At 32.7% G+C, this 60,365-nt stretch overlaps 7 protein-coding genes across 7 annotated transcripts; 3 read left to right on the forward strand and 4 right to left on the reverse strand.

Moving 5' to 3' along the window:
- Positions 1-1,592: 1,592 nt before the first annotated feature.
- On the forward strand, positions 1,593-3,986 carry LOC17889242 (cytochrome P450 711A1). The gene is made up of 5 exons (XM_006293946.2): positions 1,593-1,859; positions 2,330-2,482; positions 2,557-3,304; positions 3,397-3,492; positions 3,586-3,986. The coding sequence occupies exons 1-5, from the start codon at positions 1,609-1,611 to the stop codon at positions 3,913-3,915; spliced, it is 1,578 nt and encodes a 525-aa protein (XP_006294008.1). The 5' UTR covers positions 1,593-1,608; the 3' UTR covers positions 3,916-3,986.
- LOC17887755 (protein IQ-DOMAIN 1) lies at positions 3,963-5,845 on the reverse strand. The gene is made up of 5 exons (XM_006296303.2): positions 5,633-5,845; positions 5,315-5,545; positions 5,002-5,229; positions 4,805-4,918; positions 3,963-4,733 (listed from the first exon to the last, which is right to left on the reverse strand). Exons 1-5 carry the CDS (start codon positions 5,696-5,698, stop codon positions 4,122-4,124), a joined length of 1,251 nt encoding a protein of 416 aa, XP_006296365.1. The 5' UTR covers positions 5,699-5,845; the 3' UTR covers positions 3,963-4,121.
- Positions 5,846-9,827: 3,982 nt separating this feature from the next.
- On the reverse strand, positions 9,828-12,951 carry LOC17889445 (IQ domain-containing protein IQM4). The gene is made up of 9 exons (XM_006293928.2): positions 12,659-12,951; positions 11,814-12,375; positions 11,608-11,722; positions 11,436-11,501; positions 11,259-11,347; positions 11,090-11,177; positions 10,762-10,992; positions 10,577-10,678; positions 9,828-10,496 (listed from the first exon to the last, which is right to left on the reverse strand). The coding sequence occupies exons 2-9, from the start codon at positions 12,302-12,304 to the stop codon at positions 10,089-10,091; spliced, it is 1,590 nt and encodes a 529-aa protein (XP_006293990.1). The 5' UTR covers positions 12,305-12,375; positions 12,659-12,951; the 3' UTR covers positions 9,828-10,088.
- Positions 12,952-35,869: 22,918 nt separating this feature from the next.
- On the forward strand, positions 35,870-40,252 carry LOC111830943. The gene is made up of 6 exons (XM_023783830.1): positions 35,870-35,986; positions 36,107-36,628; positions 36,713-37,905; positions 38,530-38,779; positions 39,027-39,563; positions 39,926-40,252. Exons 1-6 carry the CDS (start codon positions 35,870-35,872, stop codon positions 40,250-40,252), a joined length of 2,946 nt encoding a protein of 981 aa, XP_023639598.1.
- A 444-nt stretch (positions 40,253-40,696) lies between these two features.
- On the reverse strand, positions 40,697-41,002 carry LOC111830944. The gene has a single exon (XM_023783831.1). It carries the CDS (start codon positions 41,000-41,002, stop codon positions 40,697-40,699), a length of 306 nt encoding a protein of 101 aa, XP_023639599.1.
- A 10,288-nt stretch (positions 41,003-51,290) lies between these two features.
- On the forward strand, positions 51,291-53,474 carry LOC17887930 (protein phosphatase 1 regulatory subunit 12B). Its single transcript, XM_006294989.2, has 8 exons — positions 51,291-51,401; positions 51,772-51,962; positions 52,044-52,129; positions 52,491-52,548; positions 52,640-52,699; positions 52,774-52,824; positions 52,925-53,003; positions 53,192-53,474. The coding sequence occupies exons 2-8, from the start codon at positions 51,789-51,791 to the stop codon at positions 53,260-53,262; spliced, it is 579 nt and encodes a 192-aa protein (XP_006295051.1). The 5' UTR covers positions 51,291-51,401; positions 51,772-51,788; the 3' UTR covers positions 53,263-53,474.
- A 1,065-nt stretch (positions 53,475-54,539) lies between these two features.
- Positions 54,540-56,551, reverse strand: LOC17888313 (protein FATTY ACID EXPORT 7). The gene is made up of 3 exons (XM_006295211.2): positions 56,458-56,551; positions 55,058-55,192; positions 54,540-54,911 (listed from the first exon to the last, which is right to left on the reverse strand). Exons 1-3 carry the CDS (start codon positions 56,519-56,521, stop codon positions 54,775-54,777), a joined length of 336 nt encoding a protein of 111 aa, XP_006295273.1. The 5' UTR covers positions 56,522-56,551; the 3' UTR covers positions 54,540-54,774.
- Positions 56,552-60,365: the final 3,814 nt, after the last annotated feature.

The raw sequence follows: 60,365 nt of genomic DNA on the forward strand, positions 1-60,365 counted from the left end.
AGAGAGAGAGAGAGAGAGAGAGAGAGAGAGAGAGAGAGAGAGAGAGAGAGAGAGAGAGAGAGAGAGAGAGAGAGAGAGAGAGAGAGAGAGAGAGAGAGAGAGAGAGAGAGAGAGAGAGAGAGAGAGAGAGAGAGAGAGAGAGAGAGAGAGAGAGAGAGAGAGAGATAGAGATAGAGATAGAGAGATAGAGAGATAGAGAGATAGAGAGATAGAGATAGAGATAGAGATAGAGATAGAGATAGAGATAGAGATAGAGATAGAGAGAGAGAGAGAGAGAGAGAGAGAGAGATAGAGAGAGAGTGACTAAAAGGTAGAAGCATGGTTTACTCCACGGCAAGCCCCGCTTGACATCTACAAGCACTTGTGAGATTGATCAAAATATTTTTTATTAAATAATTTTTGTAAACTTAAAATTCAGATTTTGTAAATATTCGTAACCTTCTAAAACATAGTAAAATTTATTTCACTTTTATTTCATTACAACCACAATAACCTTACTAAATTCATATTTTTTATTGGTATATAGTTTAAACAATATTCAGATTCGATTTTTACTCATTCTCTTTTAATTTTACAATTGATTGATTTACAAAGTCATAATCATATACTAGGTACTAACCCATGATAAACCGTGGGCTGAACTCTTTATTTAATATACATTTGTAATAATTTGATTTGTTATTATTTAATTGAGAATTTATGTTTCTATATCCAAGCAATATTGTTTTTTGATAATTTTGCGATTTTATATATAGTTTATAGATTATCTTGCAATTTTATATTTTTAATTGGTTTGATTATTTGTTTAATTATCTTTACTACCCTCAGTGTTTTTTTGTCATTTTAAAACAAAAATTAATAGCATTGCAATGTAAATTCTTACAACTTATAAGGTTATATTTATTTTTGTACTTCTCAATTAATATAGTAGGATTCATCAGAAGGGGCTTAAATCCAATCTTAGAGTTCAGATACGATGTTACAAAAACCTTCAATTGACAATCAGGTAAAAACATGTTACATATATTTTCTGATAATTTTTTTTTAAAAACATTCACATGCTCGTACATCCTCTTAGACCAGAGACAAGAACATTTAAATAATCTCTCTACTCAAACGCTATTCAAACAAGCGAATTTTAGATTTTACTTTACATAATCTACGAGTTGAACTATCGGCATTTGGTAATCCTATATTATCGACACTTGTTAATCCTATAATATTTTCGTTTTATATGTAACTTAATCAATTTCTCCCTTATTTGTAAATGTAAATATAACTAAAATGTAAAACGATTGACATGAAAAATAAACGTAAAAATGTATACCAACTACCAAGTCCGTGCGTTCTATAGGACTAGTAGTAGTACTACTACTACTCTAGTAGAGAGATCAGAATGACTAACAATTTCAACGCATTTTGTCTTCTTGCAAAATAGTCTCAACACTATTCTAAAAGTTGGCTAGTGGAAAGAATGTAGAACCCACTCTTTTTCAAAAGCACATCAATAACTATATAAATCCCTCTAGCTATAAGTGAATGAATCACCCAACATAACCCACACACACATTAAATAAGTAAAGAGAGAAACTTTAAGAGGTTAGAGAAATGAAGACGCAACATCTATGGTGGGAAGTTCTTGATCCATCATTATTGATACAACAAGAACCTCTTGTTGCATTATTCTTGACTACTTTTGCAGCTGTTGTGGTTGTGGTCTACTTGTACCGACCGTCCTGGTCCGTTCGCAATGTTCCCGGTCCAAACGCTATGCCTCTTGTTGGTCACTTGCCCTTGATGGCTAAGTATGGTCCTGATGTCTTCTCTGTTCTTGCTAAGCAATATGGCCCTATCTTCAGGTACTAGTAGGTCTTTCTTGATTCTTGTTTTGAGTGGACAATTTTGAGTTTAGAGTTTAAAGTTTAGATTTTAGATTTTTAATTTTAGGTTTTCATGAAATCAAAAGTATATATCATTTGTAATTTGGTTTAGATTCAGTTTGATTGTAAATAAAGAATGTAAATAGTTTTTAAATTAATATTATATGGAAATTAAACAAAATTAATTAAAAAAATATGACTTTTAAAAAGAATTTTCAAAATAGTTTGATTTGATATAAAACACTAAAAATTAGTCAGTTAACTTCAGTATCAATTTGTTTTCATTGTAAAATAATGGAACTTAATTAACCAAACATATTATAAACACATTAAACCCTTTAAATTTTTGTTTTAAACATTTTGGTTTAGATTTGGCACATCTCATGTGCTTGCTATTGGCTGATTGATGAACACAAGTTTAATTCAACTTAACAAAATAAAAAATGCAGATTTCAGATGGGGAGGCAACCATTAATAATAATTGCAGAAGCAGAGCTTTGCAGAGAAGTTGGGATAAAGAAGTTCAAAGACATTCCAAATAGAAGCATTCCTTCTCCAATCTCAGCCTCTCCTCTTCACAAGAAAGGCCTCTTCTTCACTAGGTACATCTATGCTCTACAAGAACATGTATGCTTCTGTTTCTATAACCACTAAATGAGTCATGGATCTTTGACAGGGACAAGAGATGGTCTAAGATGAGAAACACCATCTTATCTCTATACCAGCCTTCACATTTAACTAGTCTTATTCCCACAATGCATAGTTTCATCACTTCTGCTACTCTTAATCTTGATTCTAAACCGCGAGATATCGTTTTCTCCAACCTTTTCCTTAAACTAACAACGGATATTATCGGACAAGCTGCTTTTGGAGTCAACTTTGGCCTCTCAGGGAAAAAACCAAGCAAAGATGTAGAGGTGACTGATTTTATAAACCAACATGTCTACTCTACAACACAGCTCAAGATGGATCTATCAGGATCACTCTCCATCATCTTAGGCTTACTGATTCCTATTCTTCAAGAGCCATTTAGGCAGGTTTTGAAGAGGATACCGGGAACAATGGACTGGAGAGTCGAAAAGACTAATGCAAGACTTAGTGGACAACTCAATGAGATTGTGTCAAAGCGAGCCAAGGAGGCTGAGACTGACTCAAAAGACTTCTTGTCATTGATCTTGAAAGCTAGAGAGTCTGATCTTTTCGCCAAGAACATCTTCACGCCGGATTATATTAGCGCTGTGACTTATGAGCATCTTCTTGCTGGCTCTGCAACCACTGCCTTCACATTATCCTCTGTTCTCTACTTAGTCTCTGGTCATTTAGATGTTGAGAAACGTCTGCTTCAAGAGATTGACGGGTTTGGAGGCCGTGATCTGATCCCGACTGCTCATGACTTACAGTACAAGTTCCCATACCTCGATCAGGTACTACATTCATAACAAACAAAACCGAGAAGTTGAGTTTCTGCAAATGTATTAGAATCTTTACTGATGCTTTAGTTTTTCCTCCTTTGTAGGTCATCAAAGAGGCTATGAGATTCTACATGGTATCCCCTTTGGTTGCAAGGGAAACTGCAAAAGAAGTGGAGATAGGAGGCTACTTACTCCCTAAGGTATATTCATCAACTCTGTCCATTGCCACCATTCAAACTCATCAAGCGGATGGGTTCACTTACTCTATTACTTACCTTTTTGTTGTTTCTTAGGGTACATGGGTTTGGTTGGCACTAGGAGTTCTAGCAAAGGACCCCAAAAACTTTCCAGAGCCAGAGAAGTTCAAGCCAGAAAGATTTGATCCAAATGGAGAAGAGGAAAGACTTAGGCATCTATATGCTTTCATCCCATTTGGTATCGGTCCACGAGCCTGTGTTGGACAAAGATTTGCCCTGCAGGAGATCAAACTCACCTTGCTGCATCTCTACCGTAATTACATTTTCAGACATTCTCCAGAAATGGAGAAACCACTGCAGCTTGATTATGGTATAATACTCAGCTTCAAGAATGGAGTTAAGCTCAAAGCCATCAAAAGATTCTGATTCTTGAAACAAGTGATGGTATAAACTTAAGAGTTTCATAATCGAAATAAAGCGAAACTGCGATTCTTATATTTAAATTCAAAACTCCAATGTAGTTTCATAGGAAGAAAGAACAATTAACATACACAGATATCTCACAACACAAGACAACAACAAGCTGTTGTAACTTCCCTCAAGCAAGTGACAACGAATCTTACAAGGTCACTTTACCCTCTCTGCTTCTCGAATCGACTAGGCACACCGAGTGGTTTGGAGAAACTAACGTATGGATCTGAGGCAGGACTAGTCTTGAGTTCACCAGTAAACAATCCAGAGTTCTTCATAAACTGAAACTCATCCATGGATTGCCTAAGAACACGGTTAGTTCTTCGCTTAGCCTTAGTTGATTCAGTCAAGCTCATGTAACTAGGCTTGTTCTTGTTCAGACTACTAGGGTTGTCTGAAACAAGGCCAGTGGTTCCAGAAACAGGTGTGGTTGAAGTGCAGATAGAAGATGAACCAGAGCTCTCATTAAACTCATAACCAGGACTTGAAGACAACATATGAGGAGGAGGCCTTGCAGACACACGAGTGGTCATATTGTTTCTTCTAACTTTAACAACATCCGTGGTTTCAGGTGATTTCAAATGCTTAGGAGGTGGAGGAGTAAGCGTGGCAGCAGCATCTGCAGTGTCCATAAGTCTAGTCTCCCATGGCCTAGCAGCCATCCAACGCTCCAACCAACTCCATCCCCAACTATTCTTATCAAACTCTTGGCTTTTAAGATATGAAATTGAACTGTTTGTCTTAAGATTTGAGCTAGGAGTTGACCTCCATTGCTGCAAAGAACCATTTCCAATTTAGACATCAACTCAAACCAAGATATTAAATCAGGACACAGTTAGTTTACCTTTTGAGCAAGAGCATAAGCCAATGCACGTTCTCTCTTAAAGGCACCTTCTTGTCTTTGTTGCAACTTAGATTTAATATCATCTACAGTACCTTTCCTATCACACCACCCTTCCTGAGAATACAACAAATGTCAAAACAAGAAACAAATCTTGACAATTGAATTAAACCAATGGAACACAGAAAAAGACAAACAACCTCAACTTCTTTCAAAAGATCAGATTTGGTTCTGTGTTCATCTAAAAGCTTTTGAACAGCTTGTCCTTCAACAGTCATCCTCACACGACGAGCTCTAACACGAGCCTGTACTCTCACCAAAGCTTGCATACACCTTAATGTTACAGCTGCTTGTTTCCTCACTTGTCTTCCTCTTACTAAAGCTTGTAACCTAACTATCCCTTTCAATGCCCTCAACGCTCTTCTCGCCTAATTACCACAAAATTCAAATTCAATTACGAATTTAAAACAAAACCCCTCAGATTTGTTTCACTCAGTTCTGTTATAAACTCACCAAGAAACCACGAAAAGCTGTCTGGATTCTGATAGCAGCCCATTCTTCTCTAACGGCTTTGAAATCTTTAGGAGGAGCTCTAAGAACAGTTGCTACAGCTGCAGAGTAAACAGTTGAAGAATCAAGACCTTCTGATTCAGAACGATGTCTTCCTCTACTAAAACCTTTCCATGAATCCACTGAAGTACTCCTCCATATCTTCCATTTCTTGTTCTTCCCATTACCCTTTTCCTGAAAAAACAGAGTATCTCTGTCTCAAGTTCTCACCTTTAAAAGCAAGAACACAAAAAAGTTAAGAACTTTGAGTAACCCACTTACGATTTCATCTTTCTCTGGCTTCTTAAGACCAATGATAGACTTGACCCATTTCCCTGAAGCACCCATAGATGAAGAAAAGAAGATAAAGTTTCAATCTTTATGGCTCGAACTCGTAGACAAATCTGAGTTTTTTCTTTTTTTTTCTTCAGGTATGTAGAAAAGTTTGAGAGTGAGAGAGAGAGAGAGAAGGAGAGTGTATAGGAGAACGTGAAGTTGTGGTGGTAGTGGTGGTAATGGAGGGAGTGGTGGGTTAAAGAGACGTTTTTGAAATTTGAACAAACCAAAGCAAAGAACCAAAGATTTGGACCAAAGTAATAAAATAAGAATAAAGTTTGCTCGAGTCTTTAGGCTTTTGTCTCTTGGTTATGTTTTCACACTTATTTTTACTTACTGTGTTCTGTGTCCTTCTCAGAGTTACAGGCATGAAAAAGAAACCATGAAAAGGCACAATAATAAATTTATAACTATATAACTATATATTTATTCTATAGAGAGATTAGGCTTTTTGTTGTTTTATCTTGAGGACTCACTCATGTTCATGTAATGCCTTGTTTTGTTTGTATTATTCATATATCATTGGATTCGAAATTTAAAACTCCCAAAATGTTGCAATCAGATTTTTCTTTACGAAAACACATTCTCTCTTTCAAAAGCTATGATGCCTTTTTTGGACTTTGTGATTTGTACTAATTAGACCTATGACTTGTCTAATTAACCTCTCTAACTGAATTTAATATTAGTTTCTTTTAAATAGTATTAAAATAATTTTATATTAAAAAATAGATTCTTTATTATAATTAGTTTACGAAGTTCTCCTATAAATGAATAAATTATGTGCATTATATCCTCTCTGTCTATATTATATTAAAATGATTTAGAAACAAAATCAGATTAAATGATGATTTTATATTTCTTTGCAGTTTTTTTCTGTAATCAGTTGTATTCTGTAATATGCAAAAAAAAAATTTGTTTTGATAGTAAAAAATGTAAAAATATTCTTTTTATTATTTATGTCAGTACAAATTTCATCTATGTGCAAAACAGTTTAAGTTTATTTTAAATTAAGACAAATGAAAAATTGAATATGTAAAAATTATGAAAACTACTCATACACACACACACACACACACACACACACACACACACACTATATATATATATATATATATATATATATATATATATATATATTGTGAATTTTTAGTTAATCTATATTTGTGCACAATGCAGATCAATTGTTTAGGAGATATATGTAAATCTGATTATCTACAAATTGTCTATATCACACTTTAACCTTTAAAATGAATGCATTAACACTAAACTAATTGAAAATGAATTATATTTTTTCGGTCAAGGTTAGTATTCATCGCCGTGTTTACATTTAAAATCCAATAAAAATGTCAAAAAAACATGAGACAGGAGGAACATAATATTTTGAAATGTTAAGTTTAACTTTTTGATAGGATAGTAAAGTTTTGTTGACTTAACCATTTTAACCATATCGTTAAGTTTTTTGTTAAAAAGACGATCATGGTGCTAACTTTTCATTAGCAGTCTCATTTGACTCAAAATGATGTGACTTTGGAGATAATAAAGAAAATATGTAACTACTAGGAATTTGTCATTATTCTATGATTGATTAATTATTATTTTTCATCAAATGGGCCTAAGATTAGGAACCAAGTCGAAGGACAATTGTTTACATACTTGACAATTATTCTATAAGATTTTTATGATTGATTGATTTATTTAAATAAAAATACAAAATGTTTGTAAGGCTTAATTTTCTTAATAAGCACACTATTAGCCTCAAAATTTGGTACTATATATTTGATAAAATTTTGTTATTAATATGTAAGATGCTAAAGAAATTGCATGGTATTATTTTATCATCTTGTTTAATTGATCTTTTAATTAATACTTTTCAAACACCTGATGGCCATAATTTAATTCCAAACATTGTCGTGGTCGGACAGTTCTGACCAATATGGTTATTGGGCCAGATTAATAGCCCATGTGTCAGATCTTTTTCTTCTCCAACTTTAATTTAAAAAAGCAGTTTTGAAATTGAAAAAAACTTCGACTGGTTAGGTTCTTGAGTCAACGGCACGCATGCTTCACTTAAATGGTAATGCAAAATACGAGGAAATAAAAAGAATATTTTGTTACTGCAAACCTAATTAATTAATCATTTATAGTTTGTAAGTACGATTTTAAAACTTGTGTTTGGTTTTAATGTTCTTTTGTGTGTGTTTTCTTATATTTTTTACATTGTTAAATGGTAATTTGTTTTTTTTTTGTTTTCTAAACTTTATTTTTTTGGTTTAATTGTGATTTTATAAAAATCTAACCGAATAGTTAAATCTTTCTAGTAATTTGTCATTCTTATGCAATGATTAGCTTAAAAACAATCTAGTAATGGTTACACTTGCATGAGACTAGACAAATTGGTAGGGAGACAAATCTATACAATGATTTAATATGTAATAATAAATATGTTTAATATGTATTTATGATAAATTTTTATACTATTAGCTTGAATGGTTACAGCGGTCGAGATGGACAAATCTGTCAGAGATTTAGTCCGTTCTAGTTTTAGGGCAAACAACGAACCGTGTTGGAACAACTCTATTTATACATAAAAACAATCTGCAGTTGGTCTGCATCGATTTTTTTTTTGTTTTCTTTAAAACCACACCACTACAATTGTAATTAATATATACTTCCTCCATTTCAAAAAAATTGATGTTTTGGTATTTTTGCATATTTTAAAATAAAGTTAAATATTTGTTTATGAATTAATTTATAATTACTAAATGGTAGAAAGAGAAAATATAAGCTATTAGACTACTTACAATGGGGTGTTGAAAAAAAAAGTCAACAGTTGAACCCATACAATAGGGATGTTAAATAGGTTATTGAATCTATGTGGTTAAACGGTGTTGAAAAGATTCAACCTGCTGAAAAAAGAACAAGTGTGACCATCGATGCCACATGTTATGCATTTATTGGTTGCACAGTTTTTTGATATTCTATTTTCTCTTATGTCAATTTTTAAAACTAAATAAATTTATTAATTTTAGATTTTTATATAAAAAATTATCATTTTTATACCCTGTAGATATAAACTTGATTCATTTAATTTGAACATAGGAAAAAACGTATTTTATGGTAAAATGTTAATAGTGTAGGATGTTAAATTTTATTAGACAAAACCATTGTAGTATGTAAAAGTTGAGTGAATATTGAATTATTATGTGGATGATAGAAAAACTGATGTAGAAAAGAGATGAGATGATGTGGTGGGTGTTGAATGATAAACCATTGTTGATAGTCTTAAATAACTGTTATGTGAATAAAAGTATAAAGTAAAAATAGATTATTAATCAACAACATCAATTTTTGAGAAACAATAAAAAAATCTTAAAACATCGTACTTTGGTACTTTGTGAATAAACCTAGAAATAGGGTGAAATTTTAAATATATACTCCTATTTTGAAGTAGTATTATAAACAAATTTTCAATGACACGTTTCGTTGTATACAAGCTTATCTCTAATAAATTTCCCAATAAAAATAATAACTTGTGTAAATTATACCTACATGGGATTTGCGTAAGAATCATCCTACCACATGGTGAAATCAAGATCGTGTGCGTAGGAAATAAAAGACCATAGACAAAATCAATTAAAGGTGGTTTAGTAAGACCACACAAGAGGCCATGTAAAAAGTCAAGTCAAGTCTTGGATTGATACATTATTGATTTTTTTTTTCTCTTTTGGTTCAAATCCTATAAAAGATAATAGGAGAATTTTGTTGTTGAAACTCTTCCACGTTTTTTTTCCACAAAGGACTCTTGAATTTTTGTTTTAACCGTTTAATTAAAAACTATGTACTAATCCACGCTAAATCGTAGATTCAACTCTTTATTTGATATAAATTTGTAATAATTTATTTTATTATTATTTAATTGAATATTTATGTACTACATATATAATTTAATTATTATTATTTATAGTTTATAGATTATCTTGCGATTTTATATATTTAATTTGTTTAATTATCTTTATTAACTTAATGTTTTTTTTTTCATTTTAAAATTTTTCTAATGGCATTTCAATGTAAATTCTTACAATTTATAAGATTCTCTTCATTTGAATACTTCTGGTTAATATAGTAGGATTTCTCTTATTAAAATATTAATACAAAATTTTATTCAAAGTTCAAAATCCAACACTAGTACAAAAAGTTTACCAAATGAATTTACAGCCTATGGGAGTCACCTAAACCAGAAGTTACAATGCACCCATAAAAAAAAGGGACAAAAAAAAAATATGTGACATTGAATTAAAGAACAAAGATGAGAGAGTGATGAACCTTTCTTCTCACATCTCACTAGCTTAAAGGTCATAACATTTTTAACTTCTTGGTGAATTAAGTTAAAGAGCAAAAGGCCCTAACAGTTTACTTGCACTCTAGGGCTTGGGATTCCCATGTATGCTAAGCGTGGAGAGACTCTTACTCTAGGACTAGGCCTTGGCGAAGGAATTGGACCGTAAGGCGATGGAAAACGTGCAGAACCAGGCGTAATCCGAGGAGACAAACTGACTTGTTCGAACGCTTGTGACTGAAGCTCCATTGGATAATCTCTGACACACCCGATTCTTGGACCAACCCCACTATTCCATTTGCAGGACAGTCTCTTTGCAAGCCCAAAGACCGGTCTTTCTATCTCTTTCTCTTCTTGTGGTTCCTCTGTAGTGATGGTTTCTACTGGTTTATTCTCTGCTTCCTCTCCTTTTGATTCTTCTTCTTCGTAGCCATTGGAACTGAATGACGAATATTCCTCGTTCACAGAGCATCTCTGCATTCAGATTCAAAACAAGTGAGTACACACCATTTTTCATATTTAGCATGTATGCAAGAAATGTTTCTTTTCCTTACCTTGACATTGGTGAGGTCAACATTGTTCTCTTCCAGGAAACTTATGAATTCCTTGAAGTTGTCTTCTGTTGGGAGGTAGTGTCCACTGTATGGCCATATAGCCTGAGAAATAATGTGTTTTGTTAGCTCCTCATCATAAAGGCTAAGAGGTTTGAAAGTAGGAAGAAAGCTGAATAGGAACACACCTCGAGGATCCCATCGCGGGCGACCAATCTCCCTGCAGCAGTTGTGGCACCTCCAGACAAGAAACTGGAGTGTTGGAAACGACCTTTCTTCTTCTGCCCTACGTATAAGGTTCTAGTGGTGCTAAGTACAAAAATCGACTTTGATTCCTCTGTTGAATTGATCAGAGTCATGCTTTGTTTATTCACTAGTTTCCCATCTTCTACTATCACTTCATATGCTTCTCTTTCCAGCTGCAAGTCGAAGACCACAAACAGTTATGAGTAAAAAGAAGGTAAGAATATGGTAGAGAAGGTTTTTTTTTTGCAGAACAGATCTAAAAAGACTCACCGGTCCAAGATATTTTATGCACTGTTTCTGCAGAACACTTCTCGGGTGGTGTTCAAGATTCACATCTTTTCCATCGCCAATGTCCAACCTACAGTTTCAAATAGGTGGAAACAAAGTTCAGAACATATTCATTCATCAATAAGGAAATAAAGAAGGTCATTAGACTGACCAGTAGAAGAATGGTTGTGCGCTCATGCTTGCTGACCAGACATCATAATAGAAGTGCAAGTTGTGGCCATAACGATGCCGTGGGTCAATCTGTAAAGACAGAGAAGACTCAAGTTAGATTAAATCCAAAAAAAACAGGAAGATTGTTCCCATGACCAAAGCAAATATGAGTACTTACAGCTTCAAGCCAATGCTGAAGAGCTAACTTCTGAGCTTTTTCATCTTTTGACAATCCTTTGCCAACCTAAATGACATACAAAAGCAGGATTCACATCAGCTATCATTGTAAAGAGATATAAAATCTTATGGACTCTAAACATAGATAATAACTTATGGAAATGATGTCAAACCTTAGCAGCTCGTGTTCTAGCTCTTGCCCACTTCGAAACAGCGGTTTCATGTTTCTCTTCTCCAAAGAATGAAACCGAGCTCAAGTTCAGAGCTGCAGCATCCAGAGTCTTCCACCTAGGAAACATTTGAAGAAATAAAACAGGTTAGTCTACAACAACTTGAGCCCCATTACTAGCAAAGGATAGATCATTATCAAGTGACTCACCAAAGCTCCTCAACCACAACAGCACAATCTGCTAGGTTCCTTCTTGTTCTGTAACTCTTGTACACCTTCTGTAACGTAGTTGCAGCTGCATCAAGCTCTGTGACAGGTCTAGGGGAGAAGAACACAAAAGGCGTAGGGGGAGTAATCGTAGGTTTTGTAATCTGGATTCTCTCGCAATTTCTTCCGTTTAAACTGTTACGAGCAGGCTTCTTCGTTTCGACAATCTCCTCATCAGCCTTGTCCATCTGTACAGCCTCGACTTCTGTTGGAATCTCCCAGCTGTTAAAGCTCAATGACCGCTCCATACCGGTCTTTTCAGATACCTTCTCACTCTTGAAACTGTTGGTTCTTGAATTCAAGACTCCTTCTTTCAACTTAAAGCTAAAAGATCTGGTTCCAAGAAAACTCTCGACAGGGTTCTTGAAACTGAAGAACTGGGTCGTCACGACTTCTTTCCAAGCAGACAAGAGCAAGGAAAGAGAAAGGCCCATGACAAAACCAACAAATATAAAAAGAACACGATCTCTTCTTCAAGTTGGTTTGCTCCCAATATACAAATCCCCTGCACACGCATCAAATTTTCAGATCAATATCGAAAAAACGTTGACAAACGAATCTTTTTCTATAAACAATTCATTTCTTTTTACTGAGTCATTATTGCTATCATCACCAACCCCAATTATTGTAGTAGCCGACGATGAAATAAAAACAATCTCACTCAGACATTTCAACAAACACATTGAAAGCATCTTAAACAAAAACAATTCAGAAAACTCCATAAAGGTGAAAACTTTATGATCTTATCCATCTTCTATGATCAACCCATTAAAGAATCAGAGACATACCTCAAGATTGCAGAGTATCAACACCAAGAAAAGACTTTTAAAAAGGTCAAGTCTTTGTTATATGTCTTCTTGTCTAGAGAAGACCACTAAAAAGAGGAATTAGGAATTGAATGCAATAAGTTTGAGAGAAGTAGTAGCACCAATATATATACAGAGATGAATAAATGTATTAGTGGTGTGTGTGTGTGTAGTTGACGAGTATTGAATAGGGTAAAAAAATATATTAAAAAGAAGACAAAATCGTTGAATATGACAGAACAAAAGTAGTGAAGATTCAAAGATGGTGTGTCTGAAAAAAAACAAATATTAGTTTTAAAATGATGTATACAGACAAGTAAACAACAAAGTGTGTGTAAGAGAGAAACCACAGGAGTAGCTCGGTAAGAAGAAGGTAGCTTCACCGAAACTTATTAATTCAGAGAAATGGACAATTTTTTTTTTTTTTTTTAATTTATGTTAGTAGACCCAAGTACGTACGTTTTCCTAGCAATTCTTATCCACTATGAAAAATAATGATGAAAAATATATTAATGCAGAAATTGTGGAAGCAATGAAATTTAACTCTTTTTTTACATTAATTATCGATCGGATTTTGTTAATTCGTTTTTGTTAAATTTTAGTAATTGATGTTTAATAAAAAATGTGGGAGGCTATTGTTTTCCATCTTCGATCAAAGAGAACGATAGGAAAAAAGATGACCGGCTACACCAACTAATAGAAAAATGCATGGTCACACATGCCAAATATTATATTATACACTCAACTATACTAACTAAATGTATTGCATGACCACATGCATCAACTATACAACGTCATGTAGTCAATACTATAGACATAAAATTCTGATACACCGGTCAACTGATCTGGCGTTAACCGTTTTTGACCAAAAAATATATTCAAATTCAAGAGTATTTTTTTTTCTTTTTGTAGCAATTGAATTTTCTTATTAATGTCAAATAAAGCAGGTTGCAAAGTAGCTAGCACATAAATGCTAAGAAAGTTAATATTTGATTTATAGTATAAGCAACAAAAATCTACTACTCTAAATTTTATATCAATTTTTCTTTTAAAATAAGCATTGTTTATATTTTTAATATAGGTTTTATGGAGGAAAAAACTAATTACAGTTATCTTCGAACTATTTTAATGTCTTAACCAATAAAATATTGTTTATTTAATTATTTTTATAATATAAGTGAAAAGTTTCAAACAGGAAAATTGTTTGCCAGCTACACAGACAATTCACGAACACATACGCACACATGCAAACAATTTTAATGTTTGGCTAACTACATAGACTATCGACATCACATGAGCACATATCTGAACAAACATTGGTTATGTACGCAACACCATAACCATAGCTTCCGACACCATTCCGTTTTAAGGGACGACGGAATTCGGTGACGTCCTTTAATCCCGATTAAGACCCATTTAATAATTTGACTCACGAAATTAAAATTTTAAACCAAACCAAATTGAATTAAGCCCAAACCGGACCAAATTGAATTAAGCCCAAACCGGACCAAATTGAATTAAGACCAAATTGAAATTGCAACATAACAAACCAAGTCTCTTCCTCTTCCTTAGTCATTCACGATTTGCAAAGAAACAAAAAAAAATATCTTTCTTATTTCTTGACGAAGAAGAACAAATCTTCAAAAAACTACTCTCATTGACTGAAGCAAACGTGAATCTCGTTACGATGAGGTAAGTTCTCTCGTTTTAACTTGATTTGAATGTGAATCGAGATCGATTGTTTTCTGGGTTTGAAGGGGTTTCTGGGTTTACAAAGGTTTCTGTGTTTAAAAGAGTTTATCGATTTCTTCTCAGTTTTTTTCTGGGTTTATGGACTTTATATAAGAAAGTAAAAGTGGTGTCGATTTCGATAGTTGCTTAGTTTGAAAAAAACGATTTGCCTTTTGTTTCTTGTCGGTTTATGTCGGGTTTTTGTCGGGTTTTTTTTTTATCATTGTTTAAGACGACCAGTTGACTAATGTTGATAAATTTTGCGTTTTTTTCATTGTGTAGTAACGAGTCACTTGTTACAGTAAGTTGCCATCATTCTGGGCATTTTAAAACGACAAATGGTGTCTTGGATTACGTTGATGGAGTGCTTGATGTTGTTGAAGTAGATCGTGATATTATATTTGCAGAAGTGATATTGAAGTTGCTTGATCTAAAGATTGATGTCGGGAGAATGTGGTACAAGCTGCCATTTGAAGACTTAGAAGATAAACATCCTCTTTGGGAAAATGTGGATGCAAATAAAAAAAAGATGCAAGCTGCAGGTCGTTGGATGAGAAAGCTGGACGTGTATGTTGAGAAACCAGTAGTTGAGGAGCTACATATAGTGCCAGAGATAGCTACAGCAGTTGAGAATCCAAGTGATGGAGAGAGTGACCCACAGTATGAACCCGAAGCGGATATAGAGATGTCTGATGATGATGATTCTAATGATGAAGAAGCTGGTTTGTCTGACAATGCAGAATCAGCTGATGATGATGATGATGATGAGGTTGTTGAAGCGGATTTAGAAGTTTTCAATCATGAGAGTTATGAAGAACAGATTTCAGACGAAGATGAAGTCTACCCTGCTACTGATGCTTCTTCTGGTGATGAAGAAGAACAAGCTGAGAGGTTGGTAAGAAGGAATTTACTTGATGGTGTGTTCAGCCTGAAACAACTATTTTCAAGTGGTCAAGAGTTTAAGCAGAATGTGATAAGATATATATTGAAGACAAGGCGTAATGTGGTGTATGATAGGTGGGAAAAAGAAAGACTTGGTGCTAAGTGTAATGAAAAGGGTTGTAGCTAGCACATATATTGTGCAATAGAGAATCCAATTGGGAAATGAATGGTGAAAACCTACTATGATGAGCATCAATGTCATCCGGTGGGAAGATGTAAGCAAATAAAGAGTCCTGTGATTGCTGACTTGTTTCTTGAAGACATAAGAAGAGACCCTGAGATTAGTGCTCCTGAAATCAAAGATGAGATGAAAAGGAGGTACAACATTATTATCACACATGCACAGAAGCATCATTCATGGAATGGCTCAGGAGTTACCAAGAGCATAACACCGAGCTTGTGCTAGACACATTTATGCCAACCTTAAAAAGCTGCACAACTCAGAGACTTTGAACCCATTATTCTGGAGAGTTGCTAGCAGTTACAATGAAGCAGATTTTAAGACCAACTTGGCTGTTTTTAGAGAAATGGATCCTAAGGCTTGTGCAAAGCTTTTTTTAGGACTGGTTCTACTTGTGGTGACACACACAACAATCACACAGAGTCGTATAATAGGACATTGAAGAAAGCAAGTAAAACACCGTTTGTGGAGATGTTGGAGTTGATTAGAAGAGATGCAATGCAAAGGATTGCATCTAGGTTCAAGATAGCTGAGAAGGAGACTGCCAACTACACAAAGAAAGCAAGGAAGGAGACTGAGAAATCATGTGATGAGGCTCAGAATTGTTACTCCCTTTCAAGCACTGGTGGAAAATATGAGATTCTAGAGTTTGGTAATGGATTTAGTGTGACAGTATCTAAGCGGGAGTGTGCATGTAGGAAGTGGGATTTAACTGGTATTCCTTGTCGCCATGCTATATGTGCAATCAGAGAGAATTGTCAAGACGTTGAGGACTTCATTTCTGATTACTATTTGACAGAAAAATGGAGAAACAATTATCGTCGAGGTTTGACTCCTATGAATGGAACTAAGTTTTGGGAGGAGACATGAGGAAGACGCATTTATGCACCACCTTACAAACCCCCACCTGGAAGACCTAAGGGAAAAGTAAGGATCAAAGGAAATAATGAATCACCAACAAAGAATATAAGAATAAATATAAGGTTGGTAGAAAAGGACGAATAGCACATTGTAGTTTATGTGGTGGGGCAGACCATAATTCAAGAAAATGTCCTAAAGAGGTAGTGATTAATCTTTATAATTTCATTTCAATAATGACAATTCCTTTTACTTTCTTCACTTGTTGACTATGTTGTTTACTTGTAGTCTGAGGAGAACAGGGCAAAGAGAAGGAAGCTTGCTGCAGAAGCTCGGAATGCAGCTCAGTTGGAGGCTCAAGATGAAGCAGAAATGGAAGCAGCAATGGTCGCTCAAGAAGAAGCAGGACTTGAAGAAGCAATGATAGCATGTGAAGAAGCTCAAGGAGAAACTGAAGTTCAAGATGTTTCATCAACTGCACCACAAGGAAGCCAACGGTATTCTAAGTAAGAGTAACTTTGCTGGGTGATGTACGTTTGCTATTTTCGGATGTATTGCGTGAAAACTCTATTCTTTGTCATTGGTTGTTTTGTCCCTTTTTGATGGGTTTGTGACAAAGAAAAACACGTATCTATTCATTAGTTGCTGACATTGGTTGTTTTGTCCCCTTTTTGCTGGGTACGTGACAAAGAGAAACACGTATCGGATGTTGTCATGTATTTTTTGGTACATTTGGATCAATCATTAAACTTTGCTTATTATTATTTTTAAGCTGATTGTCTTCATATAATTCTAAGATGACGACAAATGAATGAAGAGAATGACAAACTTGTTTGCTCATTAGTAGTTAACAAAACAGTTTTGGTACAATTTTTAGAAGACCACATATGTGTTTATGACATTAAGACAAAGACACAGACACTTAGAAATCGACAACCATCAACCAAATATAATGGCTCCAATGGCACATACAAGCAATCCGGATAATCCTGTTATGATCAATCGTTGCTTATATATAACTTTTCTGCGTCTTCCACATGCTTCTCCAAATCAGTACGAAGTTCCATAACGGTCATTCTTAGCTCATGGATAATGTTTTCCTTCTCTTCAATCTCTGCCATAGCTTGACTCAATGCATTTCGCGGCAATCGTTTAGACTCTTCATCATCAAACCACTTAAATTACTTGCAATGCTCCGTTCCACCATCCTACATTCATAATAAAATTCAGAATTTGCTACTTCGATTCACCTCAACATAAGAAACACACACATTACACATACCTTATACAATTGACACCCAAAGATCCTTTTCCCTGGATTCTTTTTGGTCTTTGATGTGAATATCTTGGCTGGCAATCCACAATTACACTTCCTCAAACCTCCCAAATATCTAGTAGTACTAGATGAACCCGTGCTTAAATCCATCTTACCTAAATTCACACTGTTCTTTCACTGTTTTAAAAAACGAACGACCAAACCAATATTTTCAATCCAACAAAACAAGACATAAATGAAAAAGAAACAAAAGTTAAACCCACATTTTGTTCCACAAAACCCAGAAACCCATAAATAATCGAGAAACATTTACAATCCATCAACCTTACTATCAAGATTTTGATTTCTATTTCACATATTAGTCAACTCAAAACAATATATCTTACCTTGTATCGTGATGAGATTCGAATTTCTCTTCCTCAAGAACCCTAAGTAAAAGGGGATTTTTTTTTTCTTTACAGATCGTGAAAGAACGAGGAAGAGTAAAAGAGTGTTTCTATGTCATGTAGACATTTTAATTGAACCGGGTTTGGGACATACAAATTTGATTCGGTTTAAAATTTTAATTTCGTGGATCAAATTATTAAACGGGTCTTAATCAGGATTAAAGGACGTCACCGGATTCCGTCGTTCCTTAAAACGGAACGGTGTCGGAAGCTATGGTTATGGTGTTGCGTACATAACCAATGTTTGTTCAGATATGTGCTCATGTGATGTCGATAGTCTATGTAGTTAGCCAAACATTAAAATTGTTTGCATGTGTGCGTATGTGTTCGTGAATTGTCTGTGTAGCTGGCAAACAATTTTCCTTTAAAACAAGAGCTTACTGTCGCAGAAGGCATTTGTTTGGGGGTAAATTCGAAAATGGGCACTCCTAAAAAGAACATCTACAGGAGTGGAAAAAGAGATATTTGTTGCCTATTTTGCCCTTCTGTAATGAGCGGGAATCTGATAATTAGTGGACTGATGACATCAGATAATTAAGTAAAATTTTCTTTTTATTATTTTTTCCTTTTTTGAACAAACACAATTAGTTAAAAAGATAAGATTAGTTTTTAGTATGTTTTTCTTTGGTTATATTGATTTATGTACATAAAAGACTTACGTTTGATGTTCATGATACATGTTTGATGTTTCTGTATTTGGTCAAGCATTCGTTTGGTGTACACATAAGAAGACGTTTGTAACATTTTTTAGCCATCAAAAGAAATCAGTAAAATACTCCTGTTAGGATTGGAATCCAAACATATATCTTTGGGCGGAAGATAAAGTGAGACACTTTCCATTATTCTTGATGTGTATGTCCATGCCATCTTACCCTATATTCTGGACGTATCTATAGAAATTAGCTGATACAAAGGAGGTTATAAGAAAAAAGTTGGAGACGAAAGAAGTGAACACTTACCCATGAAAGTGAAATCAAAATATTGTTGTACCTTTAGAGGATGATGAAGAGATTTCAACATTTGTTTCATCTACACAAATTCAGATTAACATAGTATATTGGAAGTATAGACCTTTGGAAAGCAGAACCAACTTTATAATTCCTTGTAACTAAGCTGGCGACTACTTATCAAAAAAATAAAACTAAGCTGGTGACTATTACATGCACAAAATGTTGGAGATATCTCAAAATTTGGTCCATTTGGGCAGTTTTTACATGATCCTTGTTAATTTTTCTGGGTGTTGGTGCTCAAAACTATATACCCTAAAAGCCAAGACGATTGAATGAACCCATGTGAAACCAATGTAAACAATGCAGTGTGTTTAAAATTATACCCTAAGCTGAGAAAGATGAATAAACCCAAGGGAAACGATTTTTACAAGATGTTTGTGTTCAAAACTATACCCTAAACCCGAGAGGGATGATTGAACCCAAGGAAAACGATTTTAACAACATGTTTGTGTTCAAAACTATACCCTAAACCCGAGAGGGATGATTGAACCCAAGGAAAACGAATTTAGCACTGTGTTTGTGTTTTAAACTAAACACTAGCAGATTGTAAATGGAGAACCCAAACACAATATCTATATATAACTACCTTACCAATGAAAAGTTTGAACACAGACCTTCATTATCACAAAGGAAACAGACATGCATGGTTACCACAAACTCTAGTGAATTACAATGTTATGAAATATTCTTGGAAAATATTAAGTCATACATAATACGAATTCACCTTCATCGTCTTAGTAATTTTTTTAGAGATTACAATATTCTAAAAAAAATGTCTAAATTTTAATTAATTCTTAAAACAATACTTACAATAATATGTTTGTAAACAACTGTCCCACCAATTGGCTTTTTTGAGCCAATCTTATAGTGATTGTTGACAAGATATATATATATATATATATATATATGGATGGAAAATATTAGTGCATGCTTGACATACCAAGAAAAATTCTAGAAAGTATTTTCAAACCCAAAGCAATAAGTGTTATGCGATTAACACATTGCATTGTCCAAATGAAACTGTAGAGCTCTAAATGCATAGGAGTGTCCAAATGAAACTATAACGCTTTAAATGTATAGGAGACACTAATGGGGACACTCTTAAAGTTCAATCAAATCAATTGTTTTGTTTTATAGATAAAATAACGACTATTGCATTTTACCCATTAATAATTTCTGATCTAAAGTATCTTAAAAAAATATCTTTCTTAATAATCCTCTCTTCGGTAACTATAATATATATATATATATATATATATATATATATGTATTTTTTTCTGTTTTCATTTACTTACATTATCCTGACAAATATGTATTCTAATCATATTACAAATGATGATCAATCTATCTAATCTAACTATATCCAGCATATTTGATTGTGACGAGTTATTCAACGACGTGCAACTATTCCTGTAACATTTTCATTAGTCATATTTTTTTATATAATATATAATAGTAACAATAATAAAACTGTTAATACTAGTAATATGTTGTATTCTCTTAAAACTAAGCATAAAACTACATTGCAATTTGCACAAACACCTAAGAGAGAAAGAGAAAAATTAAAGGTGTGTGAAAAAATGAAGAGCTGTGTAGCGCTCCGACCGCCATCTTTCTAGTGGATCGCATGTTCACCACCAGCCCATGGGCCTACCTCTTCTAATGGACCTCACGTCCTTCCACTAGGCACATGAGTCCATTAATATCCGACGATCGGTTTGTTACGTCTGAAATGCTTAAATACTTGTTCTACTAAAACAGAACCAAAGTTATTAAGATACATCAATTTGTTCTGAACAATATTACAATATGTTTTGTGTTATTTCTTTTATCATGCTAACTTAGTTATGTGTTTACTCTTTTATCATGTATCACCACCCTCTTCTAACTTAGTTATGTGTTAACCAAAAAAAAAACTAATAATAGTATTTTTTGGAAAATACTCATTTTTGTGGTACTTTTTGAATTATAAAAAAAGATAAAAATATTATCAATCATCAACACACGTTTTATATTTTTATATTTAGGGTATGATTTTTAGGGGTAGGATTTAGTGCTTAGGATTTAGAAATTAGTTTTGAATGTTAGGAAAAATATAGTTTTAACTTTTTTGGTATTTTTGGAAAATATATTTTAGTGGTATTTTTGGAAAATAAACTAATAATAGTATTTTTTGGAAAAAATACTCTTTTTGTGATATTTTTGAAAATTTCTCTTATATTTTTAATTATATTAAAAGGATAAAAGTATTAACATATAAACTAAACTATTTATATTCACTTTTTAACTACTGTAAATTTGATTTATCGTAATAATAATTTAATCTTTTATAAATAGACGTATGTCATATGAGGGTTCCATATAGGACTTCGTCTCAAAGTCTCACCCAATTTTATTTGTGAGAGATTCCTTCACATTCTCTAAAGATAGAGTCCCTGCCGACATAAAAAATGGATGGAGTCCCAAAATACAAACATGAATATACTATAGCATTTATATATAACATTCCCTGATTTTACAATAAGGATGACAATCTTCTATTGATGATTAATCTATAAGCTATATTAAAGGCCTATCCTCATGATCAACAACACTAATGAGACTTTGAAGCTAGTTCTAAAGACCATTTGATTCACCCCTTAAAAGATCATTATCACAAAACTAATAAGGTCTTAACCTTTTACATGTGTTAGGACTTAAGATGACACAAATATTTAAACCAAATTATTCACATGCGTAGACACGTGCAATAATTGCATATGAGCAAACAAAGATAAGCTTATAAATGTTTGAAATACTTTTTGTTTCTCATTCTTTGTTTTATGTCTACAACCGTACAACTACTAATCTACTACCGAGATCTTGTTCTTTCTGATAATTAAGTATAATTTTTATATAAAAGTTTTTGGATATATTTAATTAAATATAGTTTGGTAATGTTATCTCTATCGTTAGACGTGCTGACTGTTGTTTAATTGCTAGTTTTGACAAATTTATGTCAACATAAAAATGGTAATTATTAAATAAATAAAGGTATGAAAATGCGAATGCGAATGTTCAAACGCATAAGTTGGCAAAGAAAGTTCATTCTATTTTGCATCTTAATAAATTTGTTAACAATTGTCTCTACAATTAACTTTCTTAAAACTAACTAGCGATGGACCCGCACGTACGTGCGGGATTGGTTGCAAAAACTATGTTTATCATAAAGTTTCTAATATTTTAATCGACATGATATAAGACTCGGATCGAGTGTGAACTGAATGACTGATAAATTAGAAATCAATTAAATTTGTGAACTATCACATCACATAAACTAATGAAAACATTAAAACTTTTGAATAAAATAACATAAATATAGATATCAGAACAGTCAAACCCGTTCACTATGCATGTCCTACAACAAATTGAAATATTTTGGTCCACCCACATGATTAAATAGTATGTCTTCTGCTTGCCCGTTACCCATAATTCCATTTTGTATATTATTAGAATTAGTTAAGATAATAATTTTTTATTTTCTAAATTACCCGTTCCCTTTCCGTTATTTCTTGTCCCAATATTTGAAATTTTTAAGTGAAACTTACTTTTGCTATTAAAATTTCATATTTTTGTATCATACCCGTCATTTGATATTTGAAAGTTAAAATTAAATTTAAGTTTCCAAATTTTTTATATAGGCTTGTTTTTGATGAGAAATAGTTTAGATATTTTTTTTTTGAATTACCCATTCCCTTTTTGTTCCCGTTCGTTCTCTCTAAGATAATATCATATTTTTTTATATATAAATGAAATAATTTACATTTTTTAAAAAAACCAACATTATATAGCTTGTATTTAACTAATTAAATTACTCGTTCTCTTTCTGTATTAGAGTATAATGTTTTATTTTGTATTACCGTAAAATTTGAAAAAATGTAAGCAAAGAGTCACATTTATAAACTACGAACTTATCTCTGTTTAAATCTTCAAAAAGAAATGAATCAATTGAACAAAAAATATATTAAATATTTTACTAAGTAATGAAAATTCAAATAACTATTTTATTCCATTAACTGTTTAATTCTTTTTGTGGATTGGCAATGTTATATTATATGGAAAATATAATAATCGTGTGATATGATTTCCTGAACTTACTTAAAACTATTAAATGCTAATTGCATATTAGTTAATATCCAGCAAAATTGGGGAGTTAATATATTATTAAATTGATGTTAATAATAAAAAATGTTTATTTGATGATTTTATTTTTGGTCACATGCTATATTGGTTTTTTAAGTATATTTCAAGGAAATATATAAATATATTTTTTGCTATATTTTCGAAAAACATTTTCAATATGAAGATTTTGAAAATAAGAGATTGTATGTGATACAAAATATTTATTCGATTGATTTTTGAAAAAAAATAATTATTGATTTTTTAAAGATTTTTTTTATTTAAACATTTTAATTATTTATTTAAGACTTTGTCATTTTTAAAAATTTTAAAGATAATATCAATTTTGTTGAATATTTCTCCATATTTTATGCTATTGTAAAATATATAACATATTAATTTTTCTTTTATTTTTCCTAAAACATCAATATAAAACAAAAAAATATATATGATGATTTTTGTAACGCAAAATAAATATATATCATATCATAAGAGTTATACAAAATACAAATAACATAAACACTTGAATAAAATCGTTAAACCAAATAAAAAATACTATAGATTAGATTTTATTAAATATTAAATTATTGTTTAAAAATATCTAAAAATGTTAAATATGTTATATACATGGAGATTTTCGAATTTAATTTTCCATTTTTTTGGCAACAAAATTAGTATGATCCATAAATATAGGTAGTTTCTGTTTTTTATTATTTATTTATTTATTAAAACATTTTTGCTGTCATTAGTTTTGTTTGGCAACTGAAATATATTTCATGAAATTTTTTTTAAAAAAATTGGGTCTGTTTGGCTTCAAGTTGTCCTTCCCAATTAATAGTATAGATTTATTACTTATTGTGGACAAAAAAAATAAAATAAAGGCATGATATGCGAATATAACAAATTTTTCATATATTTTAATATGATACTTGTTATATTATTCTTTAACACTAAAATACCTAATGGGAATCATTATACTAATGTCAATCCTCTGCAAAATCTTATTTATTCATGACAACTAATAATAATAATAAATTAATTCTCTTTTGCTTTAAACATAGGGTTACGCGTTAAAGTTGAGAATTTTTGCATGTGTTAAAAATAAAACCTAATTGTGTAAAACGTTTTCAATCAGTTGAGATTATAGCAAAAGTGGAAAGAACAAAGAAAGAAACAAAGAGATAACAGAACCACTAAATATAATTTATTATAAATGTATGTGACTATTAAATTATAAATTAATAGATTGATATTATTCATTGTCGTTTTGTGAAACTTTCAGTTAGAGTTGTTTATCAGATTTTGCATATGTAATAGTTAGTACATTGATTCTGTCATTTTGATGTATAGTTATTTTAGAGATTTAGCACATATTTTGCATATGTAATAGTTAGTACATTGATTCTGTCATTTTGATGTATAGTTATTTTAGAGATTTAGCACATAATTATTATGTAAGGTTATTTAACATATTTAGTTTCGCATAATTAATACATTGATCTTGATGCATAGTTGTTTAGTAAAACTTTTGTGTAGATTTATTCTACAAAGTTATTTAGTAGGTTTAGTTTAGAATAATTATAATATTGTTTGGATGTATGTATATAGTTATTTAGTAAAGTTGTTAAACATAATTAGTTTCACACAATTTTTACATTGATTTTTGATTAAGTTTTCGTGTCAAGTTATTCTGCAAAAACACGGTTAGAACTTAGAAGGACATCAAACCGGTTGAGACTTCCAAACGGTTTTGGATTCTTTTTTTTTAAATCGTAACACCAAATTTGGATTCAAATACTAAATTTGTTGCTTGAAAGACAAATTAAAAAATTTGCTACTGTTTTTTATTTTATTTGTTGAACTCTTTTGTGTATATATATGTAGGCATGTTCCAAAAAATAAAAACCATCCACACAAAATGGCTTTGTGATCAAAGTTTCAACTTGTTGCCCTTCTTCTCATCACATATTCTCTCATATTCACTTTTTGTGGTAAACATCTTATTTGACTTTGTTCTCTTTTTCTTTGTTTTAGTTCTTTATAAATCTCATCTTCACTTCAAAGTTTTGTTGTACTTGTACATATATCTAACATACATATGTTTTTATTTCTTCTAACAACGACAAGTCACCCACATACATTTATATTATTAAAGAAGTAGTCAAAAAGGCTCACGTTCAATTTCAGAAAAAAAAATTACTAAGTTACCCTTAATAAAAAATACCCCTAGATTATATTTTTTTCCTTAATCCTTATTTAGTTCAAACAAAACAATTAAAATCGAGTGTTTTCAAGAGAAAATCGAAAATTTGGCTCATACCGGATTACCGTTTTACCCTTAATGAAAAATTACCCCTGGTTTATAAGTTTTTGTTAACCCTTATTTAATCAAAACCAAACAATAAAAATTGGAAATATCTAAACTAAATTCGTAAATTTCATAACTAAAGGCGATTTTTTGAAAAAAAATGTCGTATATAATGTATCAAATATAGGGTTTCGAGAAAATGGGTTTACATAAAAAAGCCCGCTAAAAGAACACCTCCTAAGTTGAAACCCTAAAACAAAGTGTCATTTACTTCTATAAATACCAGGATTTCTATGCTCTCTCCGTAATTAAAAAAACGTAAATCTTTAGTTTTCTATCATTTTGCAGAATTATATTTTGATACTAATATTTGTTCTTCCTCTTATTCATCATCGTCTAATTTCTGTTTTCCTGTTCGTGTAGTGGTTGTTTGGAAAGCAAGATCAAAGAATACTACACCTTTGTCTATGGTTACATCACCTTTTGAATTAGGTATATTATCTCAGAATTCATATTTATTATTTTAAATTATTTTTATTCCAAAAATCTTCTTATTTAATTTTTATATTGGTTATTTTTGGTGAGGATGTTAGAGAAGATGTTACATTGCTCTCTACAAATTCAAGATCTAAATACTTAAGTTGGATGGAAAGCAATTTAATAGATGTTGAAGCAAGCAAGTACAAATATGAAGAATTTCCAAGCGGATTTGTTTGGTGTGGTCAAGAAAATCAATGGAAGCAAAGGTCCACAAAAAAAAGAAAAAAACCAAGAATTCAAAAAGTTTAATTAATCCTTATAATTGTATGTTTGTGGACATGTTTTATGATGCATCTTCAATATTTAGGAAAAAATAATGTTTGGTTGTTTTATCAAAAGTTTTTTACATATTATCATCTAAAATTTCAAGTTTAATAAAATTTACTTTTAAATTATTAATTGAATTAAATCTAAATCATAGAGATCATTAGAAAATCGAATTCTAATTTTTCTAAAGAAAATTATGTCGAGTAAACCCTAAATTTATCTCTTTCCACTATGGTCTAATCAAATATTTCTGAAGCATCCTTATCACGAGTAAGTCTAAACCTAATTCTGTAACACAGAGTTATGTCGAATGAACTCAAAAAATCTCTCTATATGTTATTAAATATGTTATTAAATAAAACCTATACTTTACTTAATCAAAAACTACAATATTATGAACGTCCAAAATTTCGTGTATAAGATATTTAGTTTTTTTCCGATATATATTACATATTCTGGATCTACACAAAGTTTAAAGCTTATCAAAATTCTATAATCTAATAAACGTTAAAAAAATATAAATAATTTAAGAATTTAAAACATTTAGAATTTCGTAATTTGTTTGTATATGTGATATGGTTTAAACCCTAATAATATTTTAACTTCAAATTTTAAAGATAAATTAAAATTACGAAAGATATTTATGAAAATAATTGATGGAAAATATAAGATTTAATAAGCTATAGATTATATGGATAGAGATAAATATAAATATATATATATATATATATAGTAGTTATTTAGTAACCTTTTGGTCACTATAAAAAATTAGAAGGCAAATTTATTCATATTTTAAAATTTTGATTCTAGAAAATAGCGCAAGAAGTTTTTATTGGACTAAGATCTTTGATCGATTCGGTTACATCTCTACTAAATTTTTTTTTCTAGAATTTAAATTGACAGTGATATGTCATGTTGATGTATCTTTAAACTTATGATCGGTTTCCTACCTATGATCGACATAAAAGAAATTTTGATCGATGTCCTATGGCCAGATGCATAAGAAAATGGTAGGAAATAGTCATTTCTTTCTATTTTTCTACAAAAATATTGGTAGGAACCAAAACTAATGGTATAGTAGGTTATTTCGTAGGAACAGAGAAGGCCATTTTTAACCATTTTCCTACAGAAAGGTTGTAGGAAACGCATTCTTTCTAATTTCCTAACAAATACTTCGAAGGGAATTCTCTTCAATTTTCCTACAAATATTGAATTCATTCAAGTTTCTACCAATGATTTCACTCCAGTTTCCTTCAAATGTTTCATTCAGCTTTCCTACAAAAGAACACACTCCACTTTCCTTCGACTGTAAATGGTAGGAAATATTTCATTAATTCCCTATTCTTAGTATTGGATTCAAATTCAATCGATTTTAATTTATAACAGCTTCTCTTGTGGGAAGGTTGTTAAAGGGTGAGGTCTTGGGTACGAGGAACGCCAAGCGCACTAATAACCTACCTGATGGGTCAAGGGGGGCCAGTGGGCAGGAGAGAGGTTAAGGTCGATGCGCTGCAGCGCTGTAAGGTTGCCATGTGGCAGAGTGTCCCACGGGGCGGGTTGTTACACCATCGAACTTGTTCGTTTTTTGTAGTGATGATGAGATTAGTTGGGCTCCGTAACGCTGCCAGCCATTGCCATTTCTCGTTCCAGGTAAAAGATGAATTTTTTTTCATAATCCAGTGTTAATACTCGGTAATTTTTTTATTAAAAGAAAACAAAATAAAATTTTTTGTGTTAAATTAAAAACTTGGCGCCTTTCAATCATCAAATATTTATTGCTTAATAAAGATATAGGCCTTATTGTGTTATGGTATAATGGGCTTTTTAAGTCTATACTCCTCAAATATTTATTACTTAATAAAATATGGGCATCTTTGTGTTATTGAATAATGGGATTTTAAAGTTAATAACAAAGATCGTTCTAAATCGTGTATTGTGTGGTGACAAATAAATGGTCACTTGTCATCATGAGGATCGATTTTGGGTAGATATGCATTCTTGGATATGTGTTGCTGTCAACACAACATTCAACCAAAAGCTTCATAGGAGAAAGAGTTAAAACTGTATTATGTTCTTCTTGGGTTGGGTTTCTGAAAATCAAAGAGTGATAGAGAAGAAAGTTGATGGGTGAGAAGAATGTTGAAACCAAAAGCTTTATAGGAGGAAGAGTGATATGTGTTCTTTATGGGTTGCGTTTCTGGAAATCAAAGAGTGATGGCAAAGAAGGTTGATGGGTGAGAAGAAAGTTGAAACCAAAGCTTCATGGGAGGAAGAGTCCAGTTGTGGTTCTGGAAATCACAGAGTGAAGGTTGATGAGAAATCCAAATCAGAGAAAAGTGGTCCAGAACTGAACTGAGAAGCTCTATCTGGGACTAGCCGTATCCAAAGGATGTGGCATGGATGATTCTTCAGGTTACTCTAGGTTTTGTTCCTAGGTCTAATGTTCTCGTCCCTGAATTGATGGATTAAGTGAAGAAATATCTATTATCTCGAGATCCTAGTCACATGAATCTATTTAAGCAGAACCAAGGAGGAGGAAGAAAGAACAACCTCAATGGATGAGACACCTAAGAAGACCATTAGTCTTATTGGTTTATGCACAGAAGCATGAGTAATTAGTATATAATTGAATGAATGATGATGTTTAATTGGTTTATGCACATATGCATGATTAATTATTATCATATTAGATGAATGATGTTTAGTTGCGTTAGTAATAACATTAGCTTGAATTAGTTTTAGATTATGACAACTTCCATTAGCTCCAAATCCGTATTCGAGCCTGGACCATTCGATATAAGCAAAGGCTGAAGAGAGAGAAGAGGGAGAGATTGAATAACCTTGGTCATATTAACAGGGTCTCTGCGTACAATTTTCAGAGGCTTTCCCGCAATCAAGAAGCTCCTTTGCTTTAATCGAAGACTGAAAGTGATCTCTTTATACCGTATCTACCAAGTGTATGAATTTTGTTGAAGAAAAGAAGAATGATGGCTTGATGTAGCTTGCTGAGGAACTTGCGGATGCTTATGATAGATTCAACGCTAATAAGTTTGTAAATGCCAAAAGAGTTTTGGTAATTGTAAGTAAGAGGTAGAAAAATTTCCTAACAAAGTTTTTGTAAGAAATGTGGTAAGATTATGTTTTCTTATAGTGTACCAAGCACCATACCTCACTTGTCCATCCTATTGCCAACTGATTCGTGAGAAGATAGTGAACTGTTTTGGAACATCATATGGTTTTTTTTATATAGATTTTATGGTTTAAGGTATAGTGTTTAGGGTTTATGATTTATTTATCAAACTAAAAATTCTTTGATGAAATAGGTTTTCATATGTTTTTATTTGATTAAATACAAGTATGTATCAATAAACAAATATGTAACTATAAATGAACCTTGTATAATATAATAATTTATAAAAATAAAACAATATGCATCTTAAAATGTACAACAAATATAATCATAACTTATTGTATAGAAATAAATACATAATTTTTTATGATTAAAACCTAAAATAACAACATAAAATGAGAACAACGAAAAAGAGGGAGTGAGAGAGAGAGAAACATCAATATTTCAACCAAAATTATTCTATATATTAGATAGTTTTTTTCCCAAAATATCACAGCCACATGATTTTCCAAAATAGTTACTATCTAATGAAACACAATCAACGGACAAAAACACTCAAAATTTTTCTAATCATCCTTTATACTATCCATATCCAAACAATTAAGAATTTCAAAACCAATCGTCGAACCAACCCCAAAATATGCCAAATTACTGGTTTTGCACCAAATTTTGTCATGTTTTCATCTATAACAAACTATAATTCATATATTGGTGCCATCTTAATCAAACCCTTATTCTTCTACTCAATCGTGTAATGAAAATGTTCTTATATAATGTTGCATCAACTTAATTTCCTAAATTTTTTACACAAATGTCTCTTAGCGGCATGAGCGATGTTAATGAATTCACTCAAGATGACGCAGAAGATTCATATCATGTTCGCCGAAGAGCCCATAAAAGGGGAAGTGCACAAAATTTGGTGCTACTGAGGGGGTGGATTAAATATGAAACTAATAGTATTGTCGGTAGAGACAAAAAAAAGTGAAGCAAATTGGTGTTAAATTGCTACATATTGTAATGAGCATAGTAAAGAGTGAAGCAAATTGGTGTCAAATTGCTCATTTAATTATCTATGTGATGAAGGTTCATGCAGAAATCATTACAACTACATCAATAATATATTGTCAAAACAAAATTGCATGAATTATATTTAACTTGTAAGAATAGACATTTCAATTTAATGGCCATGATGATCGAAGTAAAGAGTTGTTAGAGAAGTTGATCCATGATCTATTTGGTAATTAATTGTTGTTAAGTGTATGGTTATCTTTTTTCGCATTCCAACTTAATATGTGTTCTCACTTTCCGCTTTAATATTGTTTGTTTGTTATGTTACGCTTTAATAATGTTTCTTTGTTAGTTGGACCATAATCTAACTGATTGTATATATCATTCTTATACTACATTTTTCAAATCAATTAGAGTTCCTCAAGACAAAATATTTTTACAAACATCAAGAGGGATATCAGAAGGACATCAGACGTGCATTTGAAGTACTGCATGCTTGATTTAAAATCATTCGCGAACTTGCTCGCATGTGGGATATAGGCAATTTGGATATCATCATGAGGTCATCTATCATAGAGCATAATATGATTGTTGAGGATGAACGAGATGTGTATGTTCAAAATTGGGTAGATTATGACAAGTCTAAAGCATAAGCATGACCACGGTTATAGTTAATGTGGTTACAATTTATTACTTAAATTTTTAAAATTAAAATTTTGATCAATAATTGTAAACAGAAAAGAAACTAAAAATTTAAATCAAAAATAGTGGGGTAGGGTGTTGACTAATTTAAAACAAACTATTGTACATATTCTAATATATAAAATTAAGTGAGTAACCATTTATCTATGCAAAGTTACCAAAGAAGACAATATGGAGAAGAAAAAAAACTACGGTGATGACTTGGCAAAATTATACTCCCTCTGCAAAGAGTGTTACTTTGACACATTTCACACAAATTAAGAAAACATTGAATTATAAGATTTAATAGTTTAATTAGTGTTTAATTTGGGGTAATTGAATGATGTTTGATTGATTTGGTAATAACATTTGGTTTAATTAGTTATAGATTATGACGGCTTCCGTTAACTTCAAATCCAGAGACGAGCCTAACCCATTTGACATAAGTAGGCTGAAGAGAGAGAAGAAGGAAATATTGAATAACCTTGGTCGTATTAACAAGGTCTCTGCATAAAATATATTTTGTTTTGATCAAAGATTCAAAGTGGACTATTTATACTCTATCTACCAAGTGTATCAATATTTTTGAAGAAAATAAGAATGATGGTTTGATGTGGGAGCTTGCGGATGCTTATGATAGACTCAACTCTAGTTAGTTTGTAAATGCTAAAAGAGTTTTTGTAGTCGTAAATAAGTAGTATAAAATATTTGCAACCAAAGTTTTTGTACGAAATTTGGTAAGATTTTTTTTTTTTAGTGTACCAAGCACCATATCTCATTTGTCACCCTATTGCCAACTGATTCGTGAGAAGATAGTGAACTGTTTTGAAAAACTAGAAAGGTTTTTTTTAAAGACTTTATGGTTTAAGGTATAGACTCTATCAAACCAAAAATTATTTGGTGAAATAGGTTTTGATATGTTTTAATATAATTAAACCCAAGTATGTATCAATAACCAAATGTTCAACTAGAAATGAACAATGTATAATATAATGATTAATAAAAATATAGTAATATGCAACTTAAAATGTGTAAGGAAATATAATCATAACTTATTATATAAAAATAAATAAATGATTTTCTATGATTAATACATAAAATAACAACATAGAATGAGAACAAAAAAAAAATGAGTGAGTGAGACAAGGAGGAAAAAATAGAGCAAATAAATATTTAAGCAAAACTATTACTCCCTCTGTTTCATTATAAGTGATGTTTTAGCCAATTTTTCTTGTTTCAGTATAAGTGAAGTTTTCAATTTCCTATGCAAAAATTTAATGTATTTAATATTTTTTGACCAATTATATTTTACATCATATTTTCTTATTGGTTGAATTCATATTAGTTAATGATGTTTTTATGGGAAATGGATAAGTTATATGTTTTATTATTTAGTGTGCCGAAACCTTAAACATCACTTATAATGAAACAGAGGGAGTATATATATTAGATCATTCCCCCAAAACATCTCAACGACACGATTTTCCAAATTAGTTACCATCTAATGACACAACCAAGAGACATGTGTTTCTAGTTTACAACTAAAACCACCAAAGTGCAAAATTGTCAGCTAGAAAAACATCAAAACTGTAAAAATATCATAGAAAGTACACTTTCACATGAAAGTGGGTCTCTTTGCAAATAGTCTCACCAAAAGTATGTTTCCTTGTCAATTACTCCCCAAAAAGCAACAAATAATATAACATAGTAAGACTACATATACCACTGCAATGGTATACTAATTCTTTTGTAATAAATTGTGACAAATGGTAACTTTAGCACCTCTATATTAATTTTGAAAATTTTGGATCTCCCATGGTAAGCACCTTCCATGGGTGCTTAAAAAAAAATATTAATTCAATATTATATAAGATGTTAGTTACATACAGAAAAATATGCGTAAGAGTGAATGTTGGTAATATATATGTCATCTCATCTGATCGGGACATACAACATATCCAAAAGTGGTTTATATCATCCTGAATATATTATGGGTTCATCTCATCATCAATATATTAAAACATACTCATAAACTGGTTCTCTAACTGACTAGAACTCTAATTCAGTACACGCAAGAACAGTTACATAAACTTGATTTATTTTAAATATTGATGAAGAGAAAGCTTGGTTCATTACACACATAAGAAACCAACAAAGAAAAGTAAAATTACTAGCCGATTGGTAAAAACTGGTTCATAACACACAAAAGAAACCAATGAAGAGAAATACAAATTACAAGCCTAAGAGAAAACTAGCATATAACAAACAAAAGAAACCAATAAAGAGAACTACAAATTACAAGCCTAAGAGAAAACTAGTTCATAACAAACAAAAGAAACTAGCTATATGAAAAGAGCATGGATGTTGATAAAGGATAGAAATAAAAGAGTATTCTCACTAAGACTATAAGACTACTCATGCATCTCCCAACATTTCAGTGAAAAGCTTATCCTTTGAGGCCATTTTCTTTTCAGAAAGTTAAGTAGTCTTGGCAAGAAGACTCTCCAAAAGTCTCTACTTTTCAAACATCTATACCATGGCCAAATCCTTTTGTTTGATGTCCCACATGCTTTGGAACTCCTTGAGAGCATAGCCTTCTTCAATTGTGGTTGGTTTGCTAACTAACTGTTTGGATTTGGCTTTTGCAGCCTTCACCCAAGGTGGCAACCTTCGTCCTCTTCAAGCCTCACTTGCATAGAGCTTGATGTAGACGGCTCATCACCCTTCTTTCTTCTCTTTGATGTTGCTTGATCTTTTCTAGAAAAACATCCAAGCCATTTTTGATCAAACCTAAGCTCCATTCAATCATTCAAGATTGAACCTCACATTGTGATCATTGAATAGGATTTTATAAGCCAACTTCATGATCTCATCTTTATTCTGCCCACTGGAGTTGGCCTTTGTTCTGCCTCATAGCTGCTTAGACTATCTCCAATGTATTTTGCTATTTTTCCCTCTATAATAGATGAGTTCTATAATAGAAGTGACTTTTACTACAATGTATTTCTCTTTTTTTCCTATATAATAGTATATTCCAAATAGATTCTTTTTAAAATTTTAATATTAACACCATATATTTATAAAAGTGGGAAATTAGCCCACTTACTTTAAATTTTATAAAATTTTAATAAAATAATTACTTTTATTTAAATTAAAAATTTATTATAAAACATCATATTATATAATAATCATCATATATAATTTATATAATTTTTTTTTTTTGCTAAGGAATTTTTAAATATATTTTGTTTTTTTTGTTTTTGTCGTTTTGGCTATTTTAAAAATATTTTAATTTAAATGAATGTTTTTATTTCTAATGATGCAGTTTAATCAAGCCAAACTAATTTTTAGAGAAGATACAACTTTTAAAGGAGGTTTTGAGCATGTTTGGAATATTTTTAAGAACTTTGAAAACTTTAAAGATGGTGTTTCCCGTTATAAACGTTTATATATTCCATTTGGTTATGAGTATACATTTTTGGAATCAGAAAATCTTCAAATGTTCGAAATTTCTTTTCTGTCGATTTAATTAGATATGCCCTGTTTATGTTCTACCATTCACTTCAATCAATCTTCAAAGGTTCAAAATTTTTTTTCTGTCAATTTAATTAAAAAGTATAGTTTATGTTTATAGTTTTAATACTTCAATTTAATTGTCTATATGATGAAGATATGTCATGTTGATGGTGTGTGATGTTTGAATCCCTCTAAATATGACTGGAAAATTCAAGTGAAAGTGTTATGTTTGCGGCTAGATCATTATCGTGAACTTGTACCAAGCTTGGAGATGGTGTTAACTGATATTCATGTATGTTAGTTTTTCCTATTCTAGTTGAATTTGTTTATAGATGATACTAATATATTCAAGATCATTAAGAATCCAAATTATCATTTTGCTTAACCAATATATTTACTTTTATAGGGTGAAAAGGTGCAGTGTTCCTTCCGTGGTATTCTTTATGATTCGAGAGGAGAGGGGAATTCGAGATGCTTTATTCATTTACTTAGAGTTCTTTATATAAGGATTGATACAAGGGGTGATAAGTAAACCCTAGTACAATAAGGAAAAGATTAAGCCTCCTTATAGAACGAATCATGCTTGATATGGGCCGGTCCGGATTGGGCTTGTTATGATAATCCACCATATGATTTATAACACTCCCCCTTGGATGTCATAACCGTTATGAGCTTGTAATATGCTTTGGGATGTTGCCTCATTAAAACCTGATGCAGGATGCTTCTAGAAGACTTGCTGTTTATTTCTATTTTCATTTGTTTTTCCTTTCTTCTCACGTTTCAAGGTTTTAATAATCTTTTTAATTATTTTTAAAAGCTCTAGATATATCCATGGTCTTCAATACTTATCGATTTCTGTAAGGATTAGGCTTTGGTGTTTTCTATATAAGTTGATCGATCTCTAGCTTTGTAAGATACGAAATATTGATTTATAAAACTAAGAGCTTTCATCTCTTAACTTCCCTTATTACGGCTAGAACGTGACGTTCTCAACGGAGTAAGAAGACATTGAAACTTGGGCATTCTCAGACTAAACAAGCTTCTCTGTATTAGCATATCTTGAACGACATTAGTTGGTATCAGATTCCAGCGCTTTGATTTCTCAATTAAGGCACGGTCTTTCTCTCTCATCCAAACCGAGATGGCTCCTCGAACGAGATCCGATGAACAACAAGAAGAACTGTGCCAAACTTTGGAAAATTTCACTGCTGGTCTCTATGATGCGTTACAACACGCTATCGAAAACGCATTAACAACGGTGTTACAAGCTCAGCAAGCCCAACGCCGTGAACAGCAAAGAGACTATGACCATGAATCCGATGAAGACATCCATGAGAATTTGTTTGCTGTTCCCATTCAACAATGACGTGAACACCAGTTACTTCCACACAATCCTCTAGCCAACAACAACAACACTCAATGGTGGGAAACAGGGTTCAAGTTAGATATTCCAGAATTTGCAAGTGGTCTAAAAGCAGAAGAGTTTCTCGATTGGCTGCATATGGTGGAAGAAGTTTTGGAATTTAAGAACGTTCCTCATGATGTTCGTGTATCATTGGTGGCCACACGATTCAAGGGTCGCGCTATGGCTTGGTGGTCTCAATTTAAAGAGTCTCGACGACGTTCGGGGAAATCTAAAATTGAGTCATGGGAGAAATTTAAAAAACACATGCGTCGAAGTTTCCTTCCATACAACTATGAGCGAACCTTGTATACTAAATTTCAGAATTTGCGTCAAGGTACCCGGACGGTGGATGAGTACGCAACAGATTTCTTTGAGATGATGGCACGAGCAACACTTTCAGAAACAGAGGATCAGCTTGTGTCTCGTTTCATTGGTGGTCTTCGGTCTCAACTACATATTCCTCTTCAGCAATTTAACCCGCTCTTAGTTTCTAAGGCACATCAGCGAGCTCTTGGCATGTAGCTTCAATACAAATCCAGTTGGAATCCGTCAACGTCTCGTACTCGTTTCCAACCTCAGGTATCGATTGACAGTGCCAATCCTCAAGCTTCTAACACAACAGTTTCACAACCTCCCTTTGCAAAACCAGGCGTGCCAGCAGATTCTATAGCACCTTCACGACAGCCTCGTACCGGTGCTCTTGGTTGTTTTAGCTGTGGCGAATCCGGGCATCGACAAACGGCTTGTCTGAATCAGGGTCGTCGTAGTTTGCTTGCACAAGACACTAATTTTTCGGACGAACCTCGTTATGATGATTATCTTTCAGACTCCAACCACGACCAAGATGACGCTTGTATTGCAGGCGACACTGGCCCTCCAACCCAGTTATTAGTAATTAGGCGTAATTGCCTAGCACCACGGTCACTACAGGAGTCTTGGCTCCGTACATCTCTGTTTCGTACAACTTGCACAATTAATGGTAAAATTTGCAAACTTGTCATTGATTCCGGAAGTTGTACCAATGCAATTGCAGAAGAAGCTACGCGCAAACTCGGGATTCAACCTTTTCCTCATCCAGCTCCTTATCAACTCGCATGGCTTAATAATGGTTCTGACATTTGGGTCTCCAAGCAAGCGTTGGTTTTTTTCTCTGTTGGTGTTTATAAAGATTCTTTGACTTGTGATGTTGTCCCTATGGACGCATGTCACCTTCTGTTGGGAAGTCCGTGGGAATACGATCGTGATGCTACACATCGCGGTAAGAGTAATACTTATAGTTTTGTGTTTGATGACAGGACAATTACCTTACTTCCATCTAAGGAAACCACAGACCCTAGTCTGCCCTCTCAACTGCCCGGCACGAATAAAATTTCTACTCCGTCTAAAGCCTTATTGACTCTTCCCAAGGCTGCTTTTGAGAAGCATGTAGGTGAAACTGATTGTATTTGGGCATTAGTTTCAGCTCCGGTTTTCCACTCTAGTTCTGGCCCGTTACCAACCGCTTTTGAGGACTTGTTGAGTACGTTTCAAGATGTTATTCCAAAGGATTTACCCACAGGTTTACCACCTTTACGGGACATTCAACACCATATTGATCTCGTCCCTAATGCAGTCCTTCCTAATCGCCCACACTATCGAATGAGTCCTCACGAGCATGAAGAACTACGACGTCAAGTGGAAGAACTCATTTGCAAAGGTCATATTAGAGAAAGTATGAGTCCTACCGCTGTCCCGGAGTTGCTTATTCCAAAGAAAGACAGCTCTTGGCGGATGTGTGTGGATAGTCGCGCTATCAATAAAATCACAGTCCGTTATCGTTTTCCTATTCCTCGTTTAGATGATTTATTGGATCAAATTTGGTAGTGCTTCAATTTTTTCCAAGCTGGATTTAAAAAGTGGATATCACCAAATTCGTATCCGGCCCAGTGATGAGTGGAAAACGGCATTTAAAACGCGTGAAGGCTTGTTTGAATGGATGGTTATGCCTTTTGGGTTGTCTAACGCTCCGAGTACGTTTATGCGAGTTATGAATCAAGCACTCCGGCCTTTCATCGGTTAATTTGTCGTTGTATATTTTGATGATATTTTGGTTTTTAGTACGGATTTGGTCAGCCATTTGGAGCATTTATAGGCTGTGCTTCTAGTCTTACGGCGAGAGCAGCTATTTGCCGCACAACATAAGTGTGTTTTTGGCGATCCTGAGGTCCTTTACCTTGGGTATGTGGTGTCTTGTCGGGGTTTGGAGGTGGATTCAAGTAAGATTGAGGCCATTAAGTCTTGGCCCACTCCACGTTCTATAAGTGATGTTAGGAGTTTTCATGGTTTATCATCATTTTATCGTCGCTTCGTTCATCATTTTAGCGGCATAACTGCTCCTTTAACCGACTGTCTTAAAGGATCCTCTTTGTGTGGACGGCTGAAGCTAATGAGGCATTTGAGACTATCAAAGCCAAGCTAGTGTCTGCTCAAATCTTGGCTCTCCCTGATTTTACTGTGGTGTTTGAGTTGCATTGTGATGCTTGTAAACTTGGCATTGGAGCTGTTCTTAGTCAACGGGGAAGACCGGTGGCGTTTTATAGTGAGAAAATTGCCGGCTCTCGCGGACGTTATAGCACTTATGATGTTGAGTTATATGTGATTGTTCAGGCAATTAAGCATTGGCGCCATTATCTTTTCCATCAAGAGTTTATTCTTTATACCGATCACGATGCTTTTAAACATTTGGGCAGTCAAGAGAAGATTTCAGCCCGACATGCGTCTTGGATAGCCTATTTACAACAGTTCACTTTTGTGATTAAGCATCAATCTGGTCGTTCTAACAAAGTGGCCGACGCTTTGAGCCGACGTCATTCCCTTCTTGCAACGTTAAGCGTTTTTGTTCCCGGATTTTCAGTTTAACGGATCTTATGAACATGATTCTTTCTTTGGTCAAGTGTTGAGTGATCTGAAGGCAGGTCTTCGTTCGGAGTATGTTCTTCATAACGGTTTTGTGTTTCTTCATAACCGGTTGTGTGTCCCAGATTGTAGTTTGCGCCTCCAACTCATCACAGAATTGCATAGTGAAGGCCACATCGGTCGTGATCGTACCCTTCAGTTGGTTGCGGAGTCATATTTTTGGCCGTCTCTTCTTCGTGATGTAGCTCGTCATGTGGAACGTTGTGTGGTTTGTCAAAAGTCTAAGGGACACGCTTCTAACAGTGGGTTGTATATGCCTCTTCCAATTCGAGCGCAGCCATGGACGGACATAAGCATGGACTTTGTTTTGGGTTTGCCTCGAACCCAACGCGGCAATGATTCTATATTTGTTGTGGTTGATCGCTTTTCCAAGATGGTGCATTTCATTCCGTGTAGGAAGACGACCGATGCGGTTTCAGTGGCTTTGTTGTTCTTCCGTGAGATATATCGTCTTCATGGTCTTCCGTTATCTATTGTTTTTGATCGGGATTCTCGATTTTTCTCAGCCATTTTTGGCGGTTGCTTCGTACAAGCTTGGATATGAGCTCTGCATATCATCCTCAGTCCGACGGACAAACTGAGGTCACTAACCGTTCCTTGGGTGATATGTTGCGATGTTTGGTGGGTGACAATATTAAGGCGTGGGATAAGGTGTTGTATTAAGCTGAGTTTGCACACAACCATGCCGTCAACCGCAGTACCAAATTCAGTCCGTTTCACATTATTTATGGGTTGATACCACGAGGTCATGTTGATCTTGGTGTTGTTCCTGATGAAACCCGTGAACACGGACACGCTTTGGACTTTGTTGCAACTCTTTCTTTCCTACATTCGCAGGTCCATGATAACCTCCAAGTTGCTTCAGCTAAATACAAGGCAGATGCAGATCGTCATCGTCGTCATGTTACTTTTAGTTCAGGTGATTTGGTATGGGCTGTTTTGACTAAGGATCGTTTCTCCCCCGGAACATACAACAAGCTCAAAGCACGAAAGATTGGTCTATTGAAGGTTTTGGAGAGGATAAATGCCAACGCATGCCGTGTTCAGCTTCCTACAGATGTGTGTTGTTCCGATGTCTTCAATGTGAAACATTTGGTTCCATTTGTGGCACACGATGAGCACGAAGATTCAGGGACAAATCTTTTTCTACCCCGGGTGACCTGATGCAGGGTGCTTCTAAAAGACTTGGTGTTTATTTCTATTTTCATTTGTTTTTCCTTTCTTCTCACGTTTCAAGGTTTTAATAATCTTTTTAATTATTTTTGAAAGCTCTAGATATATCCATGGTCTTCGATACTTATCGATTTCTATAAGGATTAGGCTTTGGTGTTTTCTATATAAGTTGATCGATCTCTAGCTTTGTAAGATACGAAATATTGATTTATAAAACTAAGAGCTTTCATCTCTTAACTTCCCTTATTACGGCTAGAACGTGACGTTCTCAACGGAGTAAGAAGACATTGAAACTTGGGCATTCTCTGACCAAACAAGCTTCTCTGTATTAGCATATCTTGAACGACATTAAAACCTTACCAAAAAAACCCATTGGGATAAAACCGTGGTGAAGGAAAAAGAGTACAACACGTACTACTCCCCTTGATTTGAAGCTCACTGAAGATCTTTCAATCGGCGCATTCCAATTTGATGTGTAAGTTTCTTGAACGTAGAGGTTGGAAGCGACTTGGTGAATAGATCCCCCGAATTGTCACATGATTGAACTTGTTCCACTTGGACCTCTCTGGCTTTCTGTAATTCATGAGTGAAAAAGAACTTTGGCAAGATATGTTTCGTCCTATCTCCTTTGATATATCCATCTCTAAGCTGAGCTATGCAGGCAGCATTATCTTCATACATTATTGCTGGTGCTGCCTTCCCTTCGGTCATCCCACAATCGATCCTAATATGTTGAGTCATGGATCTCAACCAAAAACATTCACGGCTGGCCTCATGCATAGCCAAAATTTCAGCATGGTTGGACGATGTGGCTGCGATTGTTTGCTTTTGAGATCGCCAAGATATTGCCGTACCACCGTATGTAAAAATATTACCAGTTTGTGATCGACCATTGTGTGGATCCGAGAGATAACCTGCATCAGCAAAACCAACTAATCCCTCTTTGGGTTGGTTAGTATAATATAGACCCAAATATTTCGTTTCTTGTAGGTAACGAAGAATATGTTTAATCCTGTTCCAGTGCCTTTGGGTCGGACATGAGCTAACTCTTGATAATAAATTCACGGAAAAACAGATATCTGGCCTAGTGTGGCTCGCCAGATACATTAAAGCTCCTATGGCACTGAGGTATGGCATTTACGGACTGAATGGATCACTATCCAATCTGAGGCTTCTCACCACCATTGAGCTTGGTCAATGGGCGGGTCTGGTCCTTAATCTCCTTGAGTACTCTTTCAGTATATGCCATTTTATGCACAAAGATTACATTTTTCACGTACTCATGTTGTAATCCCAAACAGAACTTAATTATTATTGCCTAGGTCTTTCATTTCAAATTTTTTCTTTAGATATATTCAACTATTTTGTCGATTAAGCAGAGGTTTAAATCATTCATATACACTTCTTATGATTACAAATCCTTTGTTTACAAACTTCTTTATAAAAATACATGGACTGATGGGATCATTTATAACCTTACATATGCCCACTTATTCTAAGTCCATGAAAGGATTTGTACAGCCTTATGCAGTGCTGTTCTCGAAAACCTTTCTTATCTTTGAGCTCAATACCCTCTGCTAATCTCATATTTTATCCAGTGGACTTATATAAACATGCAGGCATTACATCCATTAGCCGCAAATCAAGTCTTTCTCTTTTATATAGCCAGACTTAGCAAAAATTTAAATGCTAAAAAAAATAAATGCATTAACATCCACCACAAGGGAGTATATCTCCTCATAATCTATTCATGGTCTCTGTGAGAATCAATGTGCAACAAGCCGTGCTTTATATCTCACGATTTCTCCATATTTATTTTTTTTCCTCACAAAGACCCATTTATGTCTAACTGGCTTTAGATCGAGAGGTGTCCTTATTATTGGACCAAATACATTCCTCTTCTTTAATGAATTTAACTCCACGCTTATAGCTTCTTTCCATTTATTCCAATCTGATTGTTGGGTGCATTATGAGTCTCAATCAATGAATTTTATTCATGTACTCTTTAGTCAGTGTATTGCGTTGAGTGATCTTATTATTGGTATCATGTAAGAATATGGCTCATATTGGTCACTTTTCATAATCGCAAGCGACTGTGAGTGCGATTTTAAAATGACATGATGTTGTTCGTTTCGTAGTCACACGACTGAACGCTGCGACTAGCGCAAAAGTGTTCGTTTTTCTATTGTGCGATTGACCGCTGCGAGTGGTTGCAAGGTTGTTCGTTTTGTTATTGGTAAGACTGAAATTTTTAAAATTTTTAAACCACTTACTATTTTGAATAGATATTGAAAAATATAAAGTAAATCTCCAGTAAAATAAAGTCAATAAATCAAAAATGAAATAAAGTTACAAAATTAAATTATTTCAAGCAAAATAAAAATTACAAAATTAAATTAATAACTAATAAGGTAGTTGGAGTCCTCTACTAATCTCACGTGTAATGCGGTCACGTATACCTTCCATAACTCTATCACTGGTCGGCTTATATAAAACATGTTCACCAGCACTACCACTATCACCATCCTCATATCATTATCACCGACACCATCACTACTACTAGCACCACCACCACCACCATCATTATCATCATTACGACAATATGATATTTTTCAGTTCTCTACCAATGCACAAAATTATAATTATCTCGACGTAATCCGTGTATGAAGTTGTGTAGTGTCATATTTTGGATGCTTTCGATCTAGAAATTCTCCATTTTGCTTTCCATACTCCAAATGTCTGCTCAATCATTATCATCAAACCTGAATATCTCCGGTTAAACAATTATCAGGTGGTGGTAGGTGGTCTTTATCTAAAAAATTGATCTAGATGATATTGAATTCTACGATGAGGACCAAGATATCTTGTCCTAGTAGGATATTCAGACTAAGTAATACTTTCCATTTGGCGGATGTGGAAAAGATCTTTGCATATGAGTTAATAATTTTGTATCGTGTGCTCTTCCTGGTACACCAACATACTCATATATGAACTTCATGTCAAAGTTAACATATAGTTAGGAAAATCATTGTAGGTTCCAATTTTCTTCTTCTATATATAAGCTCATGCATTTGTAGTGGGAGAACGAACTGGGATATGGGATCTTTATAAAAATGCCAATATCGATCATCATTCCTTAAAACCAGGCATACTCTTGCGAACTCATCTTCTCGTGGTTTTAGTGTATCTGCTGCAAACCTAAGGAGAACACTCAAAATTTTATCAATCTTCCTTTTTACTATGTCTAGTGATCGCTGTTAACTTTGAGCAATAACCCGTATTGTCTTATCTTGACCAACCAACTCCAGAAACATTGCAACACCTTCCTCAACATAAAACACTGTGAGTCTACTGTAATCCATATCGTGTAGTTAACATTCCACAAAAATCTTCAAAAGTTCTTTGATTCATCCTTATAATATCATAACATTACTGATCCGATTCATACATAAGTTTTTGAACATGGCGGTGGCGCCATCATGCACCTCAATCGATTCAATGAATCACTCTCTCAACATTAACCATGTCAAACAAATCATCATCATCATCCATAAACCAATTAAGAATATGGAATAATAAACATAAACTGATTTTTATAAACCAAAATCAAACCTCTATAAACAAAGAGTACAACTTATATAAAGATTTAAAATTCTAAATATTAAGACATATCATAAATCTTTGTTTCAGGCCTAACTAATTTAATCTTCTTCACTTGAAAACGCTACAAAGTTTTGTCGATTTGCTTCATTTGCTAAAAGATGATCAACTATTGCAATGTGAAATGGTGACCACTTCTTCACTCGGGGGAAACCATTAAGAACCTCAAGAACATGTTCCACACTATATTTGTTCTAACTGTTTTTGTTCCAACATCTGTTTTGCTAGTGTAGTTTTGTCTGAAATAATTGCATTACATGCAGCATGAGCTCTATAACCAGATATGCCTCCTTATGCCTTTTCTTTTGGATTTTGAACTTCCAACTATAAATTATTGTAACAACCCATCCCGTGGGAACCCCTACCACATGGCACACCCCGCCACATGGCAGCTACAAGCGCTGTAGCGCATCGACCCTAACCTCTCTCCTATGGGCCCAAACTGCGCAGCCCACTGCTTGCAGCCTCCTGGCCAACCAGGTAGGTTATTGGTGCGCCTGGCGTTCCTCGAACCCAGGTCCTCACCCTTTAACAACCTTCCCACTTGACAAGTTGTCACCAATTGACGGATGATCCCACTGGACGGGTTGTTACAATTATATACTTCCAAATCTGATTTTTGTTTCTACTTGCCCTAATGTATCCATCATATCAATTGAACCAACTTCATCCTCTTCTACACTCACTCTAGAATCCAAATTTGCTTCTCCATTTTGTGCGCTCCATCCTTCTCAACAAAATGGGATAAATTGTATGATGATCACTTTCCGTACAAACCTTAATTTAAATAAAGAAATGAATTTTTTACTTACCCATGATCGGATTAGACAATTTTAACCAATTTTGTGTTGAGCGAGAGAATCCAAACATGGGTAAGTAAAAAGAGATTCTTTTTGATTATTTTTTGGTTTACATAACTGAACAACATGCTTTGCTTTATACCGTTGGCGTTTTCAATTAGGTTATCTTTCCACTCAACCGCTTCTTTGAATCTCTTCTCTTGTTCTCTTATGATCTCAAGTTGTTATGTTTTTGTTTACATAATTGAACAATACTCTTTGATTTATACCTCTATATTTTGAAATCAACCTTAATTTGACTATTATACATTTTAATGTCATTTGTACATGTGCAGCAAATACTCTTTGCAAAAATAAATTGTTTTCTTACATCAATTAAATTGAAGATAATTTAAAACAAGGACTACCATTGTGCAACATGTGATTTGTCTATTAACAAACCAATATAATATACATGTGATCTATGATATTTTCATGAAAATTTTTCCAATTCAATAATATCTGTGTGAAGTTATCGTTGAGATATAATATTTACCTAGCAACATATATTTTAATATAGCTTTGTGAAGAATATATGTTGATTTTGATTTTGGAGGTATATGTCTAACTCATTCAACAATTAGTTATTACTCCCTCTGTTTCATTATAAGTGATGTTTAAGGTTTTGGCACACTAAATAATAAAACATATAACTTACCCATTTTCCATAAAAACATCATTAACTAATATGAATTTAACCAATAAGAAAATATGATGTAAAATATAATTGGTCAAAAAATATTAAATCCATTAAATTTTTGCATAGGAAATTGAAAACATCACTTATACTGAAACAAAAAAAATTGGCTAAAACATCACTTATAATGAAACAGAGGGAGTATTTATTAGTTGAATAAAAAATATTATATTAGTTAAGTTCTGTTCACTAACCATTTTACACATCAAATATCGTTGATAAAGCCAAAAATAACATATCATTTAACAACAAGTAAGGTTTTTAACTGCTTAGTTAACGACATTTAATGTGTTAAAGGGATAGTCAACATAATTTGATGTATTGAATGGTTTCCCATCCTGGTTTTTTTTTGTCTAAATTTAAAAAAGAGATTTTAGCAAAACTAACTAAGAAAAAAACAAAATTAAATTTCTAACTATTTTAACCATATATCTATCATATCTATATTAACATTTTTGAAATGTTATAACCTTTTATTTGTAAAATTTGCATAATTCAACCCTTTCTATTTCAATAAATATTAACAATGTAAGGGATTAGTTGTTAAAAATCATTACCTTAATCGATTTAACTAACCACAATATCTTACCTTAAAATATTTCTTTTAATTATAGGCAGCTCAATTTCTTATGGCAAGATCAATGAAAAGTTACCAAAAATTAATTTCCTAAAATATCTCGACAAACACATAATTTCCAATTTAATTGACGATTTTAAATGCCTAACATAGTCAAAAAGAAAGAACAAATCATTTGGTATTTTAAAAACCATCAAGTTCCTAAAAATCTTATAAATATATTCTTCACTAACAAAATATATCCATATTCAGAATTAATTTCCCAAAAAAAAAATGTTAACGAGATTGATAAAAGCTCGATTTCACTGAAAATTTACCAAAACAAATCTTAATCAACTTGCGAATATTCTTTCATTATACCATCTTGCTCACCAAACAAATCATACCTAATGATAACTATAAATACAGCCTAAACTTGCATTTAAACAAACTATTTTAAAAGTGAGAACGATAAAACTGTAAGTGAAACTTTTATAAATATAAACATTATAGTTTAGTTTTGGTTGTCTTTTTTTTTTGTAACGATGTAGTAGTAGTGAATATGTGAGAATGATAATCATGTAATACTGAGAAAAAAATTGTTGTTGTTGTAGCTAGATTCATATTTTATTTTATTATATTTTAAATTATTAATTAAATAGTATTTTAATAATTGCTTTTAAATTAAAATTCCAACTACAATGATAAACAAATTTAATACAATAATTCATCATAGATTATAAATATATATGAATTTTTGAAATAATATTCACAAACTAAAATCATGTATCTAAAAGTTTTTAGGGTTGATTTAAATGTATAGCCCTAGAAGAACAAAAAATAAAGAATCTAGGTATGATAATTTTTTATTTAGTTCTCTCTCACTGACTTAAACTAGTGTCAAAAATATGCTTTATTATTTATATCAGCTAACAAAAAAATTAACAAGATAAAAACATTATTCATCACACTCATATCATGCTAAACGATTGCTTATGTGATAAACATATATATACTTATCATGTTAAATCATTTGTTATTCGATTGATATTAGCTAACAATTTAGTTAATACATTTTTAAAAATGAGTGCGTAGTTAAACAAAAAACAAAAAATAAGGAGCCAATAATCCAAAAATTAGTTCTCTCACCTGATTTGATATAGCCAACAAAAAAAAAGATATGTAACACTGTTCACCCGTAATTAATAGAATTCAATAATTTATTTTTAAACATGTTAAATAATCTGTTGTCGCGATAATTTACATATTATCGATTAAATTAATACTAAAACTATTCATCCGTGATTGACAGAATTCGATGACACCTTTCATCCATGATTAATAGTATTTGATAACTTATTTTTAAACATGTTAAATAATCTGTTATCGCGATAATTTATATTTTATCCGTTAAATTAATATTTAATGCTATAAATTTGAAAATTAATATTTTTTGACATTGTATATTAAAAAGACTGTTTCTTTTGCCTTCGACTACTCTGTTTGGAAACACAATTTATCAACAGGGATGTATGTGAATATTTATTTGATTAACAATGTAAAGTATATTATATCGGGATAAGTTACAATTTCTGTGATAAACTTAAATTTATTATGTTAAATCATGTAGTATATAACATATGTAAATTATTGAGTTATATAAAAAATGTAATAAATATTAAATTTTTCAATATTGTTATTAATATTAGTTATCTTATATATTACCATGCTTATTTTACCTTAGTAATTAATAATTTTTGCTAGGGATATATAATAAAAATTTATATAAAATAATAAAGATAATTTATCATGATAACAGAGTTATCAGCTAACTCGGAATGCAGGGTTAAAATTGTCCGACAAATACATAACTACTTATGAAAAGAACAATGACATATAGTTAATAAAAACTTTATCTAGGTACATGCAGTATAATTTCCCATACATTAACTTAAACATTAACATATTTATTTATTTAAAATATGTTAACATAAATATATATGTTGCTAATTGAATTATTATCAATAAATCAGAAATTACATGTAGAAGAATATGACATTAATCGTTGTCGTGGATGATAGTCATTCCTCTCTTATTCGATTAACCTCATCAAAATATTTGACAATACTGAACAATTATGCCGGTATTTGAACCTTGTGGCTCAGTCCCTTTGATATATCAATACAAAAGAAAATTATGTCATAACTATGAAACACTTTAGGCGTCGTGCTTTTTTGGATGTCATCTCAATTATGACCATCACATATAAATCGTCACCGTCGGCATCATCATCACCACCATCACGAGTAAAACCATCGCTAACAGTGTCACGTCTTTTCCTTCCAATCATCACTACGTTGGAAATATCATCATGCACATCACCGTTTTATTTCTAATTTTTCCATCATTTCTTCACCATTTCTTACTTTTGCTATTTTCCCATCATATACTATATGTTAAATGTATAGTTATCTTTGCCCAAAAAAAATGTATAGTTATCTAATAAGTTTATATATTATTATAAATTATTTGTTGAATTGAATTATCACGATAACATATTATATATATATATATATCTATAAATTTATATTTATTGTGCTAATTCAGTTATCAGCTGACTAAATAATGCATGGGTAAAATTGTCCGAAAAAAGCATACCAAAATATGAAAAGAAGAAGGATATATACTTAATTAAAACTTCTTCTGGGTCTATGCAGTGTTATTCCCCAAGTTTTATCATGCTCATGTATTCTAATTCTGAATCTTATGCTTAATCGAATATATATGGGTCTTGTACTTACTTATATGTTCTTTTATTCTTTTGGCATAGCCGCATAGGTGGCTTTGTGTCGACATCAACCCTAACTTGGAATTCGCCTTAATCCGTTCTAGGATGATTTACTTGAATTGTCTTGTTAATCTCTTTTGTTTTAAGTTATAAATATTGCGCATCACAAAACCGGACCGGTGGTTCACACATGAAGTCCACCACATATTACTAAATATTTTGATGTAAATGTTTAAAAGCTCGCATATCTAATTAATGGTGGGGCGAGTTATAATTGACAATAATATGACAAAATTTAGTTAAATGAAATTGTTAATCTCCTTTTGACACCCTTAGGTATATAATTGCTATACTAAATTATTGGCTATTTAAATCACGAACTTTTTATATAGCCATTCAAAACATGAACTTTTCCTTGACTTAGTTTTTTAAAACATCATTTTTTGTTGACTAAGCCGAAATGAACATCATATCCAAAATCCTGTTAACAGAACAGCTAACAAACATTTAGCCATCACTAATTCATCTCTATTAGTAAGAGACAACGTCGTTTAAGGCTAAAATAAAATCCTCAAAAGAGAAATTAGGGATTTGATTTTTGGATTATGACGTTAGAATCACGATTTTGATATATCATTTTAGCATTAAACGGCGTCGTTTCTCACTAACAAATATGATTAACAATGGCTAGCTGCTCTATTAACGGATTTGAGGATATGATGTTCATTTCGGCTTGGTCAACGAAAATGATGTTTTAAAAACTAAGTTAACAAAATTTTCATGTTTTGAATGGCTACATAGAAAGTTCGTGATTTAAATGGCTAAAATGTAAAAGTTCGTGATTTAAATGACATTTTTCCCAAACTACAATATATTCAATTTTACGCCTTATCTAATATCACTACCACCACCCTCTACCACTATCACCACTACCACCATCGTACCTCCGGCCACCACCACCCTATCTCTGTTGGCTGTCTCCGGCCTCCACCACTAGTACCACCAAATCAACACCAAAATATGGTAATTTTCATAACCCTCTTATGTTTTTCTCTTAATTTCTTCAAATAGCGTGCTATATTCTGTTCACGGATTTGAGGATACGATATTCATTTCGGGTTGGTCAACGAAATATGATATTTTAAAAATTAAGTTAACGAAAAGTTTCTTATTTTGAATGGCCACATAGAAAGTTGTGATTTAAATAACAAAAATGTGAAAATTTGTGATTTAAATGATATTTTCGGGATTTTGGCATGGATGACCAACAAAAAATCTATATTTCACCAGCTAATCACTCTAACCTAATAAAGGCAGTATAGTGTATATATTATGTATTATTACCATAATTGGCCTCATGTCATGATACACAGTTGTTCCTTATCCCATTCTCTATAAGTCTACAACCCACCCTTTTCTAATACATACGTATTTACATATTAAAACAAACAAATACTGTATTTGCTTATGTTATATTTTTTACATTATAATCTATTTTTTTCATGTGTTTAATTGCGTAAAATATTTGACGTGCATCTAATTTGGTCAGTAGGATTGCCTTTGTTGTATCCTTTAGGGTATACATTTCTTATTCATTGTGCGTTTTAAGTAATTTGTTTGGGTTTTCTATGTTATATCCCTTAGGGTATAGCGTCTATAATTCAACATCGGTTTAACTCGGCAATGGTTAGTTTAGGTAATTTCTATTTCGTCTCTCGTTTTATCTTTTCACCATGGCCACAACTACATCCACCACTACCATTAAATTATTAAAGATTGTGTTACATACATAAATAGTATGTAGTATACTATTATATTTTATGTGTTTCTATATAGAACATATTTTCTTTGTTACCAATACTATTCATCATTGGAACCACTACCACACCGTATACCCACCACTTCTTTACTATATAACCACCACAATCTTCATCACCACCACAACCATAGCCCGAACCACGTCTACAATTACATCTACTACTTAAAGATTGTGTTAAATACTTATATAATATGTAGAATACTATTCTATTTTATGTGTTTCTATATAGAACATTGTCTTCTTTGTTATCTACTATTCATCATTCTAAAATTTTCATATCCAATTTGAAAAATTCAAGATATGTTGAATGCAGAAAAAAATGCAATTTTTTTTTACATAAATTAGAGAGTTTATATTAAGATATATTACTAACAAATATAAAGGGGTAAAATGTTTTATTCCAAAAAAAAATTAAAAACAAAAAATAAAATAAAAAGCTAGATTTTTCTTTATTATTTTAAAGGATAGCTTGGTCATTTTACAAGAGTCATGTGTTAGTTTCTTTATTTTTTACTTTATAGTGTTATATTCTTAATTTTATTATCTAGATTGATTATTCACCTAATTCACCCATATTTTTCCCCATATTCTTTACATTGTTTTTTTTTTTTTTTGGTTAGTTGGGCAAATTGGTCCTTTAAATATTATTCTGAGTATTTAAATTAATAAACGATCAAAATGGTTTGAGTGACCATCTTTTATTCCTAAAATCCAAAAACATCTGTTTCTTCTTCCTTCCTTCAAGCTTTCGGCGATTTTGTTTCATCCGCATCTCTGACAGGTGAATTGAATCATATAACTTGTTCTTCTGATTTATAGCTTCTCCACATGAACTCTTCGTTGTGATTTTGTGTGTTTCTGGTCTAGATCTTGAGTTCTTACTTGGTATCTATACAAATGCTTACATGGGTCTCGTTTAGTTTATTGATTTAAGTTAAATTTGCTGTGAAAAAATCCAAATTTTGAAATCTGAATTAGATTGATACTTGGAATCCAATTTGGGAAAATTATTATTAGGGAACACAAATTTGGTAAAATTGGAAGAACCTATGTAACAATTTGATCTAATGTATGAGAAGTTGTAGATAAAATCTTTTGTTAGGTTTGCTTCTTCTTATGTCTAATTGTGGCAGCAAATCTTATTCAAACAGGCAAATAAGTCACTTGTATGCTGTTTTCAAGTAAGCTCAATTCTCTAACAGAACAAGTTTCGAGATTTGGTATCGACGACGAAGATATGGGACTTGGAGGCAGTGAAAGTGAAACTATGGAATGCAAGTGTGGTATGCCTCTGTGCATCTGTGTAGCTCCTTCCAAACCAACTAACAAACCAAACCCACCGGTGAAATCTCGTTTCTTTGAGTGTGTTGTTTCTTATCTTACATTGTTGTGTTATATCTTCTGAAAGATGTTTTTGGAACAGGCTACTGTTGCTCCTGTGGCGATTCCTCAGTCAAAGGCGGAGACTTTATCGAAAAGTAAAGGTTCCACTTCCAGCAGCAGTTCGAGGTATGTTAGTGTGTTTCGTCTTACGATCAGGGTGAAGTTTAGGCTTAGAGTTTTACTCTATGAGCTTTAGATATTAGAGAAAGTTGTCTGTCTAGGCATTTGTGTCTTTGGATTTATTTGATTATTGCTAGGGAAGAAGTATCAATGCTAAATGGTTGCTCGCTCTTGCACTTCAAATGGACAGATCAAAGCTACTAGATTCATGTGTAATTGGTTTATCTGCGTTTGGTGCATTTCTGTAGAAATCTTGCTGTCTGAGTGAATTTTCTATGTCTTTTTGGTATTATAAACTTGCTGTCTTAGTGAATCTTCTATGTCTTTCTGGTATTTTGATATGTAATATAGCTTTTGCATATCACAGGTCAGCTTTAAATCCTGGACAAGACATCCCCCAAAGAGACTATGAAGCCAGTGGGGAGGTAACTCTTGATATTTCATTTCATTAATAAACCGTAGCTTATTGTTCTAGCAGATTAGTCATAGATTTTATGGAATGTGTTTGTAAAAAAGGGATTAAGGGAAGCAATTAAGAATGGTGATACTGCTGGTGTTAAAAAGATTCTAAAAGAGGTATCCTTAAATCTCCAGTTCAGAAGCTGTGCTTAATTAATAGTTCAGAAAGGCTAAAACTGTAAGAGTTTCAGGGCGTAGATGCGAATTACCGTGACAAACAGGGAATGTCAGTGCTTCATTTGGTAATTATCTCTCTCTCTCTCTTTAACTCTGCCAATATGTGATTGATTTGCTTTGGTAAGTCCAAATATTACTAATTTGAATAATCTTTTGGTTCCACAGGCTGTCCTATTTAACAAAACTGATATTTCGTTGATTTTGATGGATCATGGAGCAAGCCTCGACTACAAAAATGCACAAGGTAATTCTCATGTTACACAAATCTTGCCTTGATGATCTGTCTTATCAATGACCTGCGAGAAGCATTTTAGGGGGGAACAAGTGTGACTAGTGATTCATTAGTTTTGCGGTAGTTGTGAATTCGTGATCCCTTTATTTCTCGTGGGAACTTCTCTGGTTTCGCCTAAAGTATATGTTATGCATCACCAGGAGAAACACCGCTAGATTGTGCTCCCGCAACACTACAATACAAGATGCAGGAAAAGATGAAGTCCACTTAACAGCAGGCCTCATACAGAGGTACATATCATCCCTCAAACCTTTTTCCGATAAGGGGAAGATTTGTAATGGAAAGTTCAGGGGCTCACTTGTAAACTAGTTGCATCCTGTGTTCAATTTTTCATGTTATGTGATCTTTGAACCATCTTCTTCGTCCACTATGACATACAAACTCACCTTTTATTGCAACTAAAATGTCCAGTTGTTCAATTTACTCTGCATCCAAACGCAGCGCCTGAATTAAATCGCGTGTACATGATCGAACTCCCGAATGGTCGAATCCATTGTTAAAATCATGATACTCGGCAACAATCCTTGACTCATTGTCTCGAATAATAACACAGACTTTGTCTTCAAGATGGTCTACTCGAAACTTGTATGGTCCGTAGACTCAACGTTATAAGTTATGCTACTTACATTTGATTTGAGAATGCTAGATATGGTGTCGGTGGCTCATATAGGGCCTCGAATCTTGTGAAAGCCCAAAGCCCATGTTTAGGGACATGTGCACGTGAATGGTGTAGAAAAAATCAGTGTCAAACCCTATCTCCTCTCATTTTCTAGATTCTCTTCTATAAAATCCATTGAACCATTGGCTAGTATTAGCATCCTCACCCAAAGAACATACATATTCAACTTGTTCATATTGCTTGTAGATTGGTAGCTCTTATAAGTTCAAGACTAAACGTTTTGTTCACTAACCATGTTTGTTTCTTTGCTTGTTCTTTCTTTAGTTACATTTTTGGCATAATTCACTGATTCCATCAACTCGTTCAAGCACCAGCTCGAAGAAGCGTAGCTAATTTTATCTTCGAAGATTTGAAAAAAAGCTACGCTTCTCGAGAAGGTGCATGAGCAAGTTGATGCATATTTTGATCTGTAAAAAGACCAAAATTGGATCTCACTGTGATGATGTCAGTTTTATCTAACTCAAGAAGAACTCTCTGAACTTGTTCTTTATTTTCTTTTATTCCACTGTTAGTTTTGAGTGATTATATTGCTATTAAATAACTTAGCTAGATAAACTATATGGATTTAGTTTAGGGTTGAAACTGTAAGTTTATAGATTAACTTTGATTTCTCACTTTACATATGACTATTAACAGTGTGTTTTTGTGCAGTAAAAGTTGTTAACTCTAGTAACCATAGTGATACATAATAGCTTAGCCAAAAGTCACAAAATGTAAATGCATAGGTTTGATGAATTACTCTATCCTCTACTGTGGTTGTCTTTGTCTGAGCTTTAAAAGTCTTGGTCTTGTTAAACAAAGAGAGTAACTAGTGATAATAAGTAGATGTTGAAATTCTCACTTTGATGTAGCTTAGTTACCGACCAACCCATAATCATCTCATCTAAGTATCTTAAAATTACACGAGGACAAAACAAACAACAACACCACAAAGCAATTAGTACAAAGATATTCAGAAATTTTGAAATGCTCACTTAATAAGAACTTTTAACAAGATTGGGACATAGGTCTCTAAGGGGAAGATGGCCGAGAGAGAGAGAGGATTCAACTTGAGCGGATGAGGCCATGCAAGTAAGCTCCAGTCATCATGAGTGACACCACCGACACAACTCCGGCCGGGACCACTTTCCTCGACCTTAGGTAACGTGATCCCATCATCCCTGTAAGTGCAGCCGACCCCACTGCATAATTCCAAACAAAGAGTTAGATAGTCCAGAAGACATGAGAACTTAAGGTACTGCCTCCACTGTAACATACTTGAACATTGGATTCATCATAAGATGGTTTAAGATTTGCCAAGAATGAACAGGAGGTAAGAGAATATTACCTATGCCAATGGACGATGCTAAGACTGGATTCTTTGGGAGCTCCGTGGCTACGTAATAGAACAACGCAGCTGATCCTCCTCCTGCGACTAGTGATATTTTGCTTCCGCGTTTTAGGAAACCCATCAACCCACCAGCTGCAACAACAGTTGAAAGCATTATACGTTAGATGAAGATGACAACAGACTGAACACAAATTGCATCGAGGAAAGATTATTGAAACATTATGACCTAGCAGTCTCAGTACAAACTCCAATGATGATGCCAAACCTCACCACCAGATAATACAGCTATTTACTACAATCTAAAACTAAAACTTGCATTTCTGGACAGAACAGGACAATATATTTCTATCATCAAGTTAACAGCTAGCACACTTATTCACACAACAACACATGCTAAACTTGGTAACTACGCATTACAAAGCCAGGATAAATAGTACTCAAGACAGTGACAATGATAGAGATGTGAATATCTCGTGAAATCATGGGAACCAAATTATCTAATGGTTCCTTTCTTTCACTATCTTACCTTTAGTTATCTGCAGTCTCGTTATTTAAGTTAGTTAAACGGATGAGCATGTAAGAAACCAGAATATTTGAGCAAAAGTCTAGAGTCATTGTCGGATAACTATCGTTCTCCCTGATAAATGTTTGCGGTTTCTACTCTGTTAGTAATAAACCCCTATAAATTGTCTTTCAATCTCATCAAATCTAACTCCATCAGTTAGTCAGTCCTGGACGGATATCTCAAAAATGACACAAGGCTTTTTTAGTTCGACATGTATCAGATTCTATGGAAAAGACTCTAGAGCAGATTATATAGGAGCTGATCTTGAGACAGAACGAGACTGACCACCTTACGAAACCCCTTGTCACACTGTCCTATTTGAACAAACAACTCACAGTATAGCTAAACTAAAACAAGAAATGGATGATTCCATCGATACCATAGCCAAGACTAAGGATCAAGTCAAGCAAAACCTAGATTTGTCTAAAGAAGAAGTCAAGCAAACACTGATCATGTTTATGTATCTAACAAAAACATACCTATGTAATAAAACAATTACATAACGCTTATGTTATCAAATACTCTGATTTTACATATGTTATGATAGCTATATTCAAAATCTCAAGAATAAATTTGTATGCTCTCAAATACATACATCAAATTTAGTGACACAAGCTTAAGCTCAAAAGCAAGATTAAAACATACATGGTTCAATTGTAAATACCATTATCAAACCATTTGCCATATATTCCAAGAAAACATGAGAAGCTTATAGGACCAAACCAAAACTCAAAACCTAATTTGTATGTTGGTGTCTGAATATAACTAGATCAAGTCAACGAGATAATTTTGAATTTGGGAACACAAAGTAGGAAGCGATTAAGACTAATACCTCCGAGGAGAGAAGCATAAACAAGAGTGAGCTTCTGCGACACAGATGATGATGATGACTCCATCTTTTGCTTTTTCTCTGGAGACGAAGCAAAATGTCTCTGTCAAGAACGGCGTCATTGACTTGAAGATGACCTTATTGGGCCTTATTGGGCCGGATTTATTGAAGTTTTTTAATCTGGTCTATTTCAAAACAGTATATAGGCCCATATTTTATTGATGGTTAGTTCGGTTTACTACGGTTGGCCAATTCATACCTGACTTAATTACTAGTGTTTAATTCATACATTTGTATATGTGTAAATACATACAGTAAAACCACCATAAATTAATACTCTATAAATTAATAAACACTATAAATTAATAAATTTTGCTGGTCCCAAGTCGGGCCAATGTAAAAATTATCCAAATTCGATAAGATAATAAGATAATAAGGTTTTTTGAAATCCCTATGTAAATATAGTCCCAATAATATCATAAACTAATAATCACTATGTATATACATATATGTATATATATTTACGATATAAGTAGTTATTTTGAAATATGCTTTTAGTTTTTTCTAAAAATGAATTTCTCCTAAACTTCATCTCTATAAAAAAAAATATTTCTGTTATATTTTTAAATTATAATCTTATAATATATTCTATAACATCATATAATAACCATTTTTTATGTTTTCTATTATAAATATGCATCATATTCATTTTTTGTTTGTTTTATAGGATGGTAAAAAAATGGCAATTGAGGTATTAATCATAAATTTCAATCTATGTATGTACTATGTATAGAAGTGAATATATTTATAATATTTTTAATTCATTGCATTTTTATAAATATAGAATTCAAAATAAAAAAATTATATAATCTTAAAGACTAATCTTATTTTGTAAAATTTTCCCAATTCATAATTTCAAAAAAACTTTTTTTGAACTAAAATTTCAAAAAACTTTAAGAGTTAAAATACCACTATAAATTAATAATTATTAATTTACACTATAAAATAATAAATATTAATTTATAGATAAATTATATCACTATAAATTAATAAAATTCTGTAGTCCCAACATTATTAATTTATAGAGGTTTTACTGTAGTTAACTTTTTAACATACTCAAATTTCATACATGAAGCTATTAAATTGTGTGAAGTCATACATATTGCTGACATGGATGTTACGTCTTTAATGATGATGATGACGTGGTTGCTACATCCTCGATGACGTGGTAACCACGTCATCATCTTTCATCCCAAAAAAAAAAAAAATTCTTCTTCTGCATTAATATTATCCTACAAAATTGTGATTTTTTTAATGTAAAGATGTGGCATCCATGTCAGCAGCTGAGACAATGGATGTGTGATTTTGTACGATTTACGAAGTTCGTGTATGAAATTTGAATTTTTTAAAACATTAGGAAAGTATTGGCACATAAACAAATGTTAGATATAAATTGAACATTCATGTTTATGTTATGTATGGAATAACCAATTATCCTACGGTCAGGTTATAAATTGTGTTTTTACTCACAACAGGTTATCTTTACTATTAATTGGGGAGAATTTTAATTTTCGTAAGTGTTGCCAAAAAAACTTTAAAAAAAATATATCATTTTCTATACAATGCCAAATCCGTAGCCAAACATAATTTTTTTTGGAGACATAATTTTTATTGATAAAATATATTATATATCAAACTATGTAACTTTTAGGTAGTTCACGGGTTAGTTTGTTAAACTCACAATTATAATGGTTGAGCGAGTTATGAATAATGTTTTTACGAAATGAATTTTGCTACGGGACAGTCCTTCAAAAAAAAATATTGTAAGTATGTAATATTTACGTATATTCCTATTTTTACTACAAAAATAGTCAAACTGAATAATTTAGGGAATTTAATGAAAAAAACCTCCAACATTAGTCGGATCCATTTTTAAACCCTCACCTATTTTTTTAGTAAAAAAAACCCTGAAGTAAAATCCGTTAATGGATTTAACCCTCCGCTTAACGTTTAAGTCTATAATAGTGAATCGTTGTTTTAAATGAAATAAAACAACGAAGCAGTTGTTTTTAACGCCAAAAACAACAAGACATTTTCTTCAATTATTCTAATTTATAAAAAAACAAAAACTGACTTGTCATGATGTCATCTTGGAACTTATTAGAAAAACAACAAAATGTTTTCTCTTAAAACTAAAAGAAATATGAGTTCTCTCGTCTAGTTTTTTTGACAGTCGATTTTGAATTCTTTACTTTGGAGAAGCTGCAAAAAAAAACACATGACCAACATAAATTAATCCAACGTCTAAAGCTTAAAAAAACTGACCAACATAACCATCGAACTTGTTGCAACTCAATAACGTAACCAAAAAAATGATCATCAACCAAATAGCAATATGGTGTACATCATTTCCAAAGAGACTAGATACCCTAAAGTAAAGACTCGTCAGCATTAACTTTGAAGAGAAGATTGTATTGGCTGAGTGGTAGATTTGGAGGTCATGGGCACTACTCGGTGTGGTTTATGACAAACGAACTTCATATTGTTTTTGGCGTTAAAAACAAATGCTTCGCCGTTATATTTCATTAAAAACAACGACTCACTATCATAGACAGAAACCGTAAGCGGAGGGTTAAATCTATTAACGAATTTTAGTTCATGGTTTTTTTTACTAAAAAAATAGTTTAGGGTTTAAAAATGGATCTGGATAATGTTGAGGGTTTGTTTTATTAAATTCCCAATAATTTATAATTGTATCAAAACTCAATATATTATTATTTACTCGCTTTTTCCTTTTATTATTTTATTTAAAATAGGAATATACGTATTTTATTAATGAGAATCTGTAAGTCTCTAAATATATAGTATTGATGAGCTATGATAGATTATCTTTCATATATTGAACATCAACATGTTTTTTAATTTGTAATTCTAACAATATTGAAGCTCATACACTAGATACAAAACAAGCTAGAGAAATTGAATTCCGTAAATCAAAATTCTCAACTCTATACAATATCATTATTGATGAAAAGGAAGTTTATAAGATATTACAAATATGGATGAGTTTACAAGAATTTTACCAGTTGCTCATGGAAGAATTCCACGAAAGTGAGGAAACTACAAAAGCCTAAAAATCAACAAATGATAAGGATCTATTTCTATCTTTATGTAAGACATTATAAAGAATCAACATAATTTGAAGTTTTTTTAAATCAACCTTTTAAACAAGAAAGAATTACTTAGATGGACCACATTTTAGATATATTGACGCAAACCATCCAAAACTTTTTTTATCCTTAAATGTTTTTTAATTACCAGCGTGCCCTTTTTACACGTTACCGGAAAAAACTAATTACGGAAAATGCCACTGCCACGTCAGACAAAAAGGCGCGTGCCACCAATAACTCAGCCATAACGTACGTTACGGCTGAGTTATATCACGTTATGGCTGAGTTCTGGGACAACGGCTGAGTTTCGGGTCAATGGTTGACTTATGATCATAACTCAGCCAACAGTTACGACTGACTTATAAAAATCTGGTTGAGTTATGAGAAAACGGCTAATAACTCAGCCGCCGTTACGGCTGAGTTATAGTCCGATGGTTGAGTTATCAGAAGTTTGGCTGAGTTATGTTATCGACACGGCTGACTTAACTTTCTCCGGGTGGCTGAGTTATCGATAACGGCTGAGTTATCAAATGTCGTTACGGCTGACTTATGTTTCAGAGACATAACTCAGTCGTAATTGGCTGACTTAACGGAAAACTCAACCATGTTACGGCTGACTTATAGACAAAAGATTTATTGCTAATATAGCCCCCAGTTACGGCTGACTTATTTTACGTTACGGCTAACTTATTGACGTTACGGCTGAATTTGGCATCTTAAAAAACATTTTAGTAATTACTT

The sequence above is a fragment of the Capsella rubella genome, unplaced genomic scaffold (genome assembly GCF_000375325.1).
Source record: "Capsella rubella cultivar Monte Gargano unplaced genomic scaffold, Caprub1_0 scaffold_4, whole genome shotgun sequence".
Classification (NCBI taxonomy): domain Eukaryota; kingdom Viridiplantae; phylum Streptophyta; class Magnoliopsida; order Brassicales; family Brassicaceae; genus Capsella; species Capsella rubella.

Bases quoted from the DNA above. Each gene is read 5' to 3' on its own strand.
- LOC17889242 (XM_006293946.2), top strand. From the start codon at position 1,609: ATGAAGACGCAACATCTATGGTGGGAAGTTCTTGATCCATCATTATTG. The intron at 2,483-2,556 runs GTACATCTATGC...GATCTTTGACAG, and splicing joins AAAGGCCTCTTCTTCACTAG to GGACAAGAGATGGTCTAAGA. The intron at 3,305-3,396 runs GTACTACATTCA...CCTCCTTTGTAG, and splicing joins AGTTCCCATACCTCGATCAG to GTCATCAAAGAGGCTATGAG.
- LOC17887755 (XM_006296303.2), bottom strand. From the start codon at position 5,698: ATGGGTGCTTCAGGGAAATGGGTCAAGTCTATCATTGGTCTTAAGAAG. The intron at 5,546-5,632 runs GTAAGTGGGTTA...CTGTTTTTTCAG, and splicing joins AGCCAGAGAAAGATGAAATC to GAAAAGGGTAATGGGAAGAA. The intron at 4,734-4,804 runs GTAAACTAACTG...GGTTCTTTGCAG, and splicing joins CTTATGCTCTTGCTCAAAAG to CAATGGAGGTCAACTCCTAG.
- LOC111830943 (XM_023783830.1), top strand. From the start codon at position 35,870: ATGGCTCCTCGAACGAGATCCGATGAACAACAAGAAGAACTGTGCCAA. The intron at 37,906-38,529 runs GTGTGTGGATAG...ACTGTCTTAAAG, and splicing joins AAAGACAGCTCTTGGCGGAT to GATCCTCTTTGTGTGGACGG. The intron at 39,564-39,925 runs GTTTTTGATCGG...CTACATTCGCAG, and splicing joins ATGGTCTTCCGTTATCTATT to GTCCATGATAACCTCCAAGT.
- LOC17889445 (XM_006293928.2), bottom strand. From the start codon at position 12,304: ATGGGCCTTTCTCTTTCCTTGCTCTTGTCTGCTTGGAAAGAAGTCGTG. The intron at 11,723-11,813 runs GTGAGTCACTTG...AATGTTTCCTAG, and splicing joins GTTGTGGTTGAGGAGCTTTG to GTGGAAGACTCTGGATGCTG. The intron at 11,348-11,435 runs GTAAGTACTCAT...CTGTCTTTACAG, and splicing joins TTCAGCATTGGCTTGAAGCT to ATTGACCCACGGCATCGTTA.
- LOC111830944 (XM_023783831.1), bottom strand. From the start codon at position 41,002: ATGACTCAACATATTAGGATCGATTGTGGGATGACCGAAGGGAAGGCA.
- LOC17887930 (XM_006294989.2), top strand. From the start codon at position 51,789: ATGCTGTTTTCAAGTAAGCTCAATTCTCTAACAGAACAAGTTTCGAGA. The intron at 52,549-52,639 runs GTAACTCTTGAT...TTTGTAAAAAAG, and splicing joins ACTATGAAGCCAGTGGGGAG to GGATTAAGGGAAGCAATTAA. The intron at 53,004-53,191 runs GTAATTCTCATG...ATGCATCACCAG, and splicing joins CGACTACAAAAATGCACAAG to GAGAAACACCGCTAGATTGT.
- LOC17888313 (XM_006295211.2), bottom strand. From the start codon at position 56,521: ATGGAGTCATCATCATCATCTGTGTCGCAGAAGCTCACTCTTGTTTAT. The intron at 55,193-56,457 runs GTATTAGTCTTA...CTGTTGTTGCAG, and splicing joins TTATGCTTCTCTCCTCGGAG to CTGGTGGGTTGATGGGTTTC. The intron at 54,912-55,057 runs GTAATATTCTCT...GGAATTATGCAG, and splicing joins AGCATCGTCCATTGGCATAG to TGGGGTCGGCTGCACTTACA.